Genomic DNA, 72,089 nt, shown 5'->3' with positions numbered 1-72,089 from the left:
CCAATAGCGAGGGCTCTGCCTGCCTGGTAAGCGCGGGCCAGCCCTTTGCGGTTGCTCACACGCACAATCAGACTTGGTTATGCGATACAGTTCGTGAAACGGCCCCCCAAGTTCACAGGTGTGTATTTTAACCAGGGTCAGCCCCCTGTCCGCCCCTGTCTTGCGAGAGGAGATTGCTGCCCTCCTGGCGAAGGGTGCAATCAAGCCAGTCACTCCAGCTGAGATGGAGAGTGGGTTTTACAGCCCATACTTCATCGTACCGAAAAAGAGCGGTGGCTCACGGCCAATCCTAGATCTGTACGTTTTGAACCGCTGTCTGCACAAGCTGCCATTCAGAATGCTCACGCAGAAGCGCATTCTCCAATGCGTTTGTCCTCTGGATTGGTTTGCAGTCATAGACCTGAAGGACACGTATTTCCATGTCTCCATTCTTCCACGCCACTGCCAGTTTCTGCTGTTTGCGTTCGAAGGTCGAGCATGGCAATACAAGGTCCTCCCTTGAATGAGGGTTACTTTAGTAACCAGAGCGTTCTCAGATGAGCCTATGTTATTTAGTTTAGCAGTTATTATCTGGGATTATTACACAGCTGTCTGGAATACACAATTCTGATAGACCAGTTTCAATATTCCCAAGATAACAACCACTAAATAACACAGGCTCACCAGGGAACTTCAATTTACATTGACTGTCTGCAATAACAACCTCCTGGAGTATTTGCTAGAGAATTATAGCACATACATTTACTTTAGTTCAGTTCAGTGGAACACATGTATGGCATGCAATTAAAAAAAGTTGTTAAATTAAAAATAATATAGATGCATGGATGGATGAAAGGATGAATGAATGAATTGCTATGACTTTTGTGAATGTAAGTAAGAGCTTAAGCATATAAATGTTTTGATGCTAGTGTATGAGCATGTTTATTGTTTGACTTCATAATGTCTACTTATAGTCAGGACACAGAATGACTATTATGTGGTCATTTCTAAATGCCCAAGACAACTCTAAATTTTCGACCCAAGGGATTTTGGTTTTGTGACTTCATATGATCACAATTAGGTTATTGTTATATGTTTACTTCAAATTAGAAGTACAGTTGTTCTTTAACACTCCAAGAAAAGACATGCATTGCTTTCCTCACATTAGCATCAAAACAAACCACACAATTTGTTATATAAGCAACCTTTTCCCAGCCCTTTTGATAACTGTTTATGTTAAGTTAGGATAGTTTGCTTCACTGTAAACAAATGGCAACATATTATAATAGTACATTTTTGAAATAGCATCTTGTTCAAAAAAAGAATACACTCTTGTTATGTCAAATAGCTCATATATTGAGAACAGATTATATACATGAACTTGTTTCTGCCCTGGATTAAAATAAATGCAACTGTTAGGTTAGTCTCATAATTAAAAAATAATGTTCCCCTCAGTTTAAGATTTTGCAGTTCTGTTTTTGTTAGTTGCTATTTTATGCCATGAAATTAAAAAGTCTACACTTTATTTTAAGGTGTTTTTGTTTTAGTAAATGTTTATTTACCTACTGGGTAATATTAATTAATAGCATGCGCTTATCATATAGTTTGGGTTCAAATTAAAGTTTAGGTTTAGGGTTAGCTTCATGTAGTTAGAGGTTAATCAACGAAGTTGCCTTTACTCAGCTTCAGCTATTTTAATTTTAATTCTTCTTCTTCTTCTTCTTCTTCTTCTTCTTTTTCTTCTTCTTCTTCCACTCTGGAAGTGTAACCCCATATAATCCTTTGTTGGAAAGTTGTATAATGTAGCACCATGAGAGACTTTAACTCAATCACTCTAGTGCCACTGACTGTCCCAAATTTAATTTTTGTTAAGCTAATAGTTTTTGAACCATAAAGGTCAGATGGAAAATAAACATGAGTCTATATCTCCACAAAGCTTTAATGTTTAGACACCAAACTTTTGACTCATTTATTCATTTTCCTTTTTTGGCTTATTCCTTTTATTTATCAAGGGTTGCCACAGCGGAATGAACCACCAACTTATCCAGCATATGTTTTACGCAACACAGGCTCATTCTGAAAATTTAGTCCCGTAGACATTTCTGGAGACTGCAAAATTTTCGCGCTTACCGGCTGACCGCCTTCCCACCGCAACCAGTTTGTCCAGTTAGATCGTCATTTACGGTGGCGGACTTGAGACGCAGAGAGGAGCTGACCACGACGACGACCAGGTTCCAGTCTGGGGAAGAGCAGTTCCAGGTTCCAGAAATCAGGTAAGACAAAAACAAATCCAAAAAATAAAGTGAACAAGTTCATTCGCGAAAACAAAAATGCAAAAATACGTACCTTTCGAGACATATTTTACAGTCTCCAGAAACGTCCACGAGACTACATTTTCAGAATTAGCCTGGGTTTGTTTTACGAAGCAGATGCCCTTCCAGCCATAATCCATTACTGGGAAACACTTTTACACTCTTACATTTTCACATATACACTACGGCCAATTTAGTTTATTCAATTCAGCTATAGTGCATGTCTTTAGACTGTGGGGGAAATCGAAGCACCCAGAGGAAACCCAGGTGGACATGCAAACTCCACACAGAAACACCACCTGACCCAGCTGGGGCTCAAACCAGTAACCTTCTTCCTGCAACAGTGCTAACCACTGAACCACTGTGACGTCCGATATATAAAAGGTCAAATATAGTGTGTAGTATACCCAACCCAGGCTCATTCTGATTACTTTCCACTATATACATTTCTGGAGAGAGCAAATTACATATCAGGAGCTACATTTTTTTTGCAGGTTTTGTTTACGCGAATCCGCCAGATCCCACTGTGTACAGTTTTTCAGATCTCAAATAATGCCTGCTGTTCTCATGTAAATCCACCAGAGACTGCTGTTGACAAACTGACTACCTGACTGACCAACTGACCGATGCCCCCACCCTCCCCTTTCCCTAAATCCAACCAATAGTCTTTTAAAAAGCACCAATTGACCTGCCCAACCCCTTCCCTAAACCAACTACAGTGTTATGAAAAGCAATCCAGAAAAAGAAAAGCCCCCTGATTTTTAGAGCATTTTTAGATTCAAATTCTCACCGTTATTAACTTAAGTTAATTTTTCAGCTTGTTGTTTTTGTCTTACCTGCTTTCTGGAACTGTTTTTCACTGGACGCGAACCCCGTCATCGCAGTCAACTCCGTTCACAACACAAAGTTTCCACACATTGCCCACTAGTGGTCAGGAGAATAAAAATGTAAAAAGCAGTCAAATTATCTCCAGTTTTACCAGGCCAGCCATTTTAGTGTTTTCACCCTGTAATCAAAAGTTATCATGACATTTTCGAAATGCTAATATCTTTAGAATAATTTGACCTATTCTCATGAGACTGGTATTGATAGATTCCTTGAATTAAGTCAAGAACATTGATTCCAGTTATGTCTTAATTGACTACTCTTCCTGTCCTTCATCTTGAATTAGGTTCAAAACTACTTTTTCTCAGAATGTATCTTTGCAATGATTAAACAGTGAAAACAAACTTTAGGTTTATGACCTCAGATTGAACACAGCACATATTTGTATTTGACCAGCACATGTTCAAATGCAATTAGCAGTTGAGACATAAGTAATTGAACAACCATTGTGCCAGTACTCTCGTGCTTGCCGATTGCTTGCTTTGTCTGCATTTGGACTACTTGGCCCCTTAATTGCTTCTTGCAGGTATTTTTTTATTTATTTATTTTTTTTATTATTTGGTAAATGCATGAAACTTGTACAACAAGTACCTTAAAGTTAAGTTACTTTTCTATTACTATTGCTCTATCAATATGACTTTTTCTCATAAGAATTTGGAGCTTACATTTGTGTTTTTTTATATTATTTTTTGTTTGCAGTACACCTCATCATTATGACTTTAAAATAAGCTTATATAATTACCAAGAGGGAGAAAATAAGAATATTATAAAAAAAATAAGCACAGTTTTACACAGCGGATGCCCTTCCAGCTGTTACCCAATACTGGGAAACTCAAAAACACTCACACACTACAGTCAATTTAGTTCATCCAATTGACCTAAAGCACATGTCTTTGAACCCACGCCAACACAGGGCCTGCACATTCTACACAGAAACGCCAACTGGCCCAGCCAAGACTCGAACCAGCGACCTTCTTGCTGTTAGGTGACATGGCTAACCACTGAGCCACCGTGCCACCTTAATTTTGATTTTATTATTTTAATTATAAAAATAGTTCTTATATTTCAACGCTTTAAACCAACATAATGGATCTGTGTATACACAGGCAGAAAAAAAAGAGAAAAACAAGCTTACTCATGCATGACTGTTACAGTAACAGAATCGACAGAAAAAGGATTTAAAATTTTAACCAAATTTTCCCAAAAATTCTCTTTTGCCAAAAGGTCCACTTGCTAGCATAAATTCTATGAGCACATGGCACTAATGAAATCAGGAATAAAATATATAATAAATGAACACATAATACCACTTGTAACATCCATGGCCGTTAAACTATAAAATCCATGGCCGTTGGTACTATAAAAAATGCAATAAAGTTAAAAACATTACTTACCAAGAAATTAGCAGATTAACACGTTCTTCCAATTTACTTCATTGCATTCAACATCTGATCGATCCCATGATTCTGCTCGCGCAAAAGTCAAATATTTGTGCCTTAAATTGACCAGCATTTGACCCTTCATTTGACTTCATGATAGTTTTGAGCTTGGTTATAACGAACAAGGTGGGCCGTTTACACTAAGTGCAAATAGCCACTCTGTTAAAATATTGTCTAATGTGTGATCAATAAAAGACACTCAATTTTTTATTTTTTTTGCTCATTCAAACTACTTATTTAAAATGAGCTGAAACAACACAATTCTTGATATTTCATTGGGACAACTCAATTTTTTCATGTTCAATTGATTCAAGTTTGTTAAAAGTGTTAAGTCAACTTAATCAATTTGTGTTGGGACAACATGAATTAATTATGTGGAGCCCAGCATTTTTTACAGTGTATTCTGTTTAGTTAGCATTTCTGTCTGGAGTGTGCATCTTCTTTCCGTGTTTGTGTGGGTTTCCTCCGGGTGCTCTGGTTTCCCCCACAGTCCAAAGACAAGGGGTGTAAATTGAATAAACTAAATTGGCTGTAGTGTATATGTGTGAATGAGTGTGTATGGATGTTTCCAAGTGTTGAGCTGCAGCTATGCATCCGCTGCATAAGACATACGCTGGATAAGTTGGCAGTTTATTCTGCTTTGGTGACCCCTGATGAAAAAAGGGACTAATCCTAAGGAAAATTAATGAATGAATAAATTATCAGCATTTTAACAATATCTGGGGCAACACGGTGGCGCAGTAGGTTGGTTCGAGCCTCGGCCAGGTCAGTTGGCCTTTCTGTGTGGAGTTTGCATGTTCTCCCTGTGTTTGCGTGGGTTTCCTCCGGGTGCTGCGGTTTCCCCCACAAGTCCAAAGACAGGTGAATTGGGTAAGCCAAAGTGTCCATAGTGTATGTATGTGTGCGAATGAGTGTGTATGGGTTTCCCTGTCATGGGTTGCAGCTGGAAGGGCATCCTCTGCATAAAAATATGCTGTATAAGTTGGCAGTTCATTCCGCTGTGGTGACCCCAGATTAATAAAGGGATTAAGCCGAAAAGAAAATGAATGAATGAATAACAATATCTATGAAATTCTGAAATCTCCCAAATTGTTATTTTCCAATCAGAGCCGACTGAAGCACATTATCAGTTTGCAGATGTTTGATTGGCAGTCATGAGTGAAACGTGGCGCAGCACTACTGTCCTGCTGTGAAGTCTGGTGGCATTAGTATGGCTGTGCTGTAAGATCCGAGAAGTCAGCAACAGGAAATGAAAGTGCTGAAGCATCTGTTGCTTATTCCACACATGTGTTACTCCCAAATCTCTCCGTGATCCATTTTCACAAGAACATGGGACCTTCAGAACATTATTGGTTAACCGTTATTTAATTGGACCGATGTATATCACTGCCACTGCTTTTCTTTTCTTTTCTTTTCTTTTCTTTTCTTTTCTTTTCTTTTCTTTTCTTTTAATAAAGTGAGACAATATAACTGTCAAACCTATAATTGTGTGTGTGTGTGAGTGTTCCTTCTTCTTCTTCTTCTTCTTCTTCTTCTTCTTCTGATTTCTTCTTCTTGCTTTTCTTTTGGAATACAGCAAGGTTTGAGAAAGAAAGCCAGGGTAAATTTCCATTGGCCCAGGAACAATTCTGGAGCTGCAGAAAGAATAAACATTCTCTTCAGAGATTCACATTCAATTCTTCTGAAAGCTTTAAAGAAACTGAAATCACTTTACAGGCCAGTTTGTGATATACAATGATCCAAAATTGGTGATTTTACAATTATTTTAAAACCACTTTCATCAGACCTTGTTTGGAATAATAGTATAAAGTCTATAGTAGTGGATTTATCCACATTCCTGATGGCACGCTCTACTCACACTCCTCCGGCCTGAAAACAATAGCTTTATATCCCAGTCTTTTGTTGCGTATGAACACCAGAGCACAGTTTTGTATTTGTGAATATGCCCGTGAAAGGGGTTTGTATAAGTTTTGAAAACTGGAGTGTGCTACTGATCACTTCAGCAGGTGTGTGTGCGTGTGTTTGTCTGTGTGAGAGAGTATATGCATAAACATGTGCAAGCATGTGTACAGGTATGTATTGCTGTGTGCGTGCGAGATTATGTATGAAGTGTGTGTGTGTGTTTAAAAGATGGACAATAGTACTAGAAAGTGCTGAGGTTGCGGTGAGGGGTTTAGGGATTCTGCTGCCCTCCCCAATGTATAGTCATGAAAGGGTCCAAGCAGGTGCATTCATTCCTCTGCCAAACGGCCATGTGACAAGCACAATGAGACAGAGAAAAAGAGGATATACAGACAAATCAGTACCATCAAATTATGTATTGCCATACAGTATTCACCTTATTCTTTGCGTACAAGCGAGTGCAGCCATTTGAATTTTTTTGGTTTGTGTTGGGAAAAAGGAATGCATTTTTTATTATTTTTGTCTCTTTTTCTTTTTATCAAACAATTATTTATATTGGTCATTTCAGGGTCATATATTGATTTAACTTCTACTGTTGTGTGTGGGATGCTGTGCATACTAATTAGCATTTTTGTAGAAGTAGATAAATGAAACTTTCTGTCTGAAGAAAGGTGTTAAAACAGAACACAGAAAATCTTATGCTTTTATTGTTGTGCAGGAAGGCATTGTAGGTGCGGCCAATGTAGGACTGGACAATGATTGACAAATTATAAATTTCACTACCTGGTACTATCAGCTGCCTATATACGTTAAAGAAAGGAAAAGAAAACTGTTGCACACCTCCTTAATGTAACTTTTGCATTGCATTGAGGATAACAGAATTCAGTAAATCGAATTATTCATTTGTGTCCAATAAATTGTTAAGATTTTTGACATTAAAGAAAATTTTCTTAGAGTATTAATCTGCTTTGTATGTATAGACATGAAACACTTGTTTGTAGAGCAAGTAGTTTGACCATCTTCTGCGGTTTATTATTCCTTGTCATTTCTCCCATAGGCAACTGAATCAAAAGTTCTAAATCGGAAAGTTCTATTCTAAGGTCAATACAGTGAAACCAGTGAAATATGATGTAAGTAATTGTGCAAATTATAATATGGACAAACCCAACTGTTGTTTTAAATTTTTTGATAACAGTTTATTTTAAAGTGTCCCTGTTACACATGTCAAATGTTACAATTAATTATGCATAATTACATGTTTCTAACCCTCAACTCCCATTCTAACCCTAACCTAATTAACATTTACTCAGTAGATGAATTATTATATTTAGACTTTTAACAAATGCGCCTTCAAAATCTAAACTATTGGTTAAGTTCTTCTTAAAGGGCAGCTATGATGAAAATCATCTTTTGTAAGCTGTTTGAACAGAACTGTGTTCACAGTCATATTGGAGTGATATTACTTGAAGTACAAGTAATAATTTCCTGACGTTAAAATAGGATTCAAATCCCTGCAATTCTGAGGCTCACTGCAACGTGACATAAGAGTGCTGTTTTTCCACCCACCAAATTGATTGACAGACATGTTTTAATGTCTCCGTAATAACGTGCACCATATCCATGAGACAGGACATGCGCAAAACAACTGTGTTTAAAAGACCTGTTCAGCTTACTGTGATCATCTGCACCTCAAGAATGAGTTATACAGTTTTAAAACACTGTTTTTAAACAGTCCATGTTTGTAATTAAGTCAGTAAAATTGCTACCTAATTCAACAGTACAGCTGAATAGTGTTAGTACAATTATAAAAGAAGATGCTTCAATTCTGGTTTGTGGACTTGAATAAGGTTTATTTTGTACATTAACACAACGGACGTTCGTACAGCAGTGTAAATTAGAATGTTTTAGCAAGCTAAATGTGTGTGTGGTGTGTGAGCATGCGTGTGTGCATGTGTAAAATTTATAACGACATTTTGCATGAGTCATCATTGCAAAAAGGCAGGAATTAACTCAATAATAACAAATATATCAAATAACGGTTGGGGAAGTTCTTTCTGTAGTTTGGGTAGATCTGTTTCATTCTTGTCTGTCACTGTGCTGTTTATCTCCGTGAGGCATGTGTGGGAACGGCTGTCAGGGAGAACCAGCTCATTTGCATTAAAGGCACAGGCAACAAAAACAACTGCAATAACCCTACAGCTCAAATGTTCCAGATTCAGAAAGGTATAATAGATAATCTGATGGGTAATTTGAACTGAAACTTTACAGACACATTCTGGAGACACAAAAGACTTATCTGAAATCTTGAAAAGGGGCTAAAGTAAGTGCCTATTATATAACTATAATTTTAGATCAAGAAAATACACTCATTGAGCAGGACAAGCTTTAAGTTTACAAATGCTTTAAAACTCAAGAGAATCAAGCAAATAACACAAGTGGCTTACATTTCATTGCCAAACACTCATCAAACCTCTGCTCTTTTTCTTCCATGGAAGAAATGGTCTTTTCTGGGAAGTTTCTTAAAAAATAAAATAAAATAAAAAAAATAAATAATAATAATAATAATAATAATAAAACAATATATGCATACTTGTTTCTGTTTGCAGACAGCTTTCTAATATACTTTAAAAAGAGTCCACATAATTAAAATTTAATCAACATGTGTGTATAGTTTGGATGTGAGCAGTGATCAGTTCTGCAGGTAATTATACAAAAGTACAAAAGCAAACATTTGTCCATTTATCTTGCTAATTTCAGTGACTCATAAGCAACCATGCATTAGCTAAAGTTTAGCTAAGGCAATATATCACTTAATAAAGAAACATCGGAATAAATTATGTCCCTCTTTTTTGTGCTGTAACATATTCTTAACAATACAATACAAAGGCCAAATAGTTTCTATTTTGTGGACTTATTATTTTATAGATATCTGTTGAAAAATGTATTAATATGAAACAATTGGGTGCTACCAGTCAAAAGTTTGAGGTCAGTAGGATTTTTAAATGTTTTAAAATTGGCTTCTTCTGCTCATCAATGCTGTATTTATTTCATTAAAATTACAGTATTGTACAACTGTGAAATGTTATTGCACTATAAAATAATTGTTCAAAAATAGTTTATCATTTAATTTAATAATTTATTCCAATGATTTTAATGATGAATTTTCAGTTTCATCACTTCAATCTTCAGTCTCATGATCCTTCAGAAATCACTCTAAAATTCATTATTATCGTTATTAATATTAATATTACAATTATTAATGGTAAATGTAAAAAAAAACAATAATGATTGGAGTAATAATTTCACTTAAAACTACATACATTAAGAAAGCAGTTATTTAAAATTGTAATAAATATTTAATAATTTAACATGTTTTTAAATTTATTAAATGCTGCCTTGATGAACAAAACAATTGTATTAAAAAAAACTGACCTTTCTGAAAATCTAAAATGTTCATTTAAAATTTGCATTTCTCAACCTTCTGTTTATGTTTAGTTATTTCACTTTAAATGAAAAGAAAATAACTGATTCTTTGCCATATGAGTACAATTACTAAACCTACACAGACCAGCCTGAGAAAATGCTTTGGTCAGAATTGACTTACATTGTAACTTTCTATATTTCTATATTACATGGTGATAATAAGGGAAGAGTAAGAGTGAAATGGTGAGTAAGTTTGCATTTCTGGTGAACTATCGCTTTAAAAGATTTTACTTAATAAAAAAGAATAAAATTTCACTTCATCCCCTGCCCTGCAAAATGCCTCTATGGTTCTATCTTGGGGTTAGCTCAGAGTTTCACACCACTTCACACCAAAATGTATGTTGGTAGTAAAATGTGATCAAGATGTCATCAGTATGAGTTACCTACTTTTTTTTACTGGTAGGTATAATGGGCGACACTGGCAAGACTGCATCTTTAGTTGGTTGTGTGCAAACAGACAACAGTGACTCTTCATTCTGAAATATATGGACTATAATATGGTTGTATATAATATATACTTGAATAGTTTTTTCCTCACCACTGACTTGCTTGGTATGAGACTTGTGGAGCTGCGCATCGATGGATTTGCTCTGCAGTGTTTGGACTTTCAGCAGTAAAAATTAAACCACACTAAACTAAACTAAACTAAACTAAACTGAACTTCGACTCTGAAAACAGGACTGACACAGATTAAATTTACTAGAACTTCTATGTTAGACTGCTTTGACACAATCTACTTCAGTGTTCAGTGTACACACACACGCACACACGCACACACGCACGCACGCACGCACACACACACACACACACACACACACACACACACACACACACACACACACACACACACACACACACACACACACACACACACACACACACTAAGGAGGTCAGTTATACCTGTAGGAGTGCTTTTATTTTTGCAGCATCAGCTCTGTGTTTACACCATCTATTGTAGTCACTGGAAACATTTGCTTGTGCCTGTGGCTGAGTAAATGGTTTGCATCATTGCAATGCCAGCTTCAAGAGACACTTTCAACAGCTTCCTTAAACAGGAAGTTGCAACGATAAGTTACAAAGAGTCTAAAAATGGTTTTTGATACACATAAATTACTTCAGAGTTGTTGTTGTTTTTTTTTTTTTTTTTTTTTTTGCTTTTGCTTAAGCTTGCCAGGAACATTAGTTATCAATGTATATTATTAAATAAAATACAAAGCAGTGTCTGTATTAGCTGGTGAAATTGGTACAGTGCAATTACAGAAACAAGGCCTAAGATATATAAGTAGCATATAATATAATTAACATAAACATATATGTTCTCCCCATGAAGCGTTTCTTCATGTGCTCTGGCTTTCCTCAAAGTCATGCAATATAAGGTGATATCGCATGATATACGCAATATAAGAATAAGGTGAGTTGCATATATTAAATTGTGTATTGTGTGAACAGGAGAGTGTTTGGCACTGCGGGTTCACAAGTTAGTACACTCAGTTGCAGCAGGAAGAGCATCCAGCCGGTAATTGGTGAATCAATCCCATGTAAGCTCTGATAAAGAAGGAATTAAGCTGAAGGACAACCGATAATACTTCTGGGGTGCTTAATGACATTCCAATAGAAAGGCCAGTTTTTCCAGTCATGCATGACTGGTTTTGTCACATAGTCACAATAGAATTATTGCTGCTACATGTTGAGTTATGCCATTTAACAAAGGTGGAGCAACAACAACAATGATCCTGTTTTTATGCTTGATTCATTGTTGGTTTAAACTCTTTGTTACTCACATTAAAGACAGCACTCAATGATTGGTTGTGAAGCATGTATAGTCAGTCTGATTGGTTTCTCAACACAACACAAGAACTTTAACTTCATTATTCAGACAATGTGACTGATATAGTATAGTCTGAAGAACACAACAAACAACATACAGTTTAGTTATGGAATAGAAATTACTAGTTGCCTAGTTGCAGAGTCAACAGAATAACAACCCAAACTCATTCTGATTACTTTCCCCAGTATACATTTCTGGAGAGTGCCAAATACACCCCAGGAGCTACTCTTTAATTTTTGTGTAGTTTTTTTGAGAATTCACCAGTGGCCACTGTGTGCACTTTTTGAGATCTCAGATTTCTCTTGTGAGTGCCATTTGCACCTGCTGTTTTCACATGAATCTACCAGAGGCCACTGTCGATTGACTAAATGACTGACTGACCAGCCAGGCTGGGTTGTGATCAAGCATTTGTGTTTTTTTTTTCTCTGCAAGTCACTACTTAATTAGCCAAATTGGGTGGAAAGCTATGCCATAATTAGAAATATGCTACTAATATTAAGTCAGATAGAGCGAAACGGTGGCCCAGTAGGTAGTGCTGTCGCCTCACAGCAAGGATGTCGCTGGTTCAAGGTCATCTGGAGTTTGCATGTTCTCTCTGCATTTGCGTGAGTTTCCTCCGGGTGCTCTGCTTTACCCTACAGTCCAAAGGCATGCGGTACAGGTGAATTGTCCGTAGTGTATGAGTGTGAATAAGTGTGTATGGCTGTTTCCCAGAGATGGGAAGTTGGCATTCAGCTGTGGCGACCCCAGATTAATAAAGGGACTAAGCCTGTGGGTCTACAAAGCTGCACAATTGGCAACCGACACAGCAACGCTCTAGTTCCTGCAACAACATCTCTTCCACTGGCACACATTCAAACCGCACGCACAAGCAGAGTTGAAGCAGCACGTGCGCATCGCGTATGTAAAGTGCATAGAAATCCCATAACCACACTATTTCTCACATCACCATTACCATTTCTCACCCTGTTATTTACATGTTTGTTTTATTTTTTTGGCTTTTGTTTTTGTCTTACCTACTTTCTGGAATCATTCTTCACCGGACTTGAACCTCATCGTCACAATCCATTTTACTCTGTGTCTCAAATCCTACAACGTACATAGCGAGCCACTGGACAAACTGGTAACCATGGAAAAGCCATCCACACGGTGGTAAGTGGTCAGCTGGTAAGCACGAAAAGGAATGGTGTCATACCTCCCCATAGTGTTTGTTTTAAAGACAAAATGCACCCATACGTTCCTCTGACTAATTCACGATCTCCAGAAATGTATATAGGGCTACGTTTCCAGAATGTGCCTGTTGCAAATTGTTTGGTGAGAACATTCGAAATTAAGTGCTACTTGGCATCTTCATATGCACTCATTGCCATCACTATATTGCATCACTAGGAAACATAATCATCTAACATATTGTCACAAAAGTGGCTAATTTGTGCGAATTGAAAATGTACTATTTTTAGTATTTATTTTAATACTATACTTGTACAGTATTTTTAAAACTAGTAATGTCTACAAACTAAAGCGCCAACCCAACCCCTCATTGGGGGATGAGCATATTGTGCTACAAATGAAATAATGCAAATTAATACAAGTTAGCCACTAAATCAAAAAAGTTTTGAATTGCTGTGAGTTTTTGTAGGATCATACACAAGTTATTAACACAGTTATTGAACTGAACTGAAACAACATTAAAACACATTAATGAGTAGAGATTCGAAAACTCATGTCTGAGATACCTGAACTACCAGCCTGATCTCATGAGAAAAGTAATTATTTTTAACATTTTGTCAGTTTAGTGGCTGATTCATACAAATTAAAAAATACAAGATTTTTAAAAGGAGGCGTGGCACCCAACCACACTCCTAAACCCAACCATCATTGGGTATAAGTAAATACCAAATTGTAAGAATAAGATTGTAAAATTTCATACAAATTAGCCACTGAATCAAAAAGTTACGAATTGCCGTGAGATATCTTTGGAACTACTCATAGTTGTAGAAATAATTGCATAATAGTGAGCATTGTATGTATTCAATGGAAACCAGCCATAGACAGCTGAGGAAACACCACTACAAGACTAACTTTAGCACAAAGTGATTCACTCTGAATCACTCACTCCACTCCAGATCACACCACTCCTCCTGTTATTTTCCCATTTCACAGTGCTCATGCCAGCCCTTCATGTCTCAAATCCACAGGCCTTGTTCTGAGCAAATCTTTAGGCAGATTTCACCTTGAGCTTTCCAAAACTGAAGATGCACCTCTTATTTTTGTTTTACCCTTCGCATTATGGAATACCTGAGAAATCCCATACTTTGTAGCTTTATAACCTTGAGGCATATTCAGACAAAGCAATGCACTCAGGGCATTACATGGGGGATCTGAGGAGAATATTAAATAGAAAGCTCGGATGCTCATTTTGCTGGTGGAATATTTCAGATTTTCTACAATATTACAGTAAATCTAGCAGGATTTGTGTTGCTGAAGGTTTCTGGCAGATTCTGTGAGGAATATTCTGAGGTCCGCAGGTGTAGCAGAGCTCAGAGAAATCCTTGAGATTGGAATGACATTGGAGCATCGTAAGGGCAGGGTGGAGGAGTGCAGAAAATTGCAAGTTCAGCGTAAGGTGTTAAAGAGGCAGTGATTGACATGGGGAAGTGTGAAGCTGTGAAATTAGTGTGCACAGAGCTCTGATAAATAGACCTGACCAGACCTATAATTACATGAAAGGTGTGGTCTCACTTTTACTTAGGACAAAATGCTACTTCATCTGGAAATGTGTCTTGTGTGCTTTAACTTATAACTGGGAAACAAGGTGGTTTTAAATAAATCAAATCTAAAACAATGACTGAATCTATTGGTCAAAAAACGCTACATCAAAAAGCTACCTTATCTAGAAATGTTTTGTCTGTGCTTTAACTTATATCTGGGAAACAAAGTAATTTTAATAAATCAAAACTAAAACAATGACTGAAATTATTGGTCAAAAATGCTACCACAAAAAAATGCTACCTTATATGGAAATGTGTCTTGTGTTATTTTACTTATATGTGGAAAACAATGTGGTTTTTTATAAATCAAAACTAAAATATAAACTTAAAAAAATGTCACAGTAAATGAAAAACTACTAAATGATGCTAACTACAGTTACTAAAAATTGTATATAAAAAAATGATAATAAGCCACATATATAGATTAGATTACATTGTGGAGATAGGGTAATCATTTTGGTAACACTTTATTTTGATGGTCTACTTGAGTATTAGTAGACTGTCTGCTTAATATCTGTTGATACTGCTCATCCAACAGACATTTAACTGACTATGTAAGTACATGTCATGTACAAATAATTATTTTATTTGTTTTAGTAATACTTATTAATATTCATAATATTTTACTAAGACATTTGCAGATAAGTGAATGTTGCTTTAAATCTGTTAAACTCTGCTAAACCAATCAATAAAACTATGTATATATAAACACTACAAAAAATAGTTTTTACAAAAATAAAAGCTAAATTAAAAATATAATTACCTTGATGGGGGAAATGACTTGATCTACCAGCTGCAGAATTAGTATTAAATTATTCTGTACGATGGATGATGCATAACGCACAGCGTGCCAATAAATCAACAGGGAATAAATGTGGTGAACAGATTTTTCTTTTACATGTGCTGAAATCTATTTATTTATACACAGAATATCATTTTACATCAAATACATTAAAGCATAGACTACTTTATTGGGAAGCTTATTTGTTCCAATTTTAGATGATTTATAAATCTCTATTTGAAGAATTGACACTGGTCCAAAGGTATTGTGCAGCTGTATTGTTTAGTATGCAATCAATTAGCCTGTGTTATAATGTTTGAATGCAAAAATGACGATTTTATTTGCCATGCATTTTTGGGAAGCTGACATGCTCAATTGATCAGCAACCATTTCATCAGCATTTTCAGAATGTTCATTCATTAATGGTAAAACTTTAAAATAATGGTCCATCGGTAATACATTTATTAACAGAAAAACAGTAATACATTTATGCAATGCAATTTATCAATCTTTGTTAACGTTAGTTAAGTTAAATAACTTCATGTTTTTGTTAACTCACTTTGCATTAACTAATGCTAACATTTGGATCTTAATAATGCTTTATTAAATATTAAACAATGATTAATAAATGTTTTTCAAGAGGATTCATAGTAAATACATTAAGTAACATCAACTAATGGACCATTATTCTATTCATTATTCATTATTATCTTATATACAAGAATATAATAATATCTATTACCATCAAAATTCCTATAGCAATGCACTGATAGTATATTTGCATTCTTGGCCATTGTTCGATGTTATTTTAAAGTACCCTAACCACAAATGTTATGCTCAACTACTGCAGTGCATGATGTATAGTGAAAGTTTTCTGTCTGTATATTAAAAAAGAATAAGGCGTAATGCTGGTTTATGATGTGATTTAGTTTGGGGGAGTGGAGTGACTTTGTGCCATAAAGTTGTATAATGTGGATTTAGAGATCAGCCTCAAGGGGGAGAGAAACAGAGAGTTTCATTGGCTGAGGACTGGCATCTGCCTCTCCCCTCTAAACACGGCAGAACATTTAAAGTCGGCTCGCATCCATTGAAAACCCGTGAAACTGAATCTGGAGTAAACCCGGAGCAGCTTCTCGAACCAGATCTCACTTCATCGCCTTCAGTGTTTCATTGACTCGAGTCAAGGTAAGAGAACTATACTCGCAACTCTTTTATTCTCGTATGTCATTCAGTCTTTAATATAATTGCTTGTTTGAGTTACTACTCTGCCATTCTATAAGTATAACTGGGTTATGTATTGCGGTTTTGGGTTGTTACGCGTTAGCGGATTTCATTTTCTTTTTTCAATTTAATAGGCTTCGCAGATGGCTGCTTTATGATGGAAAGTGAAGAACGCGAAATAACAGTTTCATTAGGCTATTATTGTCGACGTGGAGTTTGGCTGCAAACTCTAAAAACGTTTGTACGAACCTTTACACAGCAGAAGTTGCCATTATTATTCTCTTGTGCTTTAAAATTTTTTTTGCGATCATGCGCGTACGTTTTTAAAAAAAAGGAACATGCCATTGTACACTTTGTTTGCCAAATTCATTTAAGCATTTATCTAGTTCTTTTTAAAATTGGACTTGTTTCTCCAAAATGCCAGCTATAGAACTTTACGTGGGCGTGTCCATTCAGACACGGATGTGAAACCCTTACATGAATGACCATGTTAACCATTATTTCCAAAATAGGCAATAGAAAAAAGATGTCACATTGTATAAGAGCGCACAACAGACCAAAATATTCATAGGATAACCAGAAAAAGTCCAAAATAAAGTTATTTAATAAATAAGCTATATATATATATATATATATATATATATATATATATATATATATATATATATATATATATATATATATATATATATTTTTTTTTTTTTTTTTTTTAATATAGTTTCACTTACAATTAATACAGTGAACTGTATTGAATGAAAAAAGGTTGTAGGGTGTATATTTGCACCACTTAGATTTTGCTGCAGGGCAGCAATTACTTTATTATTTTAGTGCTTTACAAATTTCCTTTTAAAACACCTCTTCTTCAAGGTGTCAGGTGTCATTTCTGATATTATGAATCTGTTACTGGCAGATTTCATGCAAATGTAAAAAATCATGCAAATGCAATCATATTTTCATAATAAACTCCAAAGAAAAAATGGTGCACGAGTGTCTACCCACAGATGTAATCATGCAGCATGACTCATTTGCTGACTGACTCACAACTGCCAGACTGCACCCACATTCAATTTCAGCACATTTAGCTTACAGCTGAACATATCTTCAGGATTTTTGATTAAATTGCATTAATGTGATTAAAAAGCTGGTACAGCAATGCAAAAACAAACATTTAAACAATCTATGGAAATAAATTCACCGCATTACTCTCATTTTTGTGTCAATTTCTACAGTGTGCATGCACACATTTGCCTTATATTTGAATAAACATGGTCTGCATGAAATTCATGTCTAATGTCATTTAATAGAGTTTTTAGTAACTAAAGATTTCGTCTTAAAGATTAGCAATAAGGACACTTATATTTCAAGTTCCTTCTTCAGACTCTTAGGTCATAGAACTGTTTGGATTTTCCACAAATTTACAGTCCAACAGTATTAATATTATTATTATTATTATTATTGTTATTATTATTATTATTATTATTATTATTATTATTTATTTATTTTTTTATTTTTTTATTTTTTTATTTATTTATTTTTTATTATTTTTTTTTTTTATTATCCAGGAATCATGGTTTTTCACAAGGAGTTCCAGAATGCAGGTAAGGAGCCTGGTCTGCAGATTTGGAGGATAGAGAAGATGGACCTGAAACTGGTCCCTAAACAGCTCCATGGAAACTTCTTCACCGGAGATGCCTATGTTGTCCTTTTCACCTCACCTGCTCCGTCCTATAATGTCCATATGTGGCTGGGTGAGTAGAAATAACCACATTTAAGAATTAAAAGCAATACAGTTGAAAATTAGTAGTTATCCTATGAATATTTTACCATGCAGTTTAACAAAGAAAAGTATTTTTCAAAAATGTTCAACATTATTTTTAATAACACATTTCTAATAACATTTTTTTTGTCTTCACCATGATGACAGTATAGATTATGATGACATTTATAATCCTTGACTAGGTTAATTAGGTTATTTATATGCAAGTCACTGGACCACAGTAGTTTACAGTGGCTACTTAAAAAAATGACCTCAGCAATTTTAACATGTATTATATATTTATTCTAGCCAAAATAAAAGAAATAAGACTGACAGAGGTACTGTGCAAAATAATTAAAATTTCACAGGAGGGCCAATCATTTTGTCTTTAAATATATATAAATAATTAAAAGAATAAACATACTTTGGTGCTATTTATTTGAGATATTGGCAATACCCTGTGTCTGTTTGAACTGCAGGTAATGAGTGTTCTCAGGATGAAAGTGGAGCTGCTGCCATCTTTGCTATGCAGCTGGATGATCATCTGGGTGGAGCACCTGTCCAGTACCGAGAGGTTCAGAACAATGAGTCTGTCACCTTCCTTGGCTATTTTAAAACTGGAATTAAATACAAGGTAATAACCCTACACATAGCTGAATGAGAATTGTGGCACTATATTTTACAGTCCTATTTTGCACACACATGCTTTAAGTAACCTATCCTTAAACATAACCTTAACCCAGTTAGTTATCTTACATTCCCAGTGCTATTTGAAAAGGTGTGTGTAAAAATGCTGAAAAATATAATTAATATATTTGAAAAATGTACATCTTTGGTAATTTTTGAAAAGTCAAGTTTTACTGTTTAGATTCAGCACACAAAGCACCAGAAAAACAAATAAATTTCTCTTTTGATCTGGTCAAGTGGGTTTGCAGAAGAACTGAAATTGCTTTCATGATGCTTTCTTTGATGATCTGGACAAAGCAGTTCTTTATTGTGTGTACATCTTGTGATTTACTCAGTAGTATGTTTATATACAAAACGATGATTATCAAACTACTGGCACACCATATTTGGTTTATTTATTTATTTTTGCTGATGAAAGGCTGGAAACTGTGAAAACTGCAAACCTAAAAATCTAAAATGATTTTGGTCAAGTGAAAAATATTATTTACCAGGAAATATCACTTACTTACACACATCAAATCATACCAATAAAATTTATTGTAATGGTTTGAACACTATATGGTCAATAAATCATGACAACATATGTTAATTATAACTTATAATATTTTTAAATTTAATATATAACATTTTATTTATGATACTCCCAAAAATCTTTCTACATAAATCTGCATATTTTTCTTTTTAAAATTCTGCACAGAAATAGCAAAAAATGTCTGAAGATTCTGTCTGGCCCTAGTAATAAGGTTAATTTAATTCCACTTAAAAATGCAAGGCAACCAGGATTTTTTTGGTAGAAATAAATAACTATCATCAAGCTATTAGTTGACTGTACTTTTAAAAAGTAAGTAAAAAAGTAAACACCTTTTATAAACACAGCCATTTATCTCATTGGAGATTGCATTTTATGCAAATGACATACACCAATACATACATATATAAATCCTGTCAGAAGAATATCATTTGAAATCTGGTGTTATTACTATATTTACTATATTATTTGCATTCTATTAATGAATTTTACATTATTAGAATCGTTATTATTATTATTAATATACAGTGATCAGCATAATTGAGTACACCTTATTTTAAAAATGAATATTTTTATCTATTTTTCAGTGTATTTTGGTGCATTTAAAAACAGATTTATTAAACAGATATATTTATTCAAATAATATTTTAGTAACCAAACATATTTAGAATTTGAAAGATTTAACTATTAAATTTTGCTTCTCTTGACTTTTTCCTCTTTTTAAAATTGTAATTTACTATTTTTCTGTAACATATACATTTGGGTGTACTAGTTTTTAGACCGCTATTGTAAATTATTTTATAGATAAGCTCCAGATTTGGCTTCAGTACTGAGTAATCTAACGTATATGCACAAATATAATATTGGATAGCTTCCTATTAAAATATGAATTTAAAAGATGAGAGGGATGTAATCATATGTGCTGAGCACTGTATACATTTATTGTTATCATAGCTATAAGACATTATCATGTTTATTTTTTCTTTTTGTCCTACACAGCAAGGTGGTGTGTCGTCTGGGTTTAATCATGTGGTGTCCAATGAAATGAACACCAAGCGTGTGCTCCACATTAAAGGACGGCGTGCCATTCGTGCCACTGAGGTGAATATGTCCTGGGCCAGCTTCAACCATGGAGACTGCTTCATCCTTGATCTTGGCAAGGTCAGAAACACACAGGCCGAAGTGATTTAAGAATTTCATCAGTGTTGTCCTTGTGAAAAGATCCAAATTTTACAATTTCCTGTTATATTTTCTAGGACATCTATCAATGGTGTGGCAGTAAGTGCAACCGTTTTGAGCGGCTAAAAGCCTCTGAGGTGTCCATTGGCATTCGTGATAATGAGAGAAATGGACGTGCCACTCTGCACATTGTTGAGGATGGATCTGAACCAGATGTGTTCAGTAATGTAAGTCTTTGTCTTTTCTACAAAAGCAAAGAAGAAAACGAAATGCCTTCGAGCTGCAAGCTTAAACATGCAGTGTGTAAGAAGAATGAGCTTGTCTTTGTTTTGCTGGGATAGGAAGTGAAGAGATAAGTAATTAGGTTTGTGGAGGCACGCCTCAGAGACTAGTTTAAAGTTCTGAGTTGTAAACACAGTAAGGATTGACTTGTAGAACATCCCAGTTAGACTGCTGCACACCTTAAAAGAGTTTAATATCAACATGGAATGGAAATGTACAGTTTAAGTCAGAATTTTAAGCCCCCCTTTGATTTTTTTTTTTTTTAATATTTTCCAATTTATGCTTAACAGAGCAAGGAAATGTTCACAATATGTCTGATAATATTTTTTTCTTCAAGAGAAAGTCTTATTTGTTTTATTTTGGCTAGAATATAAGCATTTTTAATTTTTTGAAAACCATTTTAAGGTCAAAATTATTAGCCCCTTTAAGACCTTTACTGTATAGAAGTGTCTTGAAATGTACTATCATCAGGCAAAGATAAAATAAATCAGTTTCTCTAAATAAGTTAGTAAAACTATTATGTTTAGAAATGTGTTGAAAAAGTCTTCTCTCCGTTAAACAGAAATTGGGGAAAAATATAAGGGGGCCAATAATTCAGGGGGCTAATAATTCTGACTTCAGCTAAGCATCTATTATTTATCTTAAGTGTAATTTAATGTCTTAAAGTTACTTTTAATCATAAAGTCCGTTCTTTCAGTGAGATGCAAGCTCGCATTGAGATTTGCTTGATTCCAGTTTTTTTTTTTTTTTTGATAATTAATTCTATATCACTCGCATTATTTTATTGAATGAATTTTGCTACCTTGGTTACATGACATTTAAATTAAACCTTTGCCTCTTGACCTTTTGTCTACATGGTCTAGTTATATAGCCTCTTCTAGTCAATGCTGTAGCCAGGTTTCTATTCTAACATGAAAAAAATCACTAAATGCAAATTAGGTGAATTTCTATTAAGTTGTTAAACTATAGTATTGGTAACATAGTAACAAACTGTAAACAAGTCATAATGAAAAAAGCTGAATAGTCATGGGAGGGTTATGTTTTGCTACTTCAGAGTTCATTCTGCAATTGTGTTTCCATATTCGCATTAATCCCCTTTTTTGTAGAAGTCCAAAACCTCCTCAAATGAGTGTAAAACGTTTGTGAATGAAGGAATTTTTATTCAAAATTTCTCTTGATGCTGTTTACCATTTCTGTAGCTACAGAAGCAGTCCTACAAAAAGGCATAGACACAGCAAAGACACTAGGTGAATATACACTAGATTAATGACAACAGAAAGAATCTGTAAACATTCACACGGCAAGTTCATTGATTCTGTGGGAATTAAACTCATGACCTTAGCTTTGCCAGCAACAAGCTCTGCTGTTTAAGCTAGAGTAAAATGAAAAGATAGATGGAATAATTAGTCACACTAAATATTTGCAAACAGTAAATAGTAAACTAGTGTGTCACTCAGCCAAGAGAATTTGCAGTTCCAGTTCATCTGGTTTTGATTTTGACCTCTTGCATGATGCAGACTGTTTGTGTGTGCCCTGGGCTGACCGCTGCCAAGAAGAAAACTGGTGGAAACTCTCATTGTTTGTTTATTTTTAGACTCTTGGACCCAAGCCCAGCATCCCAGAAGGAAGTCCTGACGATGAGACCACTGACAGAAACAATCAGAAAAAGGCCTCACTCCACATGGTATGTTAATGTGTTATGCACATATCCAATATATACCAAGGACACTGTATTCTACTATGGTGTAGTTTTGTTCATGTTTGGGTTTGTATGGGTCAGGTATCTGATGCCGCAGGCTCAATGAAGACATCTGAAGTGAAACAGAACAGCCCTTTCAAACAGGAGTTGCTCAATCCCTCCGATTGCTACATTCTGGACAATGGACTGGACAGCAAGATCTTTGTTTGGAAAGGTATGGTCATATTTTATGTTGGAGTTTGTCATATTTATGATAAATGATCATATTTTATATGCTTCGTTTTAATGTTGTTGGCTATTTTATTAACTTAGGACCAAGAGCAAACACTGAAGAACGTAAATCAGCCATGAAGGTAGCTGAACAGTTTATCAAAGAAAAGAACTACCCCAAAAACACACAGGTAATAGGTGTTAGATTTAGCATGATTATTGAAGTCAATCAGCCAATTTCTAACCAGTCATACTAACATTTTATATCCAGATCCAGGTTATGCCAGGTGGAGGTGAGACCACACTGTTCAAACAGTTCTTCAGTAACTGGAAGGATAAGGATCAATCCACAGGTCCAGGCCAGGCCTACAGCATTGGACGCATTGCCCGTGTTTCACAGGTTCCCTTTGATGCCTCTAGTCTGCACTCCAACAAAGTGATGGCCGCACAGCACGGCATGGTGGATGATGGCTCTGGCAAGGTCCAGGTAACAAAACTATAGATAATAACCTGATGGAGCAGTTTAATCTAAAGTCCTAAAGCTCAGAAGAGTATTAGAGATTCATAGGCTACCTCAGGAATAACACATTGATTTGGAAAATCACATAAGTGACTCTAGCCTTATTTATGTAAATATGTATAAATGTTTATGTGCGTTTCTAGAACTGAAGACTAGGAGGCAGTAAGAAATCTTTGGTTACTTTTCCCTCTAATTTTGATTACAGGGATAGATTATTAATAGTTCCTGATTCATATCATTAATCACCTGTACTTTTCACCATACTATATAAAGATGTTTCAACACATGTAGTTTTGTGTCAGGTTTTTAAATTTAGTAGTTGGTATGAGACAGCATCCTCTACATTTCATAACAAATGTACAGCAAAACATGCAGCTTATTTTAAGTTTATTCAAGTCATGTATTTCCAATAAGCCACAATTCTTGCAAGATTTTGCAGTCAAAAGTTTCATTGTTCGTAGTAATATTAAGCATGCAAAGCTCAGACTGGACTCTAGAACATCTTTTATTAGCTAAGAACCACCCAGAGGCAGTATGACTGACAACCAATCAAAGTTTGTTTGTTTAAAGCCATGAACGTGTTGTTGTGATGTCTGTAAAATAACAGGCATGCAAAACTCTTGTTTTAAAGATTTAATGTCGTTAATCTTTGAAAAGCCAGCATTTAGTTGATCATAAGTGACAATTACAGCCAATTATCACAGTTGCAAACACAATGGGGTTTTTCTTAGGAAGTTTGCCATTATGTCTTTGTTTTCAAAACATGTGACATAATGTCTTAGAGAAATCCTGAATAAGTCAGCCAATCCGAAGATGACACCTAAATTATTTCCAATTTTGTCATTTAGACTGAAACTCTGTATGGTGCAAGTAGTTGCTAGCATTTTTCTTACACTTAAACGTACATTAAAAACTGATATTTGAATGGCAAAAAATCCAAGTATACTGTTTTTAACCTTCTGTACTGTACAAGTACAAATTTGCACTTAAAGACTATTACTCTGCACATTGGCAGGTGTGGCGTGTAGAGGGTAATGACCGAGTTCCTGTGGACCCGTCCAGCTTTGGCCAGTTCTTTGGAGGTGACTGTTACCTGATTCTCTACACCTACCTGAATGGAGGCAGAGAGCAGCACATTATCTACACCTGGTAAGTCAAGACATTCACTGGTTTACATGCTGGAACATGTGATCATCAGCCACCCGATTAGCCAATATTGACAAAATAAAGTCCATATTTAATAGGCTAATCTGATTTACTCATTGTTATATCAGGCAAGGACTGAAGTGTACACAAGATGAGCTGACTGCCTCTGCTTTTCTAACAGTCAAGCTGGATGATTCCATGGGAGGCGCACCTGTCCAGGTATTACAAAACACTGAGGCTGTGCTTTGTTTATAATAAATAATCAGATTTTTCTAGTTTATAGGGTGGTTATAAACTAGGGCGCTAACATACACCCTTATTTAATATGAAATAAATAGGCCCTCATAAAATCTACACGCTCAGAATTCCACAGAATTCTACAGATTTTTAGCCCGTGATTGAGTCTATGTATTTACTTATGTAAATGTGTGCACATTTATATTTATTGCATTATTAAATTAATTTCACTAATGTTACTGTGATATAATAATAGTAATATTAAAATGTTTATATGATTTTTTTACAATACAGTTTCTAAAGTTTGTAGTTATATATATATATAAATGTGTGCGTGTGTGTGTGTGTGTGTGTGTGTGTGTGTGTGTGTGTGTGTGTGTGTGTGTGTGTTTTATTTCATATATTAAGTTTTTAATATACTCCTAAAATCATTCCGCATAAATCTGCAGATTTTTTACAAAAATGTCTGCAGATTCTGTCAGGCACTAGAAATAACTCAGTCTGCTTGATTTTCAATTCACCCTGCAGGTACGTGTCACTCAAGGCCAGGAACCAGCCCATTTGATGAGTCTGTTCAAGGGCAAGCCCATGATCATCCACCTGGGTGGGACTTCACGTAAAGGTGGCCAGAGTCGAGTTGGCACTACCCGCCTCTTCCACATCCGCCAGAGCTCCACCCGTGCAACACGCGCTGTGGAGGTTGATAATACTATAGCCTGACAGACATATTAATGACCAAAAGGCAATAAATGTCTGACATATTCTCTCTCTCTTCTCACCCAGGTGGAACCATGTGCATCTAAACTGAACACTAATGATGTGTTTGTGCTGAAGTTTCCTGAAGGCATGTTTCTGTGGAAAGGAGTTGGTGCTTCAGAGGAAGAAATCGCTGCTGCAAAATATGTTTGCAGCATCCTTGGAGGCAGTGCCACGGAAATTTCAGAGGGCAAAGAGCCGGGTGGGTGTCTGTTTTTGTTTATTTTTTATAAAATGTTTACCTTATCAAGTTTCCTGTTATGTGGAGCTGATTGGTTAATGTTTGCTCTCTTCAGCTGCCTTTTGGTCTTCTTTGGGTGGAAAGAAGGATTATCAGACCTCCAAAAATCTGCAGAAGACAGTTAAACTTCCTCGCCTCTTTGGCTGCTCCAACAAGACTGGACGTCTAATTGTGAGTTTATATAGATGGACTTTGAAGCTAATTCAAATGATGAATGTATACAATTTATCATAACTTCTTTTCTCTTTCAGGCCGAGGAAGTGCCTGGAGATTTGACTCAGTCTGATTTGGCCACTGATGATGTCATGCTTCTGGATACCTGGGATCAGGTTAGAATTTGATGTACTGGTGACTGAAGTCAACATATGATTTTTGCAACACACTTTTCTTCTGTAATCTGATAAACTTACAAGTGAAAGCACATATTCAGCCTGAAATTGCAGGAAGAAGGAAAGATTTTTATCTGCAATCATTTCACTGGTTTTTCAGAAGTGGAAAATAGCTGAATGAGAATAGATTTTATCTATAGTTATTTGACTGGGTCTCTGTAAAAAGCGATAAGTTACATTACTTGAAAAAAGTAAACCTGTTGCCTTAAAAACAACAAGTTGATTTTCCTGAAAAAAGTCAGTATACCCACTGATCTAATTAATATTAAATAATAATTAAAAGTTAATTCACTATATTTTTGTACTCTCTTTAAGGAAAGTCAACCAATCGCTTTTTACAGTGTATAAAGTGAACATTATATTTACGAATAGAGCAAAGTTCTGTTGGATCTTAGTTAGGGTAGGTTATATTTTGGTTTCTGACAGGAATAAAAAACAAGACTGGGTGGGAGAGCTGGACAGTGCATTCAATGGGTTGTACTTTTTAATGTAGTAAATGGTGAACTATGATTAATAAAAACTGAATAACTGAATAAGCATTGTTTATTTTTTGTTCATGGTAAATACATCGGTATAAATAAATTAAAAATAGGTAACAAAATGTTGTCTGAAAGTATTGTCTGTTTAGAAAGTTGTGAAAATATGATTTTGCACTTTTATACAGTGTGTGCCCTAACAGCATGTTTTCATCTGTTAAGTTTAATGTGGCATTGACCCTGAGTTTCTGGATTCCACTTCCCTTAGATCTTTCTTTGGATTGGTAATGACGCCAATGTGGAGGAAAAGATAGGATCTGCTAAAATTGGTAAATTAAAGTCCTACTGTATGTATATATGGCATCTGAAATGTTCTTCTAAATTGTAAATCTGTTTTTCTTAGCCCCTGTGTTTACATTCAGTCATTTAATTTCTAATTTGGTGAATTGGTGCTTTTCATAAATATAACGTATTATTTATGTAAGAAGTGCTATTTATCTCAAGATTATTCATAATTAATGTTAGTAAATAAATGAACTAACATAAACCATCATTCTAAAGTTTTATATATATATATATATATATATATATATATATATATATATATATATATATATATATATATATATATATATAAAATTTAGAATATATATAATATGCAGTTATAAAGAGCAAGTTATTTTGAACAGATGAGTATATATAATATATAGTATACATATACTTACTATTACTAATATAAAATTACTGAATGTTATATATACATATATTTATATACATACATACATACATACACATATACACACACATATATATATATATATATATATATATATATATATATATATATATATATATATATATATATATATATATATATATATATATATATACATACACACACATAAAATATACTTAAATGTTCTTCTAATTTGTGAATCTTTTTTTTTTTAGGCTATTGTGTTTGCATTCAGTAATTTAATTTTTTATTTGATGAATTGGTGCTTTTCATAAATACAGTTGTAGTCAGATTTATTTGCCCCCCCTCACAAACCACTGAGCTACTGGCAGTTTATGAACCCAAACAACAGAAGGCAACTTGCTTCTTTGTGGAAATGTATTGTTAACGAAAAATCTTCAATAAGAGATAAAAGTAAAGTAAGGAAAATAACAGTCTTCCAATATCCAAAAATACAAAACTCAAAAAAAAAAAAAAAAAAAAACAGCAACTCCAAAACAGTTGAACTGTTGGAAAGAAGATTTTTCTCAACACATTTCTAAACAAAATGGTTTTAATAACTCATTTCTAATAACTGATTTATTTAATCTTTGCCATGATGACAGTACATAATATTTTACTACATATTTTTCAAGACACTTCTAAACAGCATAAAGTGACATTTAAAGGTTCAACTAGGTTAATTAGGATAACTAGGCAGGTTGGGGTAATTAGGCAAGTTATTGTATAAAGATGGTTCGTTCTGTAGACTATTGAAAAAATATAGCTTAAGGGGGCTAATAATATTGATCTTAAAATGATTGTTTATTATTATTAAAAACTGCCTTTATTCTAGCCGAAATAAAACAAATAAGACTTTCTCTTGAAGAAAAAATATTATCAGACATACTGTGAAAATTTCCTTGCTCTGTTAAACATATATATAAATATTTAAAAAAGAAAAAATTATTAAAAAGGAGGCTAATCATTTTGACCTCAACTGTATAAAGTATTGTTTATATAAGAAGTGCAGATTGTTCACCCAAAAATTCAAACGCTGTCATTATTTTCATTTTTCGGTTAATCTTGCAGTCCAGTACAGACAATGTGTTGTATTTCATTTGCCGCAACAAGGTTATCAAATATAATTTCTGATTATGTAATGATGATAAATGTTTCTTTGCCCTCAGCCAAAGACTATGTGGACTCTGATCCTTCTAAAAGACAAGGAATCCCAATCATCACCATAAAACAAGGATTTGAGCCCCCAAGCTTCACTGGCTGGTTCCAGGCTTGGGACTCGAAGATGTGGGACACAGACCCAATGGATCGCATCCGTGGTCGTTACTAAAAGAACGTACATTTAAGCACACATTATATACTTTTGTTTTGCAAAGCTTCCAGAATAATCACCTCTTGTGTTTCATGCATTGGTGGTCTGAAAGGGATGCAGATGGAAACACAATATGCAATAACACTGCATGTTAAACCACTATGTACTGTATTGTACCTCTATTAATAACTTCTAGCCCTATTATTTCTATGCCTTGTTAAACATTTAAACTCTTTTATATTTCCTTTTATTATACTTCTGTATTCCAATAATGTTTTTGTTTTTTCCAAATGAAGAAAAGTGGATTTTTATTACCAAGACTGCATTTGTATGTATTGGAACATTCAGACTAAGTGCCTTGGATTTTTAAAAACTTTACATGTATGGATAATGCTTTGCAATATGCAAAATGATGTGTAATCTGAGACACTATGCAAGTTGATAATAATAATGAAAAGTATAATAAAACTTTAAAAGAATTATTGAGTTATTGAGTGATTATTGAGTGTTTGTGAATACACTACCATTTAATATAATTACTAAGGTCAGTAAAGAACTGAAGAGAGAGATGTACACTTCCCCATCTAGGGAACTTCAACACTGCGTCTAACCAGAACGCTAGGGGGGAACACCTCTTTTATATGCGTCTTGAAGCACATGTGAAATCAATCTAATGTAATTAAGCAGGTGTCGTCAGACCAGAGAGTATAAAAGCCTGTACTGAGCATTCAGTATTACTTTCTTTGCTTTCAAGAAGCACGCACGTGAAAATATACCCTCTTTCTGTGAACTTTCGTTACTGACTTGCATACACAAAATACAAAAAATCTGACAACTTACTTTTTTGTTTTCGAATTGGCAGAGAAAAACTTTAAACGTTGTGTGCCTCCATGCCCTCGCTTTATCACGGCTGGTGACTCACATGATTTGTGTTTAGAGTGTTTGGGAGAAGAACGTGCCCTGGCAGCATTTGAGAATGCTGACTGTGGACATTGTGACGCTCTCTCCCGTAAAGTGCTGCGTAGTCGGAGGGAGTTCTTTAATAAAGCTCACGTGGCGCGCGCTCCTCGCGGTTCGGGTCCCGCTCGTGCTGAGGCTGAAGCCTGGTTTATACTTCTGCGTCAAGTGACCGGCGCGACCCACGGCGCATGCAATGCGCGTGGCTGTGCATTTATACTTCTGCGCGCTGTCTCCGTCGGTCTGCATTAACACTTCCGAAACGCTAGTTGACAGTGAGGTGTTAATGTTCCTCTGTGTCGAGTTTCTTCTCTGCTGTTTTGCTTTTCCTGAACACTTCCTGGATGTACAAGTGGCTCAAACTCGCTCATTTTGAGGCAGGAACCGGCAGACGTGCAACAATTTTAACTATGAGGTAAACACAAAACAAAACTTTCCATCAGGAGCTCCTTTACGGGGCTCCACACTTGTAAACAATCGCTCCATTGGGCTCGCGTCCAGCTCGCGCCATTCGCGCGGCTCTCAGTCCCGCCCAGACTCGTCAGCGCTATCAAGCCGACCAATCACAAAGCTTGCGCTACACGTCGTTGCAACGTGTAGTTACAATTTTTGAAAGGTGCACGTCAAGGGCTATGCGTCAGCGCCGTAGTATACGCCGGCGTTTGACGCAGAAGTAAAAATCAGCCTTGAGCGTCGACTTCGGTCATGGGGTTCGCAGCTAGATCTGGCGGATGAGATGGAGACGGACTCTGTCCTTTCTCTTTCTGGATCCATGAGATCTAATCCTCCTTCGGGAGTGTCAGAAGCATGCTCTGCATTTTTTTCTGCGTCTCGTGGGAGGGCGGCATCCTCCGTTTCCGAGGAAACAGAGGCGCCACAGCAGCAAATGCAAAGAGGGTCGGGGAATCTGCCGCCCCAGTAAGTGGAATATGAGGAGTTAGTGGAGGTGATTTCACGTGCTGCTGACAGGTTTGAAGTAATAGATTGGCAGCCAGCACGTGAGCAGCAGCAGCTGCGTCTGACAGGAACGCTGGATGAGAGAGAATTACCCAGCAGAGTAGATCCTCCACTAAGGGACCTTCCCTTTTGTACCGAGCTACATGATGCGGTTTCTAAATCATGGAAAAATCCGTATTCAGCATGGTTAATGACACCAAAAACAGCTATTTATTCAGCAGTTCGTGGGCTAGGGGAAAAGGCATGTACAGTAATGCCAATGATAGAAGAGGACTTAGCGTGTCATCTTCATCCAGATCTAAAATCTGCAAGGGTCCCTCCTTTGTCGTCTAGACCATTAAGAGTAACATCGGGACGCCATCGATCGCGTCGCCGAATCCTTCAACAGAGTTAAAAAACGCTCTAGCTCCCTCTGGAACCTTCTCCCCCCAAGATCAAAAAGTCAGGGGGCTGTTAAAAGACAGCCCCAGCCGTCAACCAGCTCCTCATATCGTGAAGTACAAAAGCAGAGCGTGGCTTCTCGGGCTCCCCCTCAGAAAAAGAGGGCCTGGAGAGCACGCTCTCAGCCTGAGCCTTCCTCAAAAATTCCCACAAGGACAATAGTAATTACGAGGAAGGCAAAGGATAAAACGAAGTCCTGACGTGTTGGGAGTCAGGCTTCCCAGCCCCCCCCCGGTCCATCGGGGCCCTCAGGTTCAGGATGTTAGCCATCAAAAACGTGGTGTCACAAATTCAGTCCGAGGACTGGTTCGTGACGATAGACCTGAAAGACGCATACTTCCATATTTCCATCCTTTCCCAACACAGGAAATACCTGAGGTTCGCTTTCGGGGGCGAAGCGTTCCAGTATTGGGTTCTTTCATTCGGCCTAGCTCTGTCACCTCGAACCTTTTCCAAAATAGTCAAAGCGGCACTAGCTCCACTTCGTATGCAAAGTATACGTATCCTAAACTACATAAACGATTGGCTAGCTCTAGCTCAGACTCACGATATGGCAGTTCGACATTTAGATGTCGTTCTCACCCATATCAGAAGGTTGTGGTTTCGGTTGAACACCGCAAAAAGTGTGCTTGTTCCAGCCAGGACGACCATTTTTTTAGGTGTGCTATGGGACATCATGACGATACGAGCAGGTCTGTCCCCGCCACGAATTGCTTCGATTCAGTCAGCCGTATACAGAGTCAAACTAGGCCAGTTCATCACTGTGAAAAACTTTCAGAGGTTGTTGGGTCTCATGGCAGCAGCAGCCAGCGTAATTTCGTTCGGTCTGCTGTACATGCAGTGGTGGCTCAAATCCAGGGGGTTTTCCCTCAAGGGGAATCCTTTCCGCATGATCAAGGTCTCGCGGCGCTGCCTTCGAGCCTTAAGTATGTGGAAAATGCCCTGGTTCCTGGGCAGGGGGAATGAAAACTTCACCCCGAGGTGGTGGAGACCATTTGGGAAAGATTCGGGAAAGCGCATGTAGACCTGTTTGCTTCCCAAGAGACCACACATTGCGCCCCTCTGGGACTGGATGCCATGGTTCAGACATGGCCGAGGCTACGTCTGTATGCTTTTCCCCCTGTCGCTCTGCTCCCAGGAGTCCTGGAGAGGGTCCGTCAAGACGGAGTACAGTTACTGCTGGTAGCACCGTTTTGGCCTACCAAAATTTGGTTTTCGGACCTCATAGCCATGCTAGTGGGTCTCCCGTGGGAGATCCTCATCAGGAGGGACCTTCTGTCCCAGGCGGGATGAATGATACTTCATCCCCGACCCGACCTGTGGAAACTGTGGGTGTGGTCTCTGAGGTGGCCCACCTCATAGAGTATGGACTGTCAACCGAGGTTGCTCAGACCATTCTAAGCTCCAGGGCTCCCTCCACAAGGAAGCTTTATGCCCTAAAATGGGCTCTCTTTTCAGCTTGGTGCAGAGAACACCAGCTGAACCCAGTCAGCTGTCAGGTATCCTCAGTGCTGGAATTTCTCCAAGATCGCCTGTCTGCTGGGTTAGCTGCATCCACTCTGAGAGTGTACATGTCAGCTATAGTGGCTTACCGTTCTCCCCTAAATGATGAGTCACTAGGACAGGATCCGCTATTTCGTCGCTTCCTTCGTGGAGCCATAAGGCTAAGGCCTGTCAGCACACACAGGGTACCGACATGGGATTTAACATTGGTGCTCGAGGGCATCTCTGTTCCCCCATTTGAGCCACTGCAGGAGGCTGGGTAATTCTGCTCTATTCTCACTGCGTAGTGTGCATTCACAATCACAGTCAGCAGTGAGTCTGGCCTAGTGGGTATTGCGTTCCCCTAGCGTTCTGGTTAAATGCAGTGTTGAAGTTCCCTAGATGGGGAACGTCTCGGGTTACGTATGTAACCATAGTTCCCCGAGAGGGAACGAGACACTGCGTATTCCACCATACTCTCTTCTGCCTGTTAATTCTTTCAAGCAAATTTGAAGTTAATACTGAATGCTCAGTACAGGCTTTTATACTCTCTGGTCTGACGACACCTGCTTAATTACATTAGATTGATTTCACATGTGCTTCAAGACGCGTATAAAAGAGGTGTTCCCCTAGCGTTCTGGTTAGACGCAGTGTTGAAGTTCCCTCTCGGGGAACTGTGGTTACATACGTAACCCGAGACGTTGTTATTCACTTATTGTACACTATACACAATGGACATATAAAAAAAAAAAACCTGAAACAATAAGTACCCCAGCTGTTCAAACTTTAATAATAAGAAATGTTACTAAAGAGCAATAAATTACTTTTACAAAAAAAAAAAAAAAAAAGATGAAAGAAACTCTTAGGCGTCTATTTTGACGATCCATGTGCAAAGTCCAAAGCGCAGGGCGCAAGCACATTAAGGGCGTGTCAGAATCCACTTTCGCTATTTTAAGGACGGAAAAATCCACCTTGCGCTGTGGCTAATAATGCTAATAATGATGACAAAATACAAAGGCAAATTAAACTGAAAAAGCCCCCTCCCCCCATAAGAAGGCATAAATGTATGGTTTTTATATTTATGTACACTAGAAATTTATATTTTTTGTAATATTTTCATTATTTTTCATATGTAAGGATATTTGCGTATTGCTGTACATCTTGTGTGTATTAAACAGTGTGTAAGCGAGGCGCATAACTAACGCGCTCTGCCCTGGATTGTAGACTGGCTTTGATCTGGTCTATTAAACTGTCTATTATAGTTCCTCAAAATAGCGCCAGCAATGCGCCTTAACACACCTCCTTTTTAGGCCAGAACGCCTTTGGGCGCACATATGAGCGCAAATGCATTTGCCATTTTAACAGCGTGGTGCAAAACGTCAAAACGACTCTTGTCCCAAGCTGAAACTAGCAAACAACAATTGTGTCGTGCTTTGCGCCGCATTGCGCCGCATTGCGCCGGGTGTATGATAGGGCCCATAGTGTGCTTTACCCAGGTGAGTGGTCTTTACTAACCACCTGTAGGTGACACACTCGTTTCCTTTTCATAACTTTCAAACACCTTACCTCGTGCTTCTTGACAACAATCTGCAATTTTTTTGTGAGCTACACACAGATGAGTGGGTTTTACAAGCCACCTAGTGGACACAATAAAAATAATATTTTTAAAAATAATGAACTAAACTTAAATAAATAAATGAACTTTTTTCCACTTTTTGTTGTATTGCAGCCATTAGCTAAAATTATTGAAGTTCTTTTTTTCCTCATTATTGCACACACAGCACCCCATATTGACAGAAAACCACAATTGTTGACATTTTTGCAGATTTATCAAATAAGAAAAAGAGAAATATTATATGGTCCGAAGTTCCCAGACCCTTTGCTCAGTATTTAGTGGACGCACCCTTTTGATCTAATACAGCCATGACTCTTTTGGGGAAGAATGCAACAAGTTTTTCACATCTGGATTTCGGGATCCTCTGCAATTTCTCTGCAGAACCTCTACAGTTCTCTCTGTTTGGATGGTAAACATTGGTAGAGAGCCATTTTTAGGTCTCTCCAGAGATGCTCAATTGGGTGTAAGGCAGGGCTCTGGTTGGGCCATTCAAAAACTTGAGTTGTTGTGAAGCCACACCTACCTTATTTTAGCTGTGTTCTTATAGGGTCATTGTCTTGTTCGAAGGTAAACCTTTGTGCCAGCCTTAGGTCCTGGAGACGGTTTTTGTCCAGGACATCACTATACTTGGCCAAATTCTCAGTACAATTTATCATCTTTCTGATATCAGTGCAATATCATCTTTACCTTGATTGCAACCATTTGTCTTGTCACTGCAGCTCAAAAACACCCTCACACTATGATGCTGCCACCACCACGCTTCACTGTTGAGACTTTATTGTGACTGTGTTTTTTTAGCAATCTCCATGTGGGCTTTTATGTGTCAGGACACTCTTGCCTAAAGCCCTGACTGGTGGAGGGCTGCAGTAATGGTTGACTTTAATTTTCTCACATCTCCCGAGTACCGACTGCACCTCTGGAGCTCAGACACAGTGATCTCTGGGTTCTTCTTTACCTCACTAACCAAGGCTGGCTCCCCCGATAGCTCTGTTTGGTTGGACAGCCAGCTCTAAGAAGGTTTATTAAGACCACTGTGGTCTTAGGAACCTTAAGTGCAGCAGAATTTTTTTGTAACCTTGGCCAGATCTGTGCCTTGCCACAATTCTGTCTCTGAGCTCTTTGGGCAGGTCCTTTGACCTCATGATTCTTATTTGCTCTGACATGCATTGTGAGCTGTAAGGTTTTATATAGACAGGTGTGTGGCTTTCCTAATCAAGTCCAATCAGTATAATCAAACACAGCTGGACTCAAATGAAGGTCTCAAATCTCAAGGATGATCAGAAAAAATGGACAGCACCAGAGTTAAATATATGAGTGTCACAGCAAAGATTCTTAATCAGAATGTTCGGGTTGGGGATAGAACCCAGGTCTCTGACGTGAGAGGTGCGTCACAAACCACTAAGCAACTGGCAGTTTATGAACCCAAACAACAGAAGGCAACTTGCTTCTTGGTAGGAATTTATTGTTAACGAAAAATTTTCAATAAGAGATAAAAGTAACATAAGGAAAAAACAGTCTTTCAATATCCAAAAATACAAAACTCAAAAAAGGCAAAAACAACAACTCCGGAACAGTTGAAGTAAAAAAATTCCAAAGATATGAGTCATAGAAGAGCTTAGCATAATAACTAGGACACTTTACAAAGGAATAACTCAGTGGTTGACAAGCTTGGATCCACAATACCTGAGCCAAGCACATATGAAACTGAGACTACTTAAATACAAGAAACTAAACAAGGCACATGTGAAATCAATGACAATGATTATGAATACAAAAGGGAAAAGAATAAAATGACATCCAGTGGACCAAAATGGACATTACAAGAAAAACTAAAATAACAAAAGGGCAAAACTCTGACACAGAGATAACCAAAGCAGGGCCCACGGGCCAAAGCTGGCCCATTACCTTTGATTTGGCCCACCATCCCATCTGAGAAGAGAGTGAGAAGGAAGGAGAGGGCTGGGGCAAACGTCGTTAAAAGAGATGATAAATAGTAATTTGACATAACCTTTTTTATTGTTTGTTAGAAATTAGATTGTTTTTGTTTTTAAAGTGATATATGTTTTTAAAGTGATAAAAATATAAAGTCCTAAAACGTAAACAACTTATAAAAGAGCATCCCATAATGTAAATAAGTTGTCATTTAATAAGAATATGTCAATAACTAAATTTTGACAAATGTCAGACAGAACCTTATAATTCTAAGGTGACAAAATGTAAAAAAAAAATATGTAGTTAATTTAAAGCAATGTTTTCTACTTATTATTACGTATTATTATTAAAAAAAAAAAAAAAAAAAAAGGAAATGATAAAATTAAATCACGTTTGGTTTTTGGCCCTTTATAAGGAAAAAACTTGGGCACCCCTGGCCTAAATAATTAGGACCATGTGATATTTCAGTTTTTCTTTTTTAAATAAATCTGTAAAAATGTCAACATGTTTTTCTGCCAACATGGGGTGCTGTGTACACATTAATGAGGGGTAAAATTAACTATTTAGCAAAATATAGCAAAGTGTGAAAAATTTTAGGGGCTCTGAATGCTTTCTGTACCCATATACAAAATTGTCTTACCCCTATAATTATTCTTAACCCTAAACGTTTGAACAGTATTGAATATAATTATGATTTTGTGTGTTTACAACATTAGGAATGTTTGGTGTTTTTTTCAAACATCGTTGCATTTATTTACTTATGCATTTATAGCCATCCCCATGGACTTAAGTGTCGTCCACCACGTCTAGACTGTGTGACACGTGGGTGATTCTGCTGAGTCTTTATGCAGTGGATTAGCAAGTGTGTTTTAGCTCATCTGTCAAGCTCCCACTCATTCAGTCTCTTTATCTCCTTCCCGGTACTCATTAGCCTCCGTTTACATCTTGTCTGTATCACCATATCGCCAGAGAAAGCAACATTTTTTTTTATTGCAACTATGAATCAGAAGGTTGTACTGATCACCGGTTGTTCCTCTGGTATCGGATTGTCACTTGCTGTTCGTATTGCCAATGATGAGAAGAAGAGGTTCATGGGTAAGGACAATAAATAAAATACTTGCATAAACTGTGATTTTATGATATACTATGTGAGTATAATAGTAGGGTAGACCAAATCTGTTGGCTTTTTATTTTATTAAACAAAAACCTTCCAGAGTAGACAATTTAGCTTGATTAAAGATGTTTGAAGACAAAGAGGGAATTTGATACTCCTTGTCAGATACAATTGTAACACTTTTTAACAGTTTTAATGTTATTAGTGTTGTAAATTAGATAATAGGTCTATATTTACCTGACATACAGACAGATTTTATACAGGAAGCGGTTTTACATGTTCAAAAAATTCTGTGCACAAATTTAGTGCTGTATTTATCTCTAATTGCACTTTTGAACTTGCTCCTTAACCCGCATTAAACCTAACCTTACCACTTAACCTGTTACTAGCCTTACCTGTATCCCACCTTAATAGCCGCAGAAGTGTTTTGCAACATAACATGAGTTCAATAGTAAGTGCAATGTATATATATATAAAAAACAGTATATATATATATATATATATATATATATATATATATATATATATATATATATATATATATATATATATATATATATATAAACTTATATTAATTCGAATAAGAGTGTGGTCACCTAACATTTTTAGAAGTAAAAAGATAATAGATTTACATTCATATATATATATATATATATATATATATATATATATATATATATATATATATATATATATATATATATATATATATATATATACATACATACATATATATATATATATATATATATATATATATATATATATATATATATATATGTGTGTGTATAAATATATATTTTTTATCATTATTTTTTTTTTTTGCATTTAAATATATTATATTTTTACTCCGGAAAATGTTAGGTGAACACACTGTACACACTGAACACACTGAACACACTGAACACACTGAACACTGAACACACTGTTATTCGAATGAATAGAATTATTATTATTTTTTTTATATAAATCCATCAATATATTATCAATATTAACTGATAAATTGATTCAAATATTCATATATATATATATATATATATATATATATATATATATATATATATATATATATATATATATATATATATATATATATATAAATATAATATACGACAGTATATATATGTACAGCAGGTGCCCAAACTTTTCTTATGAAGGGCCAAAACCAAACGTGATTAAGGCTAGTGGGCCAAAGGTAAATATAGTTGCAATGGTTAATTTCCTTATTAAACAATATTTAAAAATGACTGGAAAACATTGCTTTATATTATCTAATAAAGTATTTTTTCACATTTTATAATTAATTTATAGTAAAAACAAAACAATCTCATTTATAACAGAATTACACTACACAAAAATTTCAGTTTGTTTTTTTGTAGATCAGCAATAAAACAAAAGAGGCTACATAAAAAAAACAGGTTAAGTCAAATTAGAAATAAAAACCTCCGTGTTAAAGGCATTTGCCTCAACACTCTCCATCATTCTCATTCTCCTCTCAGATGCGATGGTGGGCCAAATCAAACTTACAATGGGCCAACTTTTGTCTGTGGGTCCTATTTGGGCGTCTCTGTTCTACAAAGTGACTTTGCTTGCAGATTTTAATCCATGAATTAATCCATTAGTTGATAACATCGATGACTGTTTTCCCTGTCTCTGGCCTTGTGTTATTGAAACCGGTTGGTGAAAAATACTGTTTTTTCTTTACTTTTTTTCTTATTTGAACTAAATATTTTAAGTTAGGTTTGGTGATGGCAACGTTACACAATGGGAGATCAGACAACTCATTGTGTTTGGTCTGAACTCTATAACTCTCATGTAAAAGCATTCTGTGGATTTTGAATGTTTGAACTGTGTGAGAAAGGAAATAGAGTTTTACTACTGTAACTTGTCTGTCAACAACATACTGAGAAATTGTATGGATTGCTTACAGATTTTCCATTAGTCATTAATCCATTAGTCATTGATGACTGTGTTGCGTATCTGTAGCTTGAAGCCACTTAGAATGACTGGTGCAAACGTTATCAGATTAATTCTTCTGAAAGTTAAACTAAATGTTTTTCCTTTGTCGGTTTATTCCACTATGAGGATATTTTTTTTGAAGCAGGTGGAGGCAGTGGGTCTTACTTAAGAGATCAATCAGCTCAATGTGTAAGATGTGGACTCTATAATTCCAGTGTTAAAGTGCACATGGATTATGACAGTTTGAATCCGTATTTGAAAAGGGAAATACTAACAGTGTTAGAACTGTATTGTGTCTGCACAGTATACTGACAGATTCATTTTTAAAATATATTTCTTCATGTGGAACCCATGGATTATTTTGTAAAGTCCATTAGTCACTAATCCGTTACTCATTGATGACTGTGCTCCTCATCAGAATACACCAAAGCTGATTGTTGCAAATTTTAGTGGAATAATTCTTATGAAAGTTAATAAGCAAACTTGTCATAGAAGCATAGGTGGAGACAGCACGTCATACTTAAGTAGATCACGCAGCTCAGTGTGTATGATGTGAACTCTATAATTACAATGTCAAAGTGTACATGGATTACGACAGTTTAAATACGATTAAGAAGTGAAATGCTTATTGTATTATATCTATACTCTCACTGCTCAATATACTGAGAACTGGCTGGTAAAAAAAATGTTTCTGTAAATATTTTTGATTTTCCGTGTGTGCAGCTTGTGGATTCTCCTATAAAGGGATTCACATGCAGATTTTCTTAAGTCAGTTAGCCATTAATCCATTGGTCATTAAATGATGACTGATCCCCTTCTGTTGCCTGAAATCACTTGTGTTGTTTGCAGACTAGCTCCACTGAACGCTAAGCTAACTGTTTTGCCTTTGGCAGTGTATGCCACCATGAGGAACACGGCTAAAGCAGAAGCTTTGAAGGAAGCAGCGGGTCAAACTTTGGGCCAAACACTGGAGATCAAGCAGTTGGATGTTTGTGATGAAAACTCCATCAGAGCCTGTGTGGACAGTCTGCCCATGGGCAAAATCGACATTCTCAGTAAGGATTTGATTCAAACCACTATTGCTTTGTAGTCATTTGTCTTATTTTCTCTGACTGTGGTTGCCCAATTTTCAACAGTGCTGTTTCATTCATTTTTCTTCGGCTTAGTCTCTTAATTTATTAAAGGTCGGCACAGTGAAATGAACCACCAACTTATCTAGCATATGCTTTACACAGCAAATGCCCTTCCAGCTGCAACCCAGTACTGGGAAACATCCATACACTCTTGCATTTACACACTAATACATTATGGCCAATTTACTTTATTCAATTCACCTACTGTATAGCGCATATCTTTTGACTGTGAAGTAAACCGGAGCACCTGTAGGAAAGCCACACAAACATGAGGAGAATGTGCAAACTCTACACAGAAATGCCAACCGACCCAACCAGACTCGAACCAGCAGCCTTCTTGCTGTGAGGGGACATTGCTAACCACTTAGCCACCGTGTCACCCTAAACACTATATTTGGGACCCTGGACAACAAAACCATAATAAGTCATTAGTTCTAGCTTTTGTAAATTAAGATGTACATCAACTTAAATCTGAACATATGAGCTTTTTATTTGTATATACACAACTTTGTTAGGATAAGACAGTATTTGCCCAAGATATAGCCAGACCTCATACTGAAGGTCCAGGAAGTTTGACCGATTTGAATTGGTCCACCCACAATGCTATATGCCTGACAGGTTAACCAAGCAATGATAAGTTTTTTATGCTGTGTGACGTTTATAGGTGTCGCTATGTCTGCACAGTTACAGCCAGAACCTAGCATTATTCATTTACAGATCATAAATAATCAGACAGAATATTTAATCATTGGTTCATGAATGTCTCAGAATACATTTTTACTGAAACACCCCAAAAAATGTATCCAATAATGCTATTACTCATTCTTGTACAATGTTGAGCACGTTGCCAACAGCAATGGCAATACAACACATCTACTTTAAAAATACACTGGAAAAAAAAAAAAATTTTTGCTTGTTCAAACTACTTATTTAAAATGTGCTGAAAAAAAAAAACAATTGTTGAGATTTCATTGAGACAACTTAATTTTTTATGTTCAATGTTTTAAAAGTGTTAAGTTACCTTAATCAATTTGTGTTGGGACAACATGAATGAATTGTGTGGAACCGTGCATTTTTACAGTGTATCTTGCCTTTCCAACTGGCGAAATGAACATGTGAAATGTCCAACCTCATTGTCAACACCTGCTCTTTCATTTTTGCCAGTGTATGCATATGATGTGAAGGAATGAACAATCAAAATTGGATCATGAAGTCTCTACAAAACACTATTCCTTTGTTGTCATTTTCTATGCCCTGAAGATTAGTTTGTTACTGTGGCTGCCCATTTTTTAACAGTCCTGTATCTCAAAGTATATTTCTTTATTAATTCTAAAAATATATTTGTGACCCTAGACTACAAATCCATCAAAAATCATGTTTTAGTTTTTGAAAATTGAGACATCAACTGAAATCTGAATAAAGCTTTTTGTTTGTATTACATTTGTGTATATAGTATGTATTAAAGTATACAGTTTAATAGGACAGTATTTGGTCAAGATATAGCCAGACGTTGCTATGCTATGCCTGACAGGTTAACCAACCAACAATGTATTTCATGCTGCATCATGTTAAAGAGTGTTGAAATGTCGGCGCAATTACAGCCAGAACCATGCATCATTCATTCATGAGTGTATTAAAGGTTTCAACACTGGTGCAGATCCTAAATGATCAGGGTTTTTTTCACTGCCAAAAAATACGACTATGCGCGCACTTGCATGTTTGTTTACATAATGGGTTGAACCATTTATGCAGGGAACCTGACATATTTTTAATAATCTAGTGCAGTGGTCACCAAACTTGTTCCTGGAGGGCCGGTGTCCTGCAGATTTTAGCTCCAACCCTAATCAAACACACCTGAACAAGCTAATCAAGGTCTTACTTGGAATACTTAAAAACATCTAGGCAGGTGTGTTAAGGCAAGTTGGAGCTAAATCCTGCAGGGACACCGGCCCTCCAGGACCAGGATTGGTGACCCCTGATCTAGTGTTTAGTAGAATTGATAAATACTCATCATCCATCAGCAAGCAAGCATTTTGTTTGTTTTGTTTTTAAAAGATGTCTAATAGATGTCTAATAGACATCTAAACATAGTTGTCTTGGCTAAAACAAGGATAAATTTGGGCTGTCAGTGAAAATCTAATAGACGTCTAAAAATAGGCCAAAACTAGACTAGTCATCAATTAAACAGAAATTAATGACTACACATATTATGCCAATAAAATAAGGCTCTTGCTAATAATACGCCAAAACAATCTGAATTAGAATTGTGTTCATTTTAATTATTAACCATTGTAAGGTAATAAAACTGAATATTACATGCCATTAAAATATTTTTTTAACTTGAATATTGAACATCTTAAATTCAAAACATAAACATATTCACACATTTTTTAAAGTCAGATTTTTATAGACCCCTGAGCTACTTTCTTTGTGATCTAAATTTCACAATCTGAATTTGTGGTTTTGAATTTTAGAATATTGAATTTGATATTTCAAATTTCTTCATTCTGAAAACTTGAAACTGTATTTTTACAAACCCAATATCTGCAGTCCATGAATTCAGAACCAAAAAAAATCTAAGGTTTGAAAATATGTCAATAAAAATCTGACTTTTTTCAGTTGTCTTAAATTTCAGATGTTCAATACTCAAGTTAGGAATTTCAAATTCAAGTTAAGAAATTCAAATTCAAGACATTGTTTTAATGGCATATAATATTTAGTTTTATTAACTTAAAATTGTTAATAATTCAAATGAACACAATTTAAATTCAGTTTGTTTTGGCAAATTATTAGGTCCATAACATATAAAGTCTGTCTAATCTGTCTATTTGACGACTAGTATAGTTTGGGCTATTGTTATATGTTTATTAAATTTTCACTGAAAGCCCAAGTTTAGCCTTGTTTAAACTAAGCTGTCTACATTTAGATGTCAAATAGATGTCTATAAAACACAAAATTATTTGCTGGGCCATTTACAATGGCAAGCACTTTGCCAACATTAATGCCAATATAACACAACTGTTTTGAAAATATCTTGCCATTCCAACCTCATTGTCAACACTTGCACTTTGTAATGGGGTGAACAATCAAAACTGTATCATGCACAGACATAACAAATGATTGTAACAACATATTGCCTTAAGATATAGACTAAACACATTAGATTTCACATTAGACTACAAACATTCATCAAACTTCTGAAGAAGGAGATATCAGATTAGTGCTGGACAGCCGCTGGAAGTTCTATCTCCGAAATCATACAAACACATTTTCAAATAGGCTCTATCCTTATGAATAAGCTGCATATTTGCAATGTAAACAACTACATTTTTGCCTAAAAAAGTTAGTCATTGTGGTCCAACAGCTGTAATGTTTCTATAACTGTAGTGAGTTTATTCTGCTGTGGGTGGAGTGATACACACTGATGAAAACAGTGTATAGAGAACACAACAGACCAAAACGAACTGTGTGTGTGTGTTTGTGTGTTTATGTATTTATATATATATGTATATGCGATAAGTTTGTCCAATAGAAGACATCAAACCTGGCCTGTCTTCTAACCACAGGATGTTGTTGCATTCAGCATTGCTCTTCTAAATAGCACTGTTGTAACACGTTAGGTGACTTTGACCTTCCTGTCACAGTTAATCTGTCTGGCCATTCACCTCTAACATCCCTCACAAGGTATTTTCACCTACACCATTGCTGCTTACAAGATTACATTTGAACTGTACATGAAAATCTCAACCATTTACAAGAAAACAAAGTCCAACATCATTCAGATCAGAGTTCTGATTGTTTATCCTCTGTGAATCAATTATTACTATTCTTCTGTTTTCTGTGTTTCAGTTAGTAATGCTGGAGTAGGAATGATCGGCCCTGTTGAGTGTCAGACCATTGAAGAGATGAAAAGTGTCATGGACACAAACTTCTTTGGGCTTGTGCGACTCCTAAAGGTGGTTCTGCCTGATATGAAGAGGAGAAAAAGTGGCCATATAGTGGTCATCAGCAGCATCATGGGGATTCAGGGTGAGTTGTATATACATAAAAAAAGCATTTGCTAATGTTTGGATTCTTCACACTGATTTTAGATCTTTACTTCCGTTTGAGAGAGATCCAACTTGGATACTTAAAGGATTAGGCACCATGACTTAAAGACGATCTGAAAGGATTCAAACAGGACTTTACTATCTCTAATCACTGTTGTGTTCATGTGCACAGGTATTTTGTTTAATGACATTTACGCTGCTTCCAAGTTTGCTGTTGAAGGCTTCTGTGAAAGTCTGGCGGTTCAAGCTATGAGATTCAATCTCAAGTAAGTGACTGAATGTTTTCAAAATCCCCTGACCACCCCATAGTCAATTCACATTTATTCAGTCTGAGGACATATTTATCCTAAATTATAACACATAACATAACATAACATAACATAACATAACATAACATAACATAAACAACAAACAAAAGCAGACAGACTGACACTTATGTTCAGACTGCAAAGTATACCATGTCAGGTTTATACATACTTTTCCCCCAATAGATTAAGTTCTCCTATATATCCAAAATGTAAAAAAAAAAGGTTTACATATTTAATTGTTTTTAAAACCCGTATCATTAAACTCATCAGTTTATCCAGCCTGATCTCATGAGGAAACGTAAGTATTTTACGTTTGGTCAGTTTAGTGGCTAATTCGCATGAATTCGTACAAGTTCAGTCGTACGAAAATGTACGATTTAAAAAAGAAGGCATGGCACCCAACCCCACCCCTAAGCCCAACTGTCATTGGGTGATGAGCAAATGGTACAAAATTGTACGAATTAGCTACTAAATCAAAAACTTACGAATTGACATGAGAATGCATAGGTTTATCCAATTTTAACCAAAATGGACTCACATGATCTTTCGACTATGCTCATCAAAGGTTCTACAAACAAAGATTATAGGTCAAACTGTTTTCGAAGAAAATGCCCTGGAGGTGCTCTAATTGTTTAGTGGCCCCCTTGTGGTCAATTTATCATGAAATTTTAATAAACTCTAATAACTTTGGACTAATTTTGCATATTGTCATAAGACTGGTCTTGATAGGTTCTGTGCATCAACTTGAGAACATCAATACCAATTAGGCCTTAATTGACTAAACTTCCTGTCTGCAATCTCAAATTAGGTTGAATGCATACTTTTTCAAATTCCTCCAACACGGTTTATCCGATTTCTACCAAATCTGACTCAGTTCATCTTCAGACCATGCTAACAAAATGTTATAGAATTGTATTCAATAGGTGAAGTTGTTTTTGTTTAGTGTACCGACATATGTGCTGGCTCAATGCCAAGCTGCATCTGAAACTGTATTCCTGCAATGCTTCAACATGTCGACACTAGGTGTGTCATTGTCACCTCACACTGACCACACCACATAAATTTTGTATAAGGGCCACCTATTGGTCAAATACAATAAGCAGTTGACACATTCTTTTTGAGTTTCTCCGGTTTCAACAATTTTGCTTAATATTTATTTTGCCAATTGCTGCATGGTGCTTGCTGCCATGCTTACTGATTCTGCTTCTGGACTGCTTGGCCCATTGATTGCTGCTTGCAGCTATATTCATATTTAAAATTATTTAAAACTTACTATTGAAACAGAGATAGAGCAAAGTATAAAGATTACAAATGGCCAATAGTAGAAAACTTGTGTCATAAACATTTTGTTATACAATTTCTCAACTTTATTTCTCAGGTATATTTCTCTTTATTTATCAATATATCCAAGTTTAAAAGAACTAAGTACATTTGTTTATGGTAATATGCCACAGTAACGTTGAGACTTCAGATGTGCTTTGAAATGACTGAATTACCCATTACATTTAAGTTGTCATTGAGGTTGTGTTTTATTTGCATATGTGTAGTATCAGCCTCATTGAACCTGGACCCGTCGTCACAGAGTTTGAGCGTAAGGTGTATGAGGAAGGAATGAAGATAGACCTCTCCAAAGTTGATAAAGTGACTGCAGATATGTTTACCAACACCTGTTTGAAGAATTACGACCAAATGTTTAAGAGTTTTGGACAAACACCAGAGGACATTGCAGAGGTACTTGCATAATCTATCTAAAGCAATTAAGACCTAGAACATACTAATAATAATAATAACAATTCCTAATTATTATTATTATTATTATTATTATTATTATTATTATTATTATTATTATTATTATTATTATTATTATTAAAGCACTTTACACATTTTTGGGGCGAATATCCTCATCCACCATCAGTGAGCAGCATCCACCTGGATGACATGACGGCAGCCATATTGCGTGAGACTGCACACCACACACCAGCTGATTGGTGGAGTGGAGACAGTGTGATGAAGCCAATTATGATGGTTATAATAAGATGTTAAGGTGTTAGGTAAGAATCAGAAAATAAGATGGTTAGGTGGCCATGATGGACAGAGGCCAGTGGGCAAATTTGGCCAGGATGCCGGGATTAAACCCCTACTCTTTGTCGAAGAACATTCTGGAATTTTTAATGACCACAGAGAGTTGGGACCTCAGTTTAACGTCTTATCTAAAAGATGGTGCATACTAAGCAGTATGGAGTCCCCATCACTATACTGGGGCATTAAGACCCTCACAGACCACAAGTTGAGCACCTCCTTCTGGTCTCACTAACACCATTTCTGGCAGCAACCTAGCTTTCTCATGGTGGTCTCCCTTCCAGCCCTGCTTAGCTTCAGTAGGCAACCATGTGAAAATTGCAGAGAACTAGCTGCCGGCCTAGACGACTTTCAAATCATAACCAGAAAAAAAAGAAGTTTCACAAACTTTTGGCTGAATTAACAGCTTTTTGGCATATTCACACTACAGAAACTGAAAATGGTTTCAGTTTTAGCACTGCTAAAGTACATTAGGTCTAATCTAGGACAATAGAAATTGTAATTGTTGATTTTATTGATAAATGCAGTGCTTGATATTACTGTCAAATTATCTTAAATGTCATTTCACAGTGTCTATATGCAAATACAACCAGGAGAGAAAATAGTTCTTGGGGAACTGGGTGTGGTGGCTAGTCCCAATTATAATAGCCTCTTAACAGGTTTATGACAAGAGATTTATGATTTATGTTCTCTTGGTAATGTAAAGTTGTCATGACATCCCCTTAAAGAAAGGTGTTACCACAATATTCAAGTGTGTGTGGTCAGTCTAATGTAACAATATGCTTTTCACTAATGTTTTGCTTTGTCATAATTACTACAACAGTCAAATATTTTTTTCTCTCTAACAAGCATGCATTCAAAATGATTACCATGGAGAATCCACCATTTCGGCATAAGACGAATGGTTTGTACACACCCATGACCACCCTGAAATATGCTGATCCAAACGGAGACCTTCCCATTGAAAGCTTCTACAAGATGATTTTTCAACATGACAAGGTGTTCAAAGCAAGTCTCACTATTCTCAAGCTCCTGCGCTGGAGAAGCCGTAAGAGCATTACACTGGATAAAGAAAAGACTGCCTCTTAAGGAATATTCTGCTGGAGCTCTGGATAGTATTCCAGAAAGCAGGTTAAGCGATTTACCTCTGTGAGTTTACTCAGAGTAAATGGATAATCTCAAGTTTCGCTCCAAAAACTAAGGTAACTCTATAAGCAGCTATAAATAGACTTACCTTCCACTCTTAGAAATAAAAGTATGAGTACAATCAGTGGGGTGGTATGTTTTCTAAAAGTATACATTTGTACCTAAAAAGTCCATATTGTTAACTTAAAGGTATACAGTGTGTAGAAAAATTATTCACACCCACATATTTTGTAACATTAAACATAAATGCATTTTATTGGAATTTTATGTAATAGACTAACAGAAAGAGGCACATAATTGTGAACTGGGAGAAAATGTACACTGTACATTTTCTGGAGTTTTTTTTTTTTTACAAATAAAGTCTGAAAATTGTGCCTTGTATGAATTTGTATTCATTCCCTTTTACTCTGATGCTATAAACTAAATCCAGTGGAACCACTTTCGAAAGTCACCTAATTAATCAATGAAGTTAATCTATTATGTAAAGTTCTCAGTTTGTTGGAAAACATAAGTGAACTACCAGCACCAAGAATTCCAAGGGCCACACAAAACAGGTCATGGATATAGTTGTGCAAAGTTTAATTCAGGATTTGGTTATAAAAACAAAAAAAAAAAAACACGTTTTGAACATCTCACAAAGCACTTTTAAATCCATAATTTGAAAAGTATGGCACAATTGCAAAACTAGCAAGACATGTGGAAGACACAGAAAATGAAAAAGAATGTGCTCTGGTCAGATCAGACCAAATGTAATCTTTCTGGTCAGAATGCAAAATGCTATGTGTACCCTGAAGGGCACCGATGGTATGCGCAAACTCATAGAAAAGATGTGCCATCTTGTCTGGTCTGTGACCCCTCTCTGCAAGTGATTGTAAAGCTATGGACATATCTCTACCAGCTCTGCTACCTAACTCTCCAGTAAAATCGTAAAATCATGTGGCTAGTGTTGGTTTTTTTGCATGTTGTTCTACTTACTGACCCCAGGGGAATGAGAAATGAATCAGAGGAAAGAACCATGCTTTAAAGAACATCTAATGATTGCATAATGGTCACAGACCAATGGGGGTTTGAAGCTGTTTAGGAGTCAAAGTGAACTTTGTTTTGAGAGTTTGTTTTGGCTGTTTGTGAGCTGTTTCGAACAGACAAAATAAGCAAAAAAATTACTTTGTTTTGGTCAGATTTTGTTTAAAAATATGTCATTTCAATTCATTGTTCTATTTCATTTGAAGTATAGGCCCAATCCCAATTCTATTTTTGTACCCATACCTGTATGACTGTGCATTTACACCCAGGCCATATTCATGTAAACACACAAAAACAGCATTGACATTATATCATTGACACTGTAAAGAGATTATACCCAGCCACTAGACTTTTCTAACAGTGTATTCGACAAGTATTCGAGTGGCATCGAGTGACAGAATGTTATGGGCCCGCTATGCAGGAGTTTTTAGGGTTTATAGTTAGCAGAATTTTGTGATTTTTATATTAGAGTTATTTATTTATTTTTTTTAAAGCATGCCGGAAAATTTTAACATGTTTATTTATATATTAAAACATATGCTTGCTTGTTGTAAATAATTTTAATAATGACAAAAAAATTAATAAATAAATAGTTTGTGCATCTCCTGACTTCCATGTGTAGCCATGCTGCCAATGTAGCTGGTGTATTCTGGGAAATTTTCGTACCCTTTGGTTTCGAATGTGGTCCTGAAAAATCAAGGACAACAGGACAATCAAGGACAGTTTCAAGGACAACCTAACCCTTTTCCTTAGCCTTATGTCTTCAAGCTAAACAGAATTGGGACTAAGGATCTACTCACACTATGCTATCCAAACCGTGCTCAGGCCTGTTTCCTAGATCATTTGAGAAGTGTGAGTGCTCTGAAGCGAGCTCAGGCACGGTTCACTTGAACAGCCCTGGCCCGGTTGGAAGAGGTGTGCTATAGAGCGCGGTTCACTTGGGCTTTGGCGCGTATGCTTGTGTGTGAGAGAATAACACGCCTAAGCCAGAAACTGAAAGCGAGACGTGACTTTTAAGGGACTGTTTCATATGGGTTTATCAATTATTCTTACTGTTCAATGAACGCAAACTGTCATAGATTATTAAAGACACAAACCCTTCCTTGCACCACAGCTCCACCTTCAGCAAACGTCCAAATTCCTGCAGCACGAGGACTTTATGATTATTTATGAGCGTCAAAAGTGGCGGATCTGTTCGGCAAAATATTTGACTGTGTGTCACTGCGTTTCAAACGACTTAAACAATATAACTAAAGAAATCTCCTCTGTGCTGAGCACAAGCGATTACTGAACAGCACATCATCGATGACGCAAGCAACGTAACGTAAGTGCAGGTTGTCGGGGGGAGACGGGAGAGTGGACAAGTGTGCTTTGGCTCGGTTAAAGGCAACTGTACACAGTATGAGTACGCCCTAAGTGGAATGGAGTAAGTGGAAGGGCTAAGGGGTAGAATTAGGATTGGTACATACTGCCTTTGAAGTTTTCATATGGCTTGAGACTGAAGTAGAGAAGACAACAACCCTAAACATAAATCCAGAGCTACAATGGTGTGGTTTTGATCAATTCATGTGTTAGAATGGCCCTGTTAATGTCCAGATCTAAACCCAATTGAGAATCTGTGGCATCTGTGGAATCTCTTCATGTGCAAAGCTTGAGATACACCCACACAAGACATGTAGTTGTAATAACAGCAAAGTATTGACTCAAGGGGCTGAATACAAATACAAGCAACACTTTTCAGATTCACTCACTTTCCTTTGGCTTATTCCTTGATTCATCAGGGGTCACCACAGTGGATTGAACCACTTGTTACTCTTGAACTTGAACCAGTGACCTTTTTACTGTGTCTCAACAATATATACCACTTTGGATTGGTCTGTCACATAAAATACCAATAAAATACATTTATGTTTGTGGTTATGACAAGATAAAATGTGGGAAAGTTCGAGGGGTATGAATACTCTTTCAGGTCACTGTATATAAAAACATTTTAAAATGTACCTTTTAGGAACAAATGCATACCTTTTTAAAGGGTACAAAAACACCACAGTGAATAGCCTCTTGTATTTATTTTTGAGTGCCTGAACAAAACTTGCTCCAAAGCTGGTTATGATTCAAGGTTAGTGTAAGGGTTAACCATAATTTTCAATGTTAAATAATTTGATGTTCAGCTTGAATGTTCAGCATGACAACTCTGTTTACTTTGTGTCACAAGAAAGAATGAAAAGGGTATTACAAATAGAGTGAGTTCACACTCTCCAGTGTACACATTGAAAAGAGCTTGTTTCATTAGTTTATTTAAGGTAATTGTCTCACATTAGCCTCACTCTCAATAACATGTTTTAACCAAAAGTCAGTAACACTTTATTTTAATAGTTAAATTGAGTATTAGTAGACCATCTGCTTAACATCTGTTGATACCCTCCTAGGGCTTAGTGGCCACATACGTAGACAGCACATTTAAGCTCTCAAGTGGCTATTTAAAATAATTTGAATGTTTTAAAATTTGCTACAGACATAGTGTCATCCTGCAACTGTTTTGCAGCATTTGAAATGTCCCAAACACTATTTTTAACTGTCCGAAATGGGCAAAAAAAAAAAAATAAAAACAATTATATGTATATATATAATTTTTTATGAACATCATTTTTCTCTAAAAGTACATCACATCAAAAGATGATACTTAGGTTGTATTCTAATTAGGTTCCAATAAGCCCAAATACCAAAGATAAATAAAAAAATGCATGTAAAAAAAATAAATAAAAACAGCTTGGGCCTTAAAAGGATACAGACATTTAACTGACTATAAGAAACTTTGCAACATGTCAACTTACATTAACCCTAACCCCAACCTAACAGTCTACTTATAATCTAATGAGATATAGATGGCATGTTGATGCAATGTAACTTATCTTCAACAAACAGACAGACAGACCACATTCACTGGACAACTGAACAAGCTAACTTCACCACCTATACTCCCTATACCCTATATAAGATGCATCACAAAATGGAAATAAGAGGACTAAATATAAAACTCCACCTGTACAGCATGCCCAATCATGCTTCTAAATGGCCAATTTCCAAAAGAGTTTATCTCCAACACACCTGCCAAAAAGATTCTAATGAGCCTGATAGACCTTGATTAGCTAGTTTACTTGTGCTTAATTGGTGCTGGAGCAAAACCAGAGTCGCTTTAATGCAATGGTCTCAAACTCAACTCCTTAATGGCCACAGGTCTGCAGAGTTTAACTCCAACCAACTCCAACTCACACCTAATAATACTTTCAAGCAGTCTTGAACACCTTGTTTAGTTGGACCAGGTGTGGTTGATTAGCGACAAAACTGTGCAGAGGTCTTGCATTCCAGGAGTTTGATATTTAAATATGATTGTCTTTTTTTGCCCATATCATGATGTTCAACCAATTGAAACAACCTAAAATGAGAAATCATAGTATGGTATTAAAATAAAGATTATGAAATTACATTTTACAAAATAATGAAGTGCACAATACATAATTTATAACAAGCAAATAAAAATGTAGGGGTGATATCGTGGCTCAGAGGTTAGCACTGTCGCCTAGAGGGTCACTGATTCATGTCCTGGATGAGCCAGATGGCGTTTCTGTGTGGAGTTTGCATGATCTCCCCGTGTTTGCGTGGATTTCCTCCGGGGACTTAAGTTTCCCCTACAGTCCAAAGAAATGCGCTATAGGTGAATTGAAAAAAACTAAATTGGCCGTAAATGTGTGTAAATGAGAGTTTATGGGTGTTTCCCAGTGATGGGTTGCAGCTGGAAGGGCCCTTCACTTTATAAAACATATGCTGGATAAGTTGGTGGTTCTGCTGATGAATAAAGGGACTAAGCCGAAGGAAAATGAATGAATGAATAAAAATATAAAGAGTAAATCTTCCAAACTTTAAAGAATAAAATAGTATCAATGGTTAATAAAAGCATATTTAATACAGTGTTTTCTTAAAATGAGCAATTATTGCTAAGTTTTGACCTGTTCTAATCAGTCGGACCTAAAAAAAACAAAAACATTTAGAGTACTAAAGACTGCTATTACTAATCAAGCAGAATAGAGTATATTAAAGTCAGTTTGACAATATGTTTCTCGCTTTTTTCTTACCAAGCGGCTCACTATATAATCTAGCTTCCACATATTTTTTTTCTGTGGTTTAGACAGAGTATAAGTAGAATAAGTAGAATAACATATTTAGTAAATTGTTTTGTAGATGTTTTTGTTGGCTACATCTGAATATCATCAAAACAGCAATATGTATAACTGAACAAATCATGACTTAAGTGAAAACACTCTATAGAGAAAACAAAGAAAATAACCATTTTAGCAGAAGTCAATGGAGGACTAGCTTCAATATGCGGAATGACGTGAATATGTGAAATGTACTTTTGGGATAGGTTGGATCTAGTGCACAGCAAAATCATTTCTAAAACTCACAGAACTGACAAAATTTCTTGGCTGTAATCTTCAGTAAACTGTGCTGCATGCTGGCCTTTCAGGAGCAGAATAAACCTGCAATGGTGCACAGCCATTTTGGCTCAATCCCAGTTGGCACTCTTATACCTTGTTTCCACTAAGTGGTATTGTTCAGTACAGTAGGGGTCACCCTAATCATTCTTTTCCACTGATAATGATACCCATTTTGTTGGCATGGTGTACCCCAGAATGTTGCAAACAATCTCATTTTAGCTTGAAGAATAAAACCTTACAGGCTGTTCAAACATTATGTTTGTTGTGAACTCAAGTTCATTATTTCAGATTTTGGTACTTGTTACAGTAGAAAGGACAAAAATGGGTAACATATTGCACTGTACCATTCTAAAGAACACTGCTCAGTGGAAATGGGCCTAGATCTTTGTGGACTTTATCTAAGTTCACAGTTTCATGATGTAATACAACTTTAACTATAGCACTAAAGTCGGCCGCAGAGATCACCTCAATGAAGATTCATAAGATACTGAGGGAGCAGCTTCTTCGAAGAGGTGCATATGAGCTCCTGTCTTAAAACAAAAACTATAAATAGATAGTTTATCCAAAAATACTATTTACTCACCATTTAATTTCCCTCAAGTGGCTCCAAATATTTGTAAGTTTCTTTTTTTCTGTTTAACATAAAATACTTTATTTTTAAAAATGTTGAACTCCTGTAGCACTTGATTTCCACAGTAGAAAAACAACATGGCAGTAAATTCTTTAAAATTCTGAAAAACATTAGAAATATTCTTCAAAATACCTTTTTTTGAGGTCAACAGATGAGGGTAGACACCACAGTTGTTGCGGCTATTGTAAATATGCCATCAGGGACTGGACCTTTTTTTTTGAGTCTGAGTTAAAAGCACAAGGTAATGCACACTTGCAGACTTTTGTAAATGGTTACATAAGAAAAACTGTGCATCATACAATAAACAAATCAGACAATAGCATAGATGCAAGTCTGATCATCCTACACTCACACACAAATGTTTGCCTTTTTTTATTATAATGTGATATTCATATAGTATAGTCTGGGTCTCAATATTTCACAGCCTGGCAAACAAGGAATGCATTTCCATTGTCGTTGACTGGGCAGGCAAGGCAGGACTGGATACAGCAGGATAAGGCAAGGCAAGGCAAGGCAAGTTTATTTATATAGCACATTTCATACACAGTGGCAATTCAAATTGCTTTACATAAACAAGAATAAAAGAAACAAGTAAAAAAATAATAATAAAAATAAATAAATAAAAACAAATAATAAAACTGATAAAAAAATAAAAACAAGTAAAATGTGATTTATAAAAGAATGAAGAAGAAGAGAAAAACATGATAGTGCAATCTGTCGGACGCAGCACAGTGCTCATTCAGTAAAGGCACAGCTAAACAGATGTGTTTTCAGTCTTGATTTGAATGTGCCTAATGTTGGAGCACATCTGATCATTTCTGGAAGCTGATTCCAGCAGCGGGGGGCATAGTGGCTGAAGGCAGATTCACCCTGCTTTGTCTGAACTCTTGGAACTTCTAGTTTATATGATACTAAAGATCTGAGTGATCTGTTAGGTTTGTATTAAGTGAGCATATCTGTAATGTATTGAGGTCTTAGGCCATTTTAAGGATAGGGAAAGATCGACGACGAACTGGCACAGGACAGAAAACATGAGGGGATTATAAAGCAGTAGAAAATTAAACAGGTTAACACAATTAACTAATAATGGGTTAACAAGGAGGGTGGGACTAGACAATAGACGGGAGACCGCATGACACAGAGACAAGACAAGCCATGCGCTCACATAAAACAGGACAAGAACATGCAGCCAATGAGAGAACTCATTAACCGCATGTTCATGACAACACAAGCACAACACTGATGCACACAACAAAAGCACGTGACCACAATGTAAACACATAGCCACGTCCTTTGACAACAGATGCAAGACACGAGCACACGATGAATGAAAACACACACCGTGCGCTCACACACGCAGCGTGCATGCTTTATCCCAGCACCGACCAAAACCGAAACCAACTAGACTGAGACGCTGGGAATGAAACACCACGCTGCAGACAGACGAAAACACAAACACGAGTACAAGAGCGCGCACGTCTTATGCACGCAAAGACTGCACGGCTGCATCAAGCGGGAGCACGCACACTCTGCGTACACCCACAACGGCGCGCGCACACAGAGACACACAATGACAGAAACAAGTGCTCGACCCAAGAAAACTCGAGCCGAGCACAACAGGACTAGACATGACTAGTGTCCGGATTCTGCTACCAAAACAAGAATTTACAAGACCAGAGTGGCAGAACCAACCCCCCATCCCCCCCCCCCCCTCCCCCCCAAAAGGGAACATCCAACAAGGTACAAGACAGACAAGAAACACCACAAGACAACAAAACAGAAAACATCAACAAACACAAAACAGGGAGGTGAACAGGCAAGACAACATGAAGATGGGAGGAAGGGGAGCCAAGCCAGACCCAACAAGACAAACAAGGGAGGGATGGGAGGGCAAGACAAGGGAGGATCAGTCCAGGGTGGGACCGGAGGGACAGTCCAGGGTGGGTTCAGCGGGTCAGGGGCCAGGCAGGGAACCAACCAGGGTGGAGCCAGAGGATCCGTCCAGGGTGGGTTCAGCGGGTCAGGGGCCAGGCAGGGAACCAGGGTGGAGCCAGAGGATCCGTCCTGGGTTGAGGAAAGGAACACCAGGGAGGAGCAGGAGGAACGACCCAGGGAGGATTGGTCAGAAAGGATAAGGCAGGAGTTCTGTGGGGAGCCGGCTGGGCTGGAGGCTTGTGGGGAGCTGGCTGGACAGGAGGCCTGTGGGGAACCGGCAGGGCTGGAAGCGGTTGGGCTGAAGCCGGCTGGACTGAAGGCTTGAGGGGAGCTGGCAGGGCTGGAGGCAGCTGGCCTGAAGCCGGCTGGACTGAAGACCTGAGGGGAGCCAGCAGGGCTGGAGGCAGCTGGACTGGAGCCAGCGGGGCTGGAGGCCTGTGGGAAGCCGGCAGGGCTGGAGGTGGCTGAACAGAAGGCCTGTGGGGAGTCGGCAGGGCAGGGAACCGGGCTGGATCCGGCAGGACAAAGAGCCGGGCTGGGGCCGGCAGGGCTAGACATCTGGGTGGGGCTGGCAGGGCTAGACGTCTGGGTGGTGCCGGCAGGCCAAGACGTCTGGGTGGTGCCGGCAGGGCAAGGAGCCGGGCTGGGGCCGGCTGGTCAAGACGTCTGGGTGGTGACGGCTGGGCAAGACGTTTGGGCGGTGCCAGCTGGTCAAGGAGCCGGGCTGGGGCCGGCAGGGCTAGACGTCTGGGCGGTGCCGGCAGGGCAAGGAGCCGGGCTAGGGCCAGCTGGGCAAGACGTCTGGGCGGTGCCGGCAGGGCAAGGAGCCGGGCTAGAGCCAGCAGAGCAAGATGTCTGGGTGGTGCCGGCAGGGCAAGGAGCCGGGCTGGGGCCGGCAGGGCAAGACGTTTGGCTGGGGCCGGCAGGGCAAGGTGTCAGGCTGGGGCCGGCAGGGCAAGGAGCCGGGCTGGGGCCAGCACTGAGCTGCGCTCTGGGGCTGGAGCCGATACTGGAGGGCGCTCAGGGGCTGGAGCCGACACTGGAGGGTGCTCAGGGGCTGGAGCCGACACTGGAGTCTTTCTCCTCTTCCGACTCCTCGAGCGAGAAGACACAGGGCTAGACTCATCCATAACTTGAGTACCAACTTCACCCAACTCTGGGAGTGCCGAGTGGTCTAGGACGAGTTCCTCAGGAAGAAGTGCTGTAGAGGGGTCGCCCGTGACTGGGTAGGCGGCTGTTGTGTTTGATGGCCTCTTTCCTCGCTGCTTCAGAGCAGAGGACAGCAGAAAGCTGGGATCAGGATGTTCACCATGAACAGCCTGATGAACCAGATGCTCCACGAACTGGTGGTAAGATAGCCCTCCCAACTCAAGCATCTGCTGAGACTGATGAGCTGCAGCATGCGGCTGGAGAAGGGGCTGTCTTCACTCTAGTGGGTCATCATTTTGGCCAGTTCGTACTGTCACGGTCGTTGACTGGGCAGGCAAGGCAAGGCAGGACTGGATACAGCAGGATAGGGAAAGATCGACGACGAACTGGCACAGGAAAGAAACCATGAGGGGATTATAAAGCAGTAGAAAATTAACACAAACAGGTGAACACAATTAACTAATAATGGGTTAACAAGGAGGGTGGGACTAGACTATAGACGGGAGAGCGCATAACACAGAGACAAGACAAGCCATGCGCTCACATAAAACAGGACAAGAACATGCAGCCAATGAGAGAACTCATTAACCGCATGTTCATGACAACAAAAGCACAACACTGAAGCACACGACAAAAGCACTTGACCACAATGTAAACACATAGCCACGTGCTTTGACAACAGACGCAAGACAGGAGCACACGATGAATGAAAACACTCACCATGTGCTCACACACGTAGTGTGCATGCTTCATCCCAGCGCCGACCAAAACCGAAACCAACTAGACTGAGACGCTAGGAATGAAACACCACGCTGCAGACAGACGAAAACACAAAACTCTGCGTACACACACTTCATCAGAAGTGCTGAATTGAGTGAGTACCTAATTAAAAATGCTTGACTCTGCAGTTCCTGCTATGCTGAATCATACACATTACTCATTTTTGATTGCAGTAATGTATGATTTCAGCAAATACAGTTAAACATGGTTAATTAATGTTGGAAAATAGGAATCTTTTTTTATTATTATTTTTGTCTCTTGTTCTTTTAATCAAACAATTATTTGTATTGGTCATGTAAGGGTCATATATTAACTGAACGTCTACTGTTGTATGTGAGTGCTGTGCATACTAATTAGCATTTTTGCAGAAGTAGATAGATGCGGGTCCAAAATTAAAGTCAGCTCTGCAGAAACTTCCTGTCTGAAGAGAGGTGTTAAAACTGAACACAGAACACAGAAAGTTGTATGCTTTTTTGTTGTGCAGAGAATTCGTAGAAAAAGAGGAAGTATGTCTAAGGTGCGGCCAATGGAGGACTGAACAATGACTGACAAGTGACGTTACACCAAAACACCACCTTTTAAGATCAGTTGTGCATATATGCTGGAGTCAGGAAATGTATGTTAGTTGCGCTATTCCTTAATGTAACTTCTGCATTGCATTGAGCATAACAGAATTCTGTGAATCGAATTATTCATTTGTATCCAATAAATTGTTACGATTTTTGACATTGAAGAAAAACCTCTCCTGACCTTTTTTCTTGAACACGCATGGAATTGATTGTAAATTCCAACAATAAACTGCAGACACTGAATGCTTAGAATAAAATGAAAAAAAATGTAAGTTCACCTACCATGCCAAACGGGTGCAGTTCACTGACAAAAAGCAGTTGATTACCTTGGCTCTGTACAGTTCTGTCTTCTTTCCCTGTCTTTGGCTAGGCAGAACCTCAGTTTTTAGCACTACAAAGTTTTGAATCTGGTCATCATGGAACATTATTTCTTGCACATGACCACACGGAGCAACATTGCAGGCATCCAAAGACTTGCAGGCCTTTAATTTCTCTCTTGTAAAAACACTTGGAGTTTCAATGAGATAGTTGTATATTTCGGGCTAGATGCTTGGCCATATTGTCTTATCCAATATCCATTGGAAGGGTGCTATCACAAATGGACCTGTCAGACGAACGTCGCTCTCTTTTACATTACCCCAGGGGCCTCATGTACGAAGACTTCATAGGAAAATCATAGGAAAATCAAGGAAATCATACTAAAACATTGCATACGCACATTTACAGAAAAAAAATTCAGATGTATGAAACACTGCGTACACCGAATCCCACGCATATTCTTTTGTACATCCGAATGAAAGTGAATCTGAGCACAACATGCACGAGCACAAAACCCCTCCCTGCCTCCTCACTCGTATGAATATGCTAATGACTCTACTTTGGCAAAACCCAACGAAAAAGCAAAGGCAAAAGCAAGAAAAAAGAGAATCTTTGAACAGAATGTGAATTGAAGGTGCTGCTTTCGGAGGTAGACCGGAGGAAAACTGTGTTATTTGCATGTTTGTCCTCCGGAATTAACAACAAAAGAAAAAATAGAGTGGGGAGAGTTTAGCTGATGCGGTTAACACAGTTGGATCTGAACAACGCACTGTGGAGTTAAAAGAGAAATAGTGTGATTTATAGGTGTAAAATGTTGTAATACCCTTAATAGTCTCAGTGGCACAGATCGTAAAACGCATGGTAGCATGTTTTGACACGTTCGAGCATGAACTCGGTTCGAATCCAGCGTCTGATGAACTCATTCTTCGTTTTTTCCCGCATTTTTTCAGATTTTGCCTACTATTTATCACGAGAAAGACAAGTAGGAATCATTAATAAGTCTGTGCATCATATTTTATTTGCACATTTATTGAATGGAAATGTTTCTGATTCACGCGTGCAAATTCATCTTTAGTTGCTGCCTTTATAGCAATGAGCGTGAAGTAGATCGCCCCCACTACAATGGGGAAACAGGCGACCGCTGCAAATTGCTCTTTAATCTTTGGCTGGTCAACTGTATGGTATGGAAATCTTATATACCTGCTAGATGAACCCGTCTCCTACAGCTGCCATTGCAAGGCTCAAAGACACTTTGTAGAGTGCAATTTAACACAACTGTCTCTAGGAGTCGCCAATGGAAATAAAACAGACACGCACAAAAAATGTGCGTACGCCAGCCATAAAGCTGGCGTGGAGCTGCGCACATTCCCACGTTCAGTTCATCGTTAGTAAATCCAAACGTGAGCGATTCTGAGCGTGAAACCTGGCGTATGCAAAGTTTTTGTGCATACGCAGCGTTGATACATGAGGCCCCAGGACTGTATATTTCCCTCCCCTCAAAAACAGTTAAGTTTGGTATCTTCTTTGAAAACAAAGAATTTTCATTTTGCTGTCATTGTTCTATTATGTTTGGGAAAAATCTTTACTCACAAATGCAGATGGTTCAAATCTACTCCTTTAATCAGTGAATGAGGTAAAACTTCTTTGCGAATCTGTAAAATTGTTGAATGATAAAAAAGCCCATAACCTCATCTATTTTTGGGATTTTTATAAGCTAATTTAATTTTCTAAGCTCCTTTATTATTTTATTGCAATTCATTTAACAAAAACTGGTCGTTTTATTCTTTCGATGTATATTGTGTTTGCCTATTTTATTACTCAACCTTGAGATGACAGTATGGAATATTGTAAACATGTTCCATTTTATTTGTATGTTCAGCTTGAAACAATAAAAAAAGTTTTTGCCAGTTTGTTTTTTTAGCAGAAAACATGCGCATAAATTGTAACATCATTTTTGTACAGTAGGCGGCAATGCCGAGCAACACCACGAAACAATAACAAGCAGAAGAATTACCGGATATCCGGGAGTGTTGCATTGTGGGGTTCGTTTCGTTGATCGCTAACCGAGCGGGTGAAGTAATGAATTAATAGATTTGGGTGCTTAAAACATTCCTCCCCGTGCTTTAGTCTAATAAGCGCGGGATCTGTTCAGTTACCCGGGCGGCTCGAGAATGAATGTTTGGAGTTGAATCATGATTATAAACGTGCACAGCAAAAGCAGCAGCACTGATGTGTGGATGTGGAGAGTCAGCGTAAACTGATCAAACCGAAAGGTACCGACTCTCATCCTCCTCCCTTCCTTGTGCCAAACACTCACAGTCTTTCCGACGTCTTCGGATTTTCAAATGTGTTCACGTGTGTGTATTCCCAGCCTTTCGTGATCTGCTCCGAGAAAACCGACCGCACCATTTGAGTCTCCACACAAAGCCGCCGCTGCTGTCGGTGTTTTATTATCAACAAAGCCGTTGAGCCTCCTCTCTGGTTTGACTCCTTCAAACACAGAAGCGTCTCGGCTGCTCATCCCTCATGGCATCTTCTTCGGGGAACGACGATGATCTGACCATCCCGAGGGCGGCGATCAATAAAATGATCAAAGAAACGCTTCCCAATGTGCGGGTAGCGAACGATGCCAGAGAGCTGGTGGTAAACTGCTGCACAGAGTTCATTCACCTCGTCTCATCAGAGGCCAACGAGATCTGCAATAAATCAGAAAAGAAAACTATATCCCCGGAACATGTTATAAACGGTCAGTATGTCACTTCTGTTCAATGCTGTGAGATTCCAACAACAAATTGTTCGTTTCTGCACTTAATTCATTCAAAGCTTTTGTAATAAGGCGAATCGTTTATTCAGAGTTAAAGTAACGTTACTTATAGAGGTAAAGTTAGTTTTATATTCGCACATTCGTTCATTTAGCAGTCCCTATATTGTTTACCATCCTGCCTTGAATATTCAATCGGAATTAGCATGGAATTATGACTTCTAAACAACATTTACACTCTAAATTCAGTGTGAACAGTGTTGTACTTTAATAGTCATTTGCTGCTAATATGATTTCCCTATTTAGAATTAGCAAAGAACACTTTTCTGAAATGTTATTATTAAGTAGAATGTCTAAATATATCCAAATATAAAACCAACTTTACCTCTATATACTACTTTTGATTCTGATTGTATGATGAACATTCTAAGGTGTGCAATTATTTTCAGTTTTCAATTATTTAAATGGCTAAAGCAGTTCCAGACAGCATTATAGTTCAATATCATTATGCTGAATGGTTTCACAAGCTGCAAGTGTCACAAATCAAATAATGAGTTGGTATGCACAAGACTTTAGTAGTTTAACACACAAGAGCTGTTTTAATGGAAAAAACCTCTCAAATGTCTTAAATTACGTCTTTCAGTCTGGAAACCATAGTACAAGTGGAATAATTTACTCTGGTTTATTCATTAAATTAGAAAATAATACACATCTGCTTTGCATTGTGGCCGCATCACCACCTTGGTTGTGCATTATTTTTGAATAATTAAATACGCATGGGCTGGTATAAGATTCTGACTATATGATAACCTTTGATAAAAATTTCACGGTTTCATGGTATTGTGATTACTGCTCTATAATAATATATTCTTTTTAAATGTCGGGGTAAAACAAAACAAAAAAATCCCTTTTGAACACAATATATTTTATGTTATGAAACATTTAAAATATTCTGGAACAGTAAACTTCAGACTAAATAATTCAAATGAATCATTGACTTCTGCTGTCTTCACTTATGTCAAAAACACATTTGTTTTTACAGTTAAAAACAGCATCTTTGGATATCTTTTATGCTGGACAAACTGTTGTCCTAAAAAAGCAAGAAAAATGTAAACAAACAATCTTACACATCAACTTTGCAACAGTATTGCAAAAAAAAATTGATGGTTTTAAAACCTTTACTTTTTCATACCGCGGTATACCTTGAAAATGGTTATCATTCTATGCCTAAATTCAATGGTCTATTGTAAATTATTCCTTATACAATTGGTCTGCAAGTGGTCTTGAGACGCTTGAAAATAAATGATGCGGTGGTTTATGTAGGACTGGGCAGTATGGCCATGTTAATAGGCTAAAATGTAAAGTCAGTATCAATAATTATCACAAAAAATGTCTATTTCTTTAGTTTAAGTGCAGATGTTAGCCTCTGGGAGGAAGTTCCAAAAACCAGAATAGTAAATTGTAAAACTAATTTTTATTGTCAAAGATGACAAACATCCAACCTAATGAGCAAGACCTTTTAGCATGTGAACATACAAACAAACTCGAGCAGCTGTTTGTGCTAATGGATAAACAATCTATGTTGTGCAAAGGAACAATGCAGTTATGATATGCTAATGTATTCCACTTATTATGTTAAACATTTATAATGTGTTGTTTTACAGAGGGAAAAATTATTACAATAAATATGGTTTTATCGCCAAGCCCTAGGTTTGTGGTGAGAAAACAATTCACCTTAAAGGGTATGATAAGATATGTGCATATAGACAAAGACTATAGACTACACAACCTGTCACTCGTATAGTTTCATGGTGAATGAAGCCCTGCCTTCTAGTACAGGAGCCAATCAGCTATCGCTATTCTATATCAGCTATGCTATAGACTATAGACTAACTCCCTCTGTGGGAGGGATTCAGACCAGCCATGAGTTTCTGAAGATTTTGTGTGATTAGAACGTTTTAGAACTAAAACTAAAGACACCGTTATTGTTTAATTTTATTGTAATTCCTAATATGAAATTTAATCCTAAGCTTGGCAAGCAATTTTGGATAATTGGATGTTTCCATATTCAGACAGAATGCCTGAGCATAGTGCCCAAGAGGCGTTTCAAAGATGGCTGCAGAGTGAACTGACTTGCCTTAAAGAATAGGTCTCAAACTGGTTTCCTGGAGGGCCACAGCTTTGCACAGTTTTGTTTCAACCCTAATTAAACAGCTGATTAAAATAAACAAGGTGTTCAAGACTACTATAGACTATTAAGCAGGTGTGAGTTGGAAGTGGTTGGAGCTAAATGATGCAAAGCTGCGGCCCTTGAGGAATTGAGTTTTGGACACCCCTGACTTAAAGGGACTTTGATATAGAATAGCGCAGGGGTTCTCATACTCTATCCTGGAGATCCGGTGTCGTGCAGATTTTAGCTCCAAAAAAAGGATGTTTCTAGAAAGCCTATTAAGAGCTTGAGTAGCCAGCCCCATTAGATTTGGGTTGGAGCTAAAATCTGCAGGACACTGCACCTCCAGAGCCAAGATTAAGAAGCTCTGGACTGTTTTTACAATCCTGTTTCTTGTGCCCACTGAACTGCACGTTTCTTATGGTTTTCTTTTCACTTCAGACACTTGTTCTTATTTGACAAGTTCCCTGCAAAGTGGACTTTAGAGGATATTATGCCATGTTTTATTTTTGAAGACAGCATATATATTTTATTCAAAGGAAGTTTCAATGTGTGATATGTAAATGTACAATATATTTATGTAGGCATGTCACATCTCAAGTAAGAAGACTCTGCAGGCATTTAGGCAATGCTATTGTGCAAATCTGTGAATGAGTGTTCCGAAGTGAAATAAATGTATTTTGTGGTCAGGTAGAGCTCAATGAAGAAAAAGCGAGTAGGGAGTAATGCACACTGTGTGGAGACCTGTTAATTCTAACATGGTTGATGCATGGAGCTTATTTAACGAGCTGGTTATCAAGATCAGGTGTGTTAAATAAGAGTATGCAAAATGTTCGGACTGGTGGGGCACGGGATTGAGAAACACTGATTTAGACTAGCTGATATGAGCTTAATCTTCAAATTCAACCTTGAAGAAATTGATACATAGTAAAAGCAGTAACCCCTTTCCCCCCCAAACAATACACATGGTCTACAAGTGAGAAAATTGGGTAAAACAAATTTGATAAACACCTGAACAGTGTTTTGTCGGAACATTACAGAATATTTAGGTCAGTTTGTTTAAATTATGAAGTGAGAAATCAGCATTTAACAAAACAATGTGGCTGTTAGCACTCATTTTGAGCACGCCAGTAAAGTCATGCTTATTTTTGTTGAACGTTATGCAGATGATTGCTATTAAAACTGCATAGAATGGAGAAAACTGTCAGTCTTGCTGTTAATTATAATTTTACATCAAATTCTACTGACAAGCATCTCTGTATTGATTGTTTCTACTTTTGGAAATGAACTAGAACAAATTTCCTAGTCAAACTACATGCAGTTTTACATAACTGCCGGAGAAAATGTTGTTGGGAAGGTGTTTACCAGCTGAAGCAAATCTTCTGGGAAGTTTACAATGACAAGCTGCTTTGGCCTCATAAAGCAAATACCACACAAACTCTGTTTTGACCTGATTTATTTTTTGCCACATCAGTTTTTCAATTTACTTCACTTAAAGTATATCAAAGCCTTTAGTTCGAATCTCAAATCTTTGACCAACTGTATCAATGTCCACAATATTCAGTCTAAAATAAGTTATTTTTCACTTATTCTAAACCTATTAGTTTTGTCAACTGAATGCAAAAATCTATTTTTTAAAATGTTGGTAACCGGTAGTCATTAGCTTCCGTAGTTTTTATATTTTCTTACTATGTATATCAGTGGCTACTAGTTACCAAAATAAATAATATACATCACAGAGGGTGGATTGAAACAGCCTTTTAACTAAGCAAATTTTATTTTTATTTTTGTGTGAACTATCCCTTGAAGTTCGCTTCTACGGAGCATATGGATGGATGTAATTGTTTTCCTGTTCTGAAAAATTTTTTTAGTTTACTGTAGTTACAATTTTTCACTTAAATATACTTTTGTTCTTAAATAACATTATATGTGTTCATCTTTTTTAAGCACTGGAAAGTCTAGGATTTGGGTCATACATCGCAGAAGTAAAAGACGTTCTGCAGGAGTGTAAAACTGTAGCACTTAAAAGAAGAAAGGCCAGCTCTCGACTAGAGAACCTTGGCATTCCCGAGGAAGAACTTCTCCGCCAACAACAGGAATTATTTGCTAAGGTAAAAATGCATGCCGAATGGTTAATTCTAAAGCTTTTACTCTTAGCTTAGCAGTTGGTGCCTTCTCGTATTTTTTTTTTTTTTTTATGCAAAAAGGTACACAAATTACATTAAATCATCAGTGTTGCCAACTTAGTGACTTTTCAGACCCCCTTAGCGGCAAATATTCCAAAAAAAAAAAAAAAGCGACTAACAAAAAATCTAGCAACTTTTTTTGGTGTTACTGGAGATTTTTTATGGACTCTTAAGCCTAGTTTACACTTAAGGATTTTAAGCCTGATTTGAGCCCGATTTGATAGTTAACGAGCTTGCTGACAGATCGGACTGTGATCGGAAAAAAAAAATTCCTGGTGCTCGGCGCTCTGCAGTCTTATGTATGAACTACTGAATAACGGATCAAAAAGGCTTGCTGACACCTCGCAGACAGAAATACAATATCTAGCATGCTGAATATTCCAGAGCAGTCGGCCGACTCGACCCCACGCGCGTTCATATGAAGTGATGAGCTGCAGCCAATGAGGGAGAGCATATCAGCATGAGCTGAACGTGTGCTCAGGAGCTCAACAGAAATGTCTGTGATTGGCCAGAATGGGCATCGATGCACTCGCTTCATTTTGTGTTAACACAGACACGAGAATAGGCTGTAATAACAGTGGAACTAGAATTCTGTAACTGGATCATTGCTTTTTCTGTATACTGGTCATTCTGACCATTTTCATATAAAACATCATATTGTCACATCATATTTACATTCTAAACTTCTTTTGAGATATTAAAATTAGCCTTTGAATGCCTGTCAACATTTTCACACCATTACCCTAAACTTTCATTTTTTTTGGTAATACAGCTTATAAATATTTAGTTAAATACTAGAACACGCAAAGGTCTGGGCCTTCATTTTCACTTTCAAACAGAAGCAATTTCATGACACAGAAAATGCAGTTTTGAAAGATATATCTGGAGTTTTTGCAAGCAGAAAGTTATGTTTATGTTAGAAGGAAGTTGCTAGGCAAAAAATGCATTTATATTTACAGTCACAGTGAAAAGTAACTGGCATGCATGCAGTCATTTTGACCTATATGGTAATTAAAGGTAGAAATGCTCAGTTCTTTACTGTTTTGTCAATTAAAAAAATATCAATGTTAAAAAAAATACACAGATATTTAGGAAATGTCTAGGTGTTGAGGATTTGTTAGTTTTTTTTTTTTCAGAGTTATTAAATTAAAAAAATGAAAAATTCTGTGTCTATTCACTTGAACCTTGCAGATGAGTTATCAATCTGCTCAGCTAATTGACTATGTTTTTAAATGCTCCCTTGGAAACTTGAAACGCTGTCAGTGATGTCATCAGCACACTAGCAGCCAGTGGTGTTCATTTTCTTTGCAAAGTTAGTCAAACCGATCTGCTTCTCCATTGTTTTAAATTTAACAATTAAATTTGGCAGTTTTTTTTTTTTCTTTTCTTGTTCACAATCAGAGAGATTTTAGTGAGTTTCTGAACTTTTGTGAGTTTATTATGTCTGGGAGATTACTGCAAATTCATTATACATCTCTATTGATATACTGTATTCAAACAATACATTTAGTTAAATTGACATATATTGCACATATAAAGCCTAGTGCAAATATAAATAACCTGTTATTAACCATAGACTGCTAAACAAAAACTACTGGACGTGATGATGTCAGTAACATGCAAATTGATGTATTTGATGTAAGCAGAGCTTAGCACATTTTCATTGAAAATAGTTGGCAACACTGTAAATTGCCTACAAATTGAATAGACAATTTGTCATCATATTTGTGTAACAAGCTTTCACATGGCTTTTGATGAGTGTTGCTGTGTTTTAGGCACGGCAGCAACAGGCTGAACTGGCACAGCAGGAGTGGTTACAGATGCAGCAGGCCGCCCAGCAGGCACAGTTAGCTGCGGCTTCGGCCAGTTCCACTCAGCAGGCCGGATCTTCCCAGGATGAAGATGAAGAGGACGACATGTGAATCCTGGCAGGCTTTGGCTGAAGCACACGGATAGATTTACAAATTATATATATATATATATATATATATATATATATATATATATATATATATATATATATATATATATATATATATATATATACATATATACATATATACATATATATGTATATATATATATACATACATACAGACATGTACTGTCTCCCACACACAACTCAGCCCTCCGTAAACCTTAGCAGAGAAGAAGCTCTGCAGTATTGTCTCCTATATAAACTTTTAAAATCCCAGATCAGCAGTATAAACTGACGGTTTAGAAGCAGTCATGGGTCATCTCCTGTGATTCATTTTTGTTTTTATTTTTTGCTACGTTCACGTCAGTTCACTTGTTAACTAGAATCATTAGCTCTTGAAACTCCAGTTATTTTTTTGTGATTTAATTAAAGCCAGTTGTCATAAGTTTCTTTGTGTATGTGTGTGGGAAGGATGTTTAGTCATGTGATGTGGCTGTGACACGAGGCACGCCATTGGTTATATACAGGAGCTGGCGTTTTGAATCGCTGCGTCCTGTTTTAGGTGACTTGCGTATTTCTCTTATATTTGTCTTTGTAAAATAGCTTAAAGAGACACAATTGGGGAACATTTTTGGTAACTGATTTTTACAGCCGTTCATCCCCACTTCTGTATTTCTCTTTGTTCTGCTGAGCGATATCAGAGAACGTGATTTGTAATGTAGGATGTTGCATTTTGGTTCGTTTTTTTTTTTTTTACTTTCAAGTGAGGATAAAGATGATGTAGATAGGCTTTTACCTGCCCTGTGTTCAGAACAGTATTCCGAGGAAAAGATTTACACGTGCAGAATAATATCTGTCTCATAGTACCAAAGATAGATGAAACTATGAAAAAATAATTAACAAATCAGTCACCGGATAGGCTTCAGAAATCTGCTCATGGTATTTGTTCTCTATATGACATGAGAGCGTTTAATTGCAGACATCACTGAGCTCTCTGTAACTCACACTTTGTACAATTTTTTGATAGCAGATTATGTTTTGTTTTTTCCAGGTGCAATGTGTAAAAGTTGTGAATGTGTGGTAAATTCATATCTTGTGATGACTGGTATGGTGTAGTTGAGAAACGTATTCACATGCCTTTGCAAAAGCTGTATTCTCTAAGCAATAAAGTCAACCCATTTTATAGACAGCCTGTTTTTGTGTATTTTTTATTAATATAAATTCTACGCTAATCTCACAAGTTGCAAATTGTAAAAAAAATAAATAAATAAATTGGAAAATTAGCGATTACCAAAACATAATTTTAACACTGGAAGTTAAATGCGCAAGGCGAAACATGTTGAATTCAAAATGCACACAAATTACAGGGAGAAATTATTTGGAGCTGTGACTATTTACAAATGCATAATCGAGTCAGTTTGGCCATAATATACACGACCAATCAAAAGATTAGGGTCAGTAGATTTTTCAATATTTTAAAATAATCTTATCCTTATCCGTCTTTTGGATGAAACATAAAACTGAAAGGTCATTAAACTCTTTGTGGTTATTAAAAATCACATGGCACTTTTCGTAAAAAACATTAGGGATGTAACCCCAGTGTGCTGGCCAAAATCCCTCAATCAGCCCTTACGATCATGGGCTCCTTATCATTTCAATCACCGAACTGGCTCTACCACTGTTTCTCCACTCCACCTACAGCTGGTGTGTGGTGAGTGCACTGGCGCCGCTGTCCTGTGGCTGCCGTCCAAGTGGATGCTGCACACTGGGGGTGGTGTAGAGAGGGTCCCCCGCTCATGTATGTGGAGCTCTTTGGGTGTTTGGCCATACACAATTAATGCAGTACAAATTGTAAAATGTTATCGCACTAGAAAATAACTTTAAAATTAGTTTATAATTTAATAATTTATTCCAGTGATTTTAAAGATGAATTTTCAGCTTAATTTTTCCATTCTTTAGAGTCACCTTATCATTTAGAATTCACTCTAGTATTAGTTATTATTCTTATTTTTAATGGTAATAGTATTAAAAGCAAAAATGACTGGAATAATCATTTAACTTGAACAAATGTTTTTAATTAAATGTAAAATTTTAATAAACATTTAGCCTTTTTTAAGTTTAATAAATGCCGCCTTGATGAACAGAATAATTGACTTAAAAAAAAAAAACTTACCCCAAACTTTTGACTGCTATTGTATATAGGGTAACGTCTTTTAGATACAAAAAACACACAATAGAAAATCATCATACTCTTTTGAAATAACTACATTATTTGTAATATAGCATGAAATGAAATCACATCCAAAATAAATTGTCTTTCATTTGAAATGTTTTAGTAGCCTCTACATTTGCCTCTACAGTTTTACCCCAGTCTTTTTAAAGTCTCTTGAAAGCAGGGTGTAATGTGAATAAGCGTAGATATTTTCACAGGCTATGATGATTTTCTAAAGGCACTGTATATCAATGACAGTATTTGAATAGTAAATTTAATCATGGGTGGTTTGTTTGACTAGAAATGCAACAGTATAAAAGAGTTATGAGAGTTTTATTGTATGATAAGCAACTAACGTTTTTATTGCTGCCAACACTAATTTAACTATCGCAAGAACAAAACTAATGCAGAAAATTGTAATCCCTCATACTGACCCCTCTGTGAACTGGGTGGTGTTCGTATGGTACGTATGGTATCTCACCGACAGACGGCGCTCTTGTAAACATAATTGAGACGAGCGTCCTACTATTGCGTAGGCCTGTTACATTAATATTAATCACGCCAAGGTGACGTTCTATCGGTGATTTGCTAAATAATTTTCTCTTTAACGCTATCGTCTTATGTAAACAGACTCTACTGGAAGGTTACCAGGCAACATCAGTAAGGTTGAATTAATATTCATAAGCAACTGTCTCTGCCATAGTAGATTTCGTAAATGTCTTATGTGGACGCGTAACGGAGAAACTGTTGCGCTCCAGCGTTCCCACCATTCTGCTTTATTTTACGCGTAACGTTATAGAAGTAAAGGGTCGGTTTCTGAGTTCGACTGTTTTAAAATAAAAAGGTAACGTTAGTTTTGCAGAACATTCAAGCCAAGAATAAAACAGTTCATGAGGTGACAGTTACAAGGAGAACTTTATTGTGAAGAATTGCCATCGACAGATCGGTTTATGTTGGCAGCAGCACGGGTGCTTTTCTTTTGCCGTTTGCTTCTCCCCACTAACTTACACCCACTGAACTGAGCTACGGTAAGTGTCAAAATGACTGAATGTATTGTGTGTTTATTTCTGTTCTGCCTTACTCTCATGAAGTGTTATTTTGTTCAGAGGAAATAATCGTGTACATGTTTGTAAACACGGTTGCACGCTTGATTTGTGTGCGATAGTAGGCAATATTTTGATCTTGGTGTAGTTTGATAGTTGCTGTTCCCAAAAAATGAATATTGAACAGATGATAAAATGATTACAATTGCAGCAAACGTTAATATGTTATTCGAAGCATAATGTCTTGCAAACTTTACATTGCGAAATGTATTTTTGCCAGTTTAAGATCAAATTATCTTTAGAATACACCCGAACGTATGGTGAGTTGATCATCGTTGTTCTGCTGTAACAAATCAAAATGAGACAAATCACAGGAAATTCAAGAACATATTTCATGTCATCCAGAAGAAAGCCAGAACAGACTCGATCATGACGGATATAGATCTGTAAACTTGTAAAAGACTTTGTAAATTGATCTGTTAAATGCAGGCAATTCATTTCAGGTTAGACAAGCTATTATAGATATTCTCATAAAGAGATTTAAAAAAGCTAAGCAATGTTAGGGTTAATTTTTAATAAAAAAAAAAAAAAATATATATATATATATATATATTTATATATATATATATATATATATATATATATATATATATATATATATATATATATATATATATATATATTAGGGATGTAACGGTATCAGAATTTCACGGTACGGTGATACCTCGGTATGAATGTCACGGTACGGTATTTATTGAATCATTTACAGGAAAAAACAAAACTTATGAAAATACTCCAAAAAAGTGCCAAAAGTGTCAATGACATACAAATTAGTCATCTATCTGTAAGCTTTGAAACAGGAACTTCAATTTTAATAACAAAAAAATATTAAACCATGTAAAAAAATTAAGTTTCAATTTAGTAGTGTTGAAAACTCAACACATTCAACATTTAATCACTCACTCACTTA

General features: G+C 36.8%; 4 protein-coding genes and 1 long non-coding RNA gene across 8 annotated transcripts in view; 4 read left to right on the top strand and 1 right to left on the bottom strand.

The window, feature by feature from the left end:
• The first annotated feature begins 16,492 nt into the window (after positions 1-16,492).
• Positions 16,493-29,235, top strand: scinla (scinderin like a). Its single transcript, NM_178131.3, has 17 exons — positions 16,493-16,565; positions 18,164-18,349; positions 18,837-18,991; positions 20,573-20,734; positions 20,830-20,979; positions 22,629-22,718; positions 22,815-22,947; positions 23,046-23,134; positions 23,215-23,430; positions 24,479-24,612; positions 24,738-24,828; positions 25,375-25,545; positions 25,630-25,804; positions 25,899-26,014; positions 26,095-26,172; positions 26,977-27,037; positions 28,614-29,235. Exons 2-17 carry the CDS (start codon positions 18,169-18,171, stop codon positions 28,772-28,774), a joined length of 2,163 nt encoding a protein of 720 aa, NP_835232.2. The 5' UTR covers positions 16,493-16,565; positions 18,164-18,168; the 3' UTR covers positions 28,775-29,235.
• LOC141386267 (uncharacterized) lies at positions 28,981-33,423 on the bottom strand. The gene is made up of 2 exons (XR_015493672.1): positions 33,317-33,423; positions 28,981-29,426 (listed from the first exon to the last, which is right to left on the bottom strand). It is a non-coding gene; the product is annotated as an uncharacterized LOC141386267 (long non-coding RNA).
• Positions 33,424-36,547: 3,124 nt separating this feature from the next.
• zgc:109982 lies at positions 36,548-51,563 on the top strand. 2 transcript variants are annotated; one of them, XR_015944621.1, is made up of 7 exons: positions 36,548-37,235; positions 40,107-40,268; positions 44,196-44,375; positions 44,568-44,661; positions 46,251-46,434; positions 47,632-51,074; positions 51,214-51,563. XR_015944621.1 is itself a non-coding variant. In NM_001020543.1 (6 exon segments), coding segments are annotated over 6 exon segments (957 nt in total). In that variant the 5' UTR covers positions 37,040-37,138; the 3' UTR covers positions 47,872-48,052.
• A 9,288-nt stretch (positions 51,564-60,851) lies between these two features.
• Positions 60,852-69,053, top strand: dr1 (down-regulator of transcription 1). 2 transcript variants are annotated; one of them, NM_001441642.1, is given in 4 exon segments: positions 60,853-61,102; positions 61,201-61,575; positions 65,708-65,871; positions 67,722-69,053. In NM_001441642.1, coding segments are annotated over 3 exon segments (531 nt in total). In that variant the 5' UTR covers positions 60,853-61,102; positions 61,201-61,355; the 3' UTR covers positions 67,869-69,053.
• A 1,734-nt stretch (positions 69,054-70,787) lies between these two features.
• Positions 70,788-72,089, top strand: part of gng12b (guanine nucleotide binding protein (G protein), gamma 12b) — a 164,380-nt gene continuing 163,078 nt past the window's right edge. For both annotated transcript variants that reach the window (XM_087257203.1, XM_087257204.1), the window contains exon 1: positions 70,788-71,104. The gene's annotated coding sequence lies outside the window, so the exon portion shown is untranslated. The remainder of the gene's footprint in view (positions 71,105-72,089) is intronic.

The sequence above is a fragment of the Danio rerio genome, chromosome 6, assembly GCF_052040795.2.
Source record: "Danio rerio strain M-AB ecotype USA chromosome 6, GRCz13ab, whole genome shotgun sequence".
In the NCBI taxonomy this organism is placed as follows: domain Eukaryota; kingdom Metazoa; phylum Chordata; class Actinopteri; order Cypriniformes; family Danionidae; genus Danio; species Danio rerio.
The sequence above is the reverse complement of the archived record's forward strand: the minus strand, read 5'-3'. Positions and strand labels throughout refer to the sequence as shown.

What these genes read in the sequence shown, in the direction of transcription:
- scinla (NM_178131.3), top strand. Translation starts at nt 18,169, where the DNA reads ATGGTTTTTCACAAGGAGTTCCAGAATGCAGGTAAGGAGCCTGGTCTG. An exon ending in AAAAGGCCTCACTCCACATG is followed by an intron (nt 22,719 to 22,814) that starts GTATGTTAATGT and finishes TGTATGGGTCAG; the next exon opens with GTATCTGATGCCGCAGGCTC. An exon ending in CAGCACATTATCTACACCTG is followed by an intron (nt 24,613 to 24,737) that starts GTAAGTCAAGAC and finishes TTGTTATATCAG; the next exon opens with GCAAGGACTGAAGTGTACAC.